Source organism: Anomaloglossus baeobatrachus, chromosome 11, assembly GCF_048569485.1.
Source record: "Anomaloglossus baeobatrachus isolate aAnoBae1 chromosome 11, aAnoBae1.hap1, whole genome shotgun sequence".
NCBI lineage: Eukaryota > Metazoa > Chordata > Amphibia > Anura > Aromobatidae > Anomaloglossus > Anomaloglossus baeobatrachus.
The window spans coordinates 12,763,754-12,833,753 of NC_134363.1; the positions used below are offsets into that span (position 1 = coordinate 12,763,754).

The following is a 70,000-nucleotide window of genomic DNA, read 5'->3' on the forward strand; positions in this document are numbered from 1 at the left end:
TTTATTATTTTATTTATTAATAATATTTCTACTAATAATAAATAATATTTTTAATAAAAACTAATAATTAATGAAAAAAATAATAAATAATGCTGAAGATAATAATTAATGTAAAATGATAATAATGATGATAATAAATGCAAATAATAATTCATAATATTATTATTATTATTAAATTTTATTATTTTGCATTAATTATTATTATCTTCATTATTTTGTATTAAATGTAATTTATTAATTATTTTATTTATTAATAATATTACCACTAATAATAAATATTTTTAATAAATACTAATAATTAATGCAAATAATTAATAAATAATGTTAAAGATAATTAATGTAAAATAATAATAAATGCTAATAATAATATTATTAATTATATTATAATTATTATTCATTATTATTATTGATATTACTATTAATCATTATTCATATTATTTTGTATCAATTATTATAATCAACATTATTTATCAATTATGTTATTGCTTATTATTTATTAATTGTTTAATGTATTAATAATAATAAAATAATTAATAACTAATATTTATTAAAAAAAATAATGATACATATAATAATTAAAATATAGAAATATACATAATAATAATGGTAACATTATTGTTATTGATATTATTATGTTATATTATTATTTTTTATTATACATATACGTATTGTATTTATTTTTATCATTATTTTATCTTTTTATTAATATTTATTATGTATTGTTAGTTTTTTATTATTATTATCTGTTATGTAGTAGCATTATTTTTTATTATACATATACTTATTGTATGTATCAGTATTTATTTATCATTTTATTAATTATTTATTAGTTATTATTATTATTATTATTATTATTATTATTATTATTATTATTATTATTATTATTATTATTATTATTATGTATATATTTCTTACTTTTCACACACACAGGCAGGTGTAAATAGCGGATATCAGACTGGTTATTATAAGATCCCAGGTTCCCTCTCGGAGAATATCATCAATATATCGTCCACCAGTAATGTGAACGTGGCTGGACGCTGGGTCTTCAGAGTGGACAATCTGCACCCGGAAGACCCCAGTGGGGTTATAGGTAATGTAGACACAGATTATTCTAATATAAAGGTATTACACAGTCTCTGAGGTGACATTCGGGATCACTGACACACACTCCTTTGACTGGTGTTTTATGTACATTTTCTATAATGTCATCTATTTTCATATTATATGTGCGTTCTAAACACATGATACGTTCTCTCTGTAAAATAAATCTGTGCTGATAAATGGGCTGTGTGATGTCATTACCTTCACCCTGTGACATCATCATCATAAATCTCTGGTGTAACCCATATGTCCCCATCATTCCTTATATTATTTATATGATATTATCTAGATATTTTATGACATCACAAATACAAATCTTTTCTGCTCTTGTGCAATACTAAGAATTTTACAGGCAGATTATAAAATGAGTTATTATTATTATTATTATTATTATTATTATTATTAATAATAATAATATGAAATATATTACACAAAATATGTTGCTATTTTCTATTAATGTTACTATTAATTGTTTAAAGATAATATTCGAGGCTGTTAGGTTTTTTTTCCAATTGAAATCAGTAATTTTTTTTGAATAATATAAAAAATATAATACAATCCATACAGTATAAGAACATTATTATATTTCAAATATTTGAAAAAAAATAATATATATATATATATATATATATATATATATGCAAATTAATGTCATAGAATATAATAAGATATTTTAGTGTGAATGGTGCATTAATAATATTTGCATGATGATGTTCTATTTCTTTGTCGCTTCATTGGGAGACCCAGACAATTGGGTGTATAGGCTATGCCTCCGGAGGCCGCACAAAGTATTACACTCAAAAGTGTTAAGCCCCTCCCCTTCTGCCTATACACCCCCCGTGCTCCCACGGGCTCCTCAGTTTTTTGCTTTGTGCGAAGGAGGCAGACATCCACGCACAGCTCCACAGATTGGTCAGCAGCAGCTGCTGACTATGTCGGATGGAAGAAAAGTGGGCCCATATAGGGCCCCCAGCATGCTCCCTTCTCACCCCACTCTTGTCGGTGGTGTTGTAAGGTTGAGGTATCCATTGCGGGTACGGAGGCTGGAGCCCACATGCTGTTTTTCCTTCCCCATCCCCCTTAGGGCTCTGGTGGAAGTGGGATCCTATCGGTCTCCAGGCACTGAGACCGCGCTTCATCCACAACTCCTGTGGAGCCTGCTGGATAGGAGCCGGGTATCGTTCAGGGACATGGCCCTGCTACTTGGAGGTACTCTGTATCCCGGTGGGGACCGCGCACAGCAACACTCCAGCTTTGCTGGGTGTGCTAGTGCACCGGGGACCACGGCGCTGACCGGGTTAATATGTGCCATTACACACTCAGCGTTGCTGAGTGTGTTTATGTATAGGGACTGCCGCACTGACCGCCGCGGCCATGGAAACACTGCGGCGCGGCTGGGACTTGTAGTGCGCCGGGGACTTTCACGCCGGCCGCGCTTTTACGGCGGCCGCGTTTATTACTAGAGTCCCCGGCTTTTTGCGGCCTAGTTTCCTTTCCTCCCGCCCACAGCCCTGACAGGCAGGGGAAGGGCGGGACGCTGCACAGAACGAGCAGCACTGAGGGCTGGAGCATGCTTTGCATACTCCACTCCCCTCACTGTGCACAGTGCGGGCACCAGTTCCCGCACTTTCTGGGTCACGCCCACGGCTCCCTCCTCTCCTCAGGACGCCGGCAGCCATTACTGTCAGCTCCTCGGACGCAGCAGAGGGGGACAAAGTCTGGGAGACCCAGGCAGGGACTCTGGTGGCCTCACAACCGCTTTAGGCGGGTGGTAAGCAGCACCTGTGGTGCTAGCCCCATTGTGCAGTAGTGTAACATTATATGTTTATTTTACACTGTATAGTGCACAGTTGATTTCTGGCTATATACCCTATTGTGTTACTCAGGGAAGATAATAGCATGGCGCCCACGAAAGGCAGGGGTGCCAAAACACAGGCTTATTATGTTGCCTGCGCCGCATGTACGACCCCGCTACCGGCAGGTTCCACTGACCCTCATTGTGTGAACTGTTCGGCCCCTGTGGCACTTGCTCAGCCAGAGCCTCTGCTAAGGGGGGCCCAGGGGGAGCCACCTGCTAACACTGTTCAGGTGACGGGGACGGAGTTTGCAAAACTCTCTGAGACTATGGCTAAGATACTAGAAGCCTTGCAGTCCAGGCCGGTATCTCAGCACAGGGACTCTGTTGAATCTTTGTTCCCTGGCCCACCTCAGCTGGACCAACAATGTCCTCCCGGGGTATCTCATGGATCCCAGGCTGAGGGTTCTGACACAGACCCCAGCCCCAGACCGACTAAGCGAGCTCGCTTAGATTTTCCCTCGACATCATCATATTGTGCAGGGTCTCAGAGGGGGGAATCTCTGGTTGATGATGCGGAGACAGCTGATCAGGATTCTGATCCTGAGGCCGCTCTCAATCTTGATACTCCGGACGGGGACGCCATAGTGAACGATCTTATTGCGTCCATCAATCGTATGTTGGATATTTCTCCCTCAGCTCCTCAGGTGGAGGAGTCAGCTTCTCAGCAGGAGAAATTCCGTTTCAGGTTTCCCAAGCGTACACCGAGTATGTTTCTGGACCACTCTGATTTCAGAGAGGCAGTCCAGAATCACCATGCTTGTCCAGATAAGCGTTTTTCTAAGCGCCTTAAGGATACACGTTATCCCTTTCCCCCTGACGTGGTCAAAAGTTGGGCTCAGTGTCCCAAAGTGGATCCTCCAATCTCCAGACTGGCAGCTAGATCCATACTTGCAGTGGAAGATGGGGCTTCACTCAAAGATGCCACTGACAGGCAGATGGAGCTCTGGTTGAAATCCATCTATGAAGCTATCGGCGCTTCTTTTGCCCCAGCGTTCGCAGCCGTATGGGCGCTACAAGCTATCTCAGCAGGTCAAGCGCAAATTGACGCAGCCACACGCACGTCCGCGCCACAGGTGGCGTCCATAACCACTCAGACATCGGCATTTGCGTCTTACGCTATTAATGCTGTCCTGGACTCTGCGAGCCGTACGGCGGTTGCAGCCGCCAATTCGGTGGTACTCCGCAGGGCCTTGTGGCTACGGGAATGGAAGGCAGATTCTGTTTCCAAAAAGTGCTTAACCAGTTTGCCAATTTCTGGCGACCGATTGTTTGGCGAGCGTTTGGATGAAATCATCAAACAATCCAAGGGAAAGGATACATCCTTACCCCAGCCCAAACCGAACATACCCCAACAGAGGAAGGGGCAGTCGAGGTTTCGGTCCTTTCGGGGCGCGGGCAGGTCCCAATTCTCCTCGTCCAAAAGGCCTCAGAAAGATCAAAGGAACTCTGACGCATGGCGGTCTAAGTCACGTCCTAAAAAGGCCACCGGAGGTGCCGCTACCAAAGCGGCTTCCTCATGACTTTCGGCCTCCTCACTCCGCATCTTCGGTCGGTGGCAGGCTCTCCCGCTTTTGCGACACCTGGCTGCCACAGGTAAAAGACCGTTGGGTGAGAGACATTCTGTCTCACGGTTACAAGATAGAGTTCACCTCTCGTCCCCCGACTCGATTCTTCAGGTCATCCCCGCCTCCCGAGCGAGCCGAGGCTCTTCTGCAGGCGCTGGGCACTCTGAAGGCAGAAGGAGTGGTGGTCCCTGTTCCTCTTCAGCAACAGGGCCACGGTTTTTACTCCAACTTGTTTGTGGTCCCAAAGAAGGACGGGTCTTTCCGTCCTGTCCTGGACCTGAAACTTCTCAACAAACACGTAAAGACCAGGCGGTTCCGGATGGAATCCCTCCGCTCCGTCATCGCCTCAATGTCCCAAGGAGATTTCCTTGCATCGATCGATATCAAAGATGCTTATCTCCACGTACCGATTGCTCCAGAGCACCAGCGCTTCTTGCGCTTCGCCATAGAAAACGAACACCTGCAGTTCGTGGCACTGCCGTTCGGCCTGGCAACAGCCCCACGGGTTTTCACCAAGGTTATGGCTACTGTAGTAGCGGTCCTCCACTCTCAGGGTCACTCGGTGATCCCTTACTTGGACGATCTCCTGATCAAGGCACCCTCTCAAGAGGCATGCCAACACAGCCTCGACGCTACCCTGGAGACTCTCCAGAGTTTCGGGTGGATCATCAATTTTCCAAAGTCAAATCTGACACCGGCCCAATCGCTCACATACCTTGGCATGGAGTTTCATACCCTCTCAGCGATAGTGAAGCTTCCGCTGATCAAGCAGCGGTCACTACAGACAGGAGTACAATCTCTCCTTCAAGGCCAGTCACACCCCTTGAGGCGCCTCATGCACTTCCTGGGGAAGATGGTGGCAGCAATGGAGGCAGTCCCTTTCGCGCAGTTTCACCTGCGTCCTCTTCAATGGGACATCCTACGCAAATGGGACAGGAAGCCGACGTCCCTCGACAGGAACGTCTCCCTCTCTCAAGCGACCAAAGCTTCCCTTCGGTGGTGGCTTCTTCCCACTTCATTATCGAAGGGGAAATCCTTCCTACCCCTATCCTGGGAGGTGGTCACGACGGACGCGAGTCTGTCAGGGTGGGGAGCGGTTTTTCTCCACCACAGGGCTCAGGGTACGTGGACCCAGCAAGAGTCCTCGCTTCAGATCAATGTTCTGGAAATACGGGCAGTGTATCTTGCCCTGAAAGCGTTCCAGTGTGGCGCCCCTGACCTGGTCAGGCACCACTGAGTACTGCACCCATGCTGGGGACAGTACAATACAGGTAATCCAGAAGGCTGACCGGGGTGTGGAACACAGGCGCATAGTGATCAGGTCTCACACATGTACCCATGAGAGGACCCCTGGGGATCCCAGGAGGGGGAAAAGCCTTCACCTTCACTGGAATAGTGGAGGGGGCCAAAAGCCTCCATCTCCTCTCAAGGGGTGTGGTAAGAGAGTCTGGTTGCTAGGTGGCGTAGGCAAGAACAGGAGAGGAGGGGCAGTGAGCCAGAGCAGTGTAGAGTCCAGGGAGCTCGAGTGAGGAGCAGATCCCTGGGGCTGTGCAGTCTGACAGCGCCCGCGCAGTGGCTACTGACGGGGGAGAACGGTCAACTAGGAGGGCTACCCGAAATCCATCTTCAGCTAAAGAGAGAGCACGGAGTGGGAAGTAAGGAGACTGCTAGAGAGTACCAGGCCCAAACGGGCGGCAGATCCCGAAGCGGAGATAGATCCAGCTTTCTTTTGCTAAACCTGCCGGTGTGGGGCTCTCAAAGCCCACGCCACAACACTACAAAAGCCGCAGCCACGTAGCCACAGTTAGGGCCCATAGGTCACAGGAGGCAAGCAGCTGGAGTGGCCTGGTCCAGGCGACAAGCAAACGGCAACCGAAGGGGAGAGAGGCTGCAGCATCTTCCCTGGGTGACCCCCATAGGGACTCAAAGTCGGGGTTACCCCAAACCACCAAGGGCTAAGGAAGGCGAGTTAGTAGTCACCCTCACAAGTCACCCTGAAGGACACCTGGTTCCCACTTGGTTCATCCCAGCTACGCCCGGGTCACTCACCCTGCCATCAACTGTGAGTAAAAACCCTGAAAGACATCCTGCCTGTGTTGAGTCATTCTGCGCCTTGTAGTTCTACACATCTACACAGGGCCCTGGGGCTTGCCTCACTCTCAGGGGGCTATTCCAACTAACTGCACTCACCAACAGCCCCAGGCGTCCCTCAACCTGCAGTGGCGGTCCCCCCCCACTGACCGCAATACTGAGAGTGGCGTCACGACAAGAAGAAGATCTCCTACCTGTGACAGATCCAGCCGAGTGGAGTCCCTGAAGGTGATGCACCGACACTACACCTGTGGGGCTGCACATCTGGCGTCACGAACAGGATAAGGACTAGACCTGTTCAGACAGGTGACCATGTGCCTGGGCGGTCCGCTTGAAAAATTGGAAGCGCCGCCATATTGCCACCATGAAAAGCGCGCTGAAAAACAACAGCAGCCCGCGCTGGAAGAAGTTACCGCCCACGAAGAGGTGTGGCTACCCAGAGATCCCCTGCAGAGTTCTGACCTCGCTTGTGAAGAGAGCGGAAGCGTCTGGAGACGGCGGGAAGGAAAGAGAGCCACAAGCCTGCTGCTGCAGAGAGAAGAGATGGAGTCCGGACGTGGATACCCAGAACCAGGCTCTGCTGCCTGGTGGTGCCGGGAGCTTGCTATCTTCTGCGATCAGCTGGAGGCCAGGATCATGCGACAGCTCAGTGAGGGACGCACGGAGCTTCTGGAGATGGCTGCGGCGGTTCGGACCTACGAGGAGGGAGCCGCGCGACGCCTGCCAGATCGAGCGGCGACGACTCAGATCCCGATGGTGCCACTGATGGGTGAGTCCAGAGTTGCCCCGGCCAGCGCAAGTGCTCCAACCCCTGCTGCTACGACCGCGGTCCCAGAAGAGGCGCCCGGCGCGGCGACGCTGAGCCAGGCCGCAGCCATGCCAGGTGCGGCCCGCCAAGCCCAGGCCGCCGCAGCGATGCCCTGCTCGGCCCGCCAAGCCCCGGCCGCCGCAGCGATGCCCTGCTCGGCCCGCCAAGCCCCGGCCGCCGCAGCGATGCCCTGCTCGGCCCGCCAAGCCCCGGCCGCCGCAGCAACGCCCAGTCCGGCCCGCCAAGAACTGGCCGCAACAGCGACGCAGATCCAGGCCGCCGCCACGCCAGGCTCGGCCCGCACAGACCAGGCCGCCGCCATGCCAGGCGCGGCCCGCCAAGACCAGGCCGCCGCCATGCCAGGCGCGGCCCGCCAAGACCAGGCCGCCGCCATACAGGGCGCGGCCCGCCAAGACCAGGCCGCCGCCATACAGGGCGCGGCCCGCCAAGACCAGGCCGCCGCCATACAGGGCGCGGCCCGCCAAGAGATTGCATCACCATTTTCCCCGGCCTGCAAGGCCAGAGCAGACACCGCTCCCCAGCCTAAGGAAGTCCCTACTAGGAAATCCCTGATAGGTGAAGACTCCGCATACTGGCAGCTGAAGGCTGACCTGGAGGCTAAGTTCCCACAGGAGATGGTGGACCGATACATGCTCCCTCCGAACACCCCTAAGGCAACCCCTGCAGCAACCACGCTGAAGAGTCCACCGCCTGGGCCAGCTGAGGAACACTCATCCCCAGCGCTGCCACGACCAGAGTGCAGCGAAGAACTAAGGGGGAGAGGAGGGCAGGAAACTGAGGAGCTGACTCAGGAGCCACCAGCAGTGGATCCATGCCCAGAGCCGGAGATGTTGCCATATTCCCGCTGGGATGAGGAAGACCTGACACCGTCTGCTGAAGAAGATCTGCCCCAAAGCCTCACCTGGGAGCTTGTAAGCTGCACTTCGCAGAATCCAGCCCGCAAGACACAGCGCCGCAGTAGAACCCAGTCTTTCCCTGCACCGCCATCCCCAGAGCAGAGAGATGACATCACGGCCAGAGACCTACAAGAAAAAAGGTTCCTGAGAAGAGCCAAAGCCCAGACCAGAGGACCCCTTTGTAGAGGAGTAGTGGAGGACTTCAGCCTAAAGTCAGGATACGGGTTCATTGTTGCACCTGGTATCAAAGAAGGTATCTTCGTCAATAGGAGAGACGTCAGAGCTAATCTGCCCAGAGGACATCCTGGAAGGAACCTGCGTACAGGAGACTCCGTACAGTTTACCCTGCATCAAGGCGAAAGAGGCTGGTATGCCCTAGATGTAGTGCCATGTCCCAAAGAAGAAAGGAAAGACAGCCATAAAGAAAAGGAACCCATTGATGACCAAGATGGAGAAACCAACAGGTGCCGCAGCCCTACAGGCCCAAGCCCTGGTGAAGAGGAATCTGCATAAGTTCAAGTAAAGTACAGCAAGTTTTGATCAGTTGGAAAGTTTGTTTTGCAACGTTTTAAAGTTCAAGAATGTGCCCACATAAACTGATGTGAGAAATAAACCTTAAGGCTATGAACTGGCTATAGCCACAAACTCTCGCAGTGTAAATAGTTACACCAAAAGGGCACCACCACCACCAGAGTCAGCCTGTTTAGGGGCTTGGCTCGTCTGCAACCAGGAGGAGCCCGTCCGTATATAGGGCCTTGGCTCACCTGCGACCAGAGAGCATGCCTGTTTATGGGGCCTGGCTCTCCACCACAAAGAGGGTACCTGGTCAGCACCAACTGTGGAGGCCGCCTCTACATCCTGCCAGAAGAGGCTGAAGGCGCGGATCCACCAAGCCAGGTATACCCTGAAACCACCAGCCCATGAAAGCCGCCTCTACATCCTGCCAGAAGTGGCTGAAGCCGCGGCCAACGGGAGAGGCAGATTGGAGGAAAGGTCTGGGGAAGTAGATGGCCCAGATCTGGTTACCAAAAGGACCGGTGACCTGCCTCCTGAAAGGGTTTGGGTGGGTTAACGGACTTGTGGGTGGAGGGTGGTGATGTATGGTACCTGGTGCTTTTAAAAATGTTTTACATGTTTTAATGTTTTATGCATTTTAAAATGTTGTCTTGCAGCCCGAGGACGTGCTGGTGATAACTAAGGGGGAATGTGGCGCCCCTGACCTGGTCAGGCACCACTGAGTACTGCACCCATGCTGGGGACAGTACAATACAGGTAATCCAGAAGGCTGACCGGGGTGTGGAACACAGGCGCATAGTGATCAGGTCTCACACATGTACCCATGAGAGGACCCCTGGGGATCCCAGGAGGGGGAAAAGCCTTCACCTTCACTGGAATAGTGGAGGGGGCCAAAAGCCTCCATCTCCTCTCAAGGGGTGTGGTAAGAGAGTCTGGTTGCTAGGTGGCGTAGGCAAGAACAGGAGAGGAGGGGCAGTGAGCCAGAGCAGTGTAGAGTCCAGGGAGCTCGAGTGAGGAGCAGATCCCTGGGGCTGTGCAGTCTGACAGCGCCCGCGCAGTGGCTACTGACGGGGGAGAACGGTCAACTAGGAGGGCTACCCGAAATCCATCTTCAGCTAAAGAGAGAGCACGGAGTGGGAAGTAAGGAGACTGCTAGAGAGTACCAGGCCCAAACGGGCGGCAGATCCCGAAGCGGAGATAGATCCAGCTTTCTTTTGCTAAACCTGCCGGTGTGGGGCTCTCAAAGCCCACGCCACAACACTACAAAAGCCGCAGCCACGTAGCCACAGTTAGGGCCCATAGGTCACAGGAGGCAAGCAGCTGGAGTGGCCTGGTCCAGGCGACAAGCAAACGGCAACCGAAGGGGAGAGAGGCTGCAGCATCTTCCCTGGGTGACCCCCATAGGGACTCAAAGTCGGGGTTACCCCAAACCACCAAGGGCTAAGGAAGGCGAGTTAGTAGTCACCCTCACAAGTCACCCTGAAGGACACCTGGTTCCCACTTGGTTCATCCCAGCTACGCCCGGGTCACTCACCCTGCCATCAACTGTGAGTAAAAACCCTGAAAGACATCCTGCCTGTGTTGAGTCATTCTGCGCCTTGTAGTTCTACACATCTACACAGGGCCCTGGGGCTTGCCTCACTCTCAGGGGGCTATTCCAACTAACTGCACTCACCAACAGCCCCAGGCGTCCCTCAACCTGCAGTGGCGGTCCCCCCCCCACTGACCGCAATACTGAGAGTGGCGTCACGACAAGAAGAAGATCTCCTACCTGTGACAGATCCAGCCGAGTGGAGTCCCTGAAGGTGATGCACCGACACTACACCTGTGGGGCTGCACACCAGCAGTGGCTGGAAGGCAAGCAGATCAGAATTCAGTCGGACAATTCCACAGCGGTGGCATACATCAACCACCAAGGCGGCACACGCAGTCGGCAAGCCTTCCAGGAAGTCCGGCGGATTTTGATGTGGGTGGAAGCCACGGCCTCCACCATCTCTGCAGTTCACATTCCAGGCGTGGAAAACTGGGAAGCAGATTATCTCAGTCGCCAGGGCATGGACGCAGGGGAATGGTCCCTTCACCCGGACGTGTTTCAGGAGATCTGTTGCCGCTGGGGGGTGCCGGACGTCGACCTCATGGCATCCCGGCACAACAACAAGGTACCGACGTTCATGGCACGGTCTCAAGATCCCAGAGCTCTGGCGGCAGACGCCTTAGTTCAGGATTGGTCGCAGTTTCAGCTCCCTTATGTGTTTCCTCCGCTGGCACTGTTGCCCAGAGTGTTACGCAAGATCAGGGCCGACTGCCGCCGCGTCATCCTCGTCGCTCCAGACTGGCCGAGGCGGTCGTGGTACCCGGATCTGTGGCATCTCACGGTCGGCCAACCGTGGGCACTACCAGACCGACCAGACTTGCTATCTCAAGGGCCGTTTTTCCATCTGAATTCTGCGGCCCTCAACCTGACTGTGTGGCCATTGAGTCCTGGATCCTAGCGTCTTCAGGGTTATCTCAAGACGTCATTGCCACTATGAGACAGGCTAGGAAACCAACGTCCGCCAAGATCTACCACAGGACGTGGAAAATTTTCCTGTCGTGGTGCTCTGCTCAGGGTATTTCTCCCTGGCCTTTTGCCCTGCCCACTTTTCTGTCCTTCCTTCAATCTGGACTGGAAAAGGGTTTGTCGCTCGGCTCCCTTAAGGGACAAGTCTCAGCGCTCTCTGTGTTTTTCCAGAAGCGCCTGGCCAGACTTCCACAGGTACGCACGTTCCTGCAGGGGGTTTGTCACATCGTTCCTCCTTACAAGCGTCCGTTAGAACCCTGGGATCTGAACAGGGTGCTGATGGTTCTTCAGAAACCACCATTCGAGCCAATGAGGGATATTTCTCTCTCACGCCTTTCGCAGAAAGTGGTTTTTCTAGTAGCAGTCACATCACTTCGGAGAGTGTCTGAGCTAGCAGCGCTGTCATGCAAAGCTCCCTTCCTGGTTTTTCACCAGGACAAGGTGGTTCTGCGTCCGGTTCCGGAATTTCTCCCTAAGGTGGTATCCCCCTTTCATCTCAATCAGGATATCTCCTTACCTTCTTTTTGTCCTCATCCAGTTCACCAATGTGAAAAGGATTTGCACTTGTTAGATCTGGTGAGAGAACTCAGACTCTACATTTCTCGTACGGCGCCCCTGCGCCGCTCGGATGCACTCTTTGTCCTTGTCGCTGGCCAGCGTAAAGGGTCACAGGCTTCCAAATCAACCTTGGCTCGGTGGATCAAGGAGCCAATTCTCGAAGCCTACCGTTCGGCTGGGCTTCCGGTTCCCTCAGGGCTGAAGGCCCATTCTACCAGAGCCGTGGGCGCGTCCTGGGCTTTGAGGCACCAGGCTACGGCTCAGCAGGTGTGTCAGGCGGCTACCTGGTCGAGCCTGCACACTTTCACGAAACACTATCAGGTGCATACCTATGCTTCGGCAGATGCCAGCCTAGGTAGAAGAGTCCTTCAGGCGGCGGTTGCCCACCTGTAGGAAGAGGCCGTTTTACGGCTCTCTTACGAGGTATTATTTTACCCACCCAGGGACTGCTTTTGGACGTCCCAATTGTCTGGGTCTCCCAATAGAGAGACAAAGAAGAAGGGAATTTTGTTTACTTACCGTAAATTCCTTTTCTTCTAGCTCTAATTGGGAGACCCAGCGCCCGCCCCTGTTTTTTTGTGTACACATGTTGTTCATGTTGAATGGTTTCAGTTCTCCGATATTCCTTCGGATCGAATTTACTTTAAACCAGTTTATAATTCTTTTTCCTCCTTCTTGCTTTTGCACCAAAACTGAGGAGCCCGTGAGCACGGGGGGTGTATAGGCAGAAGGGGAGGGGCCTTACACTTTTTAGTGTAATTGCTTTGTGTGGCCTCCGGAGGCATAGCTATACACCCCAATTGTCTGGGTCTCCCAATTAGAGCTAGAAGAAAAGGAATTTACGGTAAGTAAACAAAATTCCCTTCTTTTGTTACTTTTATGTACCAGGTGATTTCTGTGTTTTGTCGCTCGTTGTGTGTTTGTGTCATGTTGCAGTTTATTTTATGGATGTAGTGGATACAATCCCTGCGCTCTGCAGCTGGCTGTGCGTCGTGTCACCCTATACCCATTGTTTTCTATGTAATCTGTATCCTCTGCGCTGTATTTCCGCCCGGAGCCGGGCAGAGTTCCACCATTCTTTTTCAGCAGACTCGGGAAGGACCTTGTCGCGGCTCTGCGTCTCACAATCTGGGGAGATTTCTGCTGCCGGAAACTCTGATCACAATTGTTGCAATGAAAAGTGGAGTAAGTGACGCATCTTCCAGAAAATTAACTATTGGTTAGATCAGGGGTTTTTTTTATTTTGCAATGGATTTTTTTTTTCATATTACAGTGCGTATTAAAAAAAAAATAGCAATGTTTCACTTTTTACACTGAAGCTATTTTAGTCTCATACTATCTGTTCTTTCAGAAACAGTTTTCAGAAGTCTCATCATCATCACAGACAGGATTACACTGACATCCACAGCTGATAACACAGGAGCCACCATTCACAATAGGTGAAGTCACAGCTCACCTCCTCCTCCTGTACAATGACTGATAACACAGGATCCACCATTCACAATAGGTGATGTCACAGCTCACCTCCTTCTGTACAATGACTGATAACACCTCTATATAAAGTTGATAAAACTGGATCCACCATTCACAATAGGTGATATCACAGCTCTCCTCATGTATAATGACTGATACAACTCTATATACAGTAGATAACACAGGATCCATTATTCACAATAGGTGATGTCACAGCTCACCTCCTCTTTCTCCTGTGCAATGACTGATATCACCTCTATATACAGTAGATAACACAGGATCCACCATTCACAATAAGTGATATCACAGTTCACCTCCTCCTTCTGTACAATGACTGATAACACCTCTATATACAATAGATAACACAGGATCCACCATTCACAATAGGTGATGTCACAGCTCACCTCCTTCTGTATAATGACTGATAACACCTCTATATAAAGTTGATAAAATTGGATCCACCATTCACAATAGGTGATATCACAGCTCACCTTCTCCTCCTCATGTACAATGAATGATACAACTCTTTATATAGTAGATAAAACAGGATCCATTATTCACAATAGGTGATGTCACAGCTCAACTCCTCTTTCTCCTGTGCAATGACTGATATCAGCTCTATATACAGTAGATAACACAGGATCCACCATTCACAATAAGTGATATCACAGCTCACCTCCTCCTCCTGTACAATGACTGATAACACCTCTATGTACAGTAGATAAGACAGGATCCACCATTCACAATAGCTGATGTCACAGCTCACTTCCTCTCCTACTGTACAATAACTGATAACACCATTATATACAGTAGATAACACAGGATCCACCATTCACAATAGGTGATATCACAGCTCACCTCCTCCTCCTGTACAATGACTGATAACACCTCTATATACAGCAGATAACACAGGATCCACTATTCACAATGGGTGATGTCACAACTCCCCTCCTCCTCCTCCTGTACAGTGACTGATAACACCTCTATATAAAGTAGATAATACAGAATCCACCAATCACAATAGGTGATGTCACAGCTCACCTCCTCCTGTACAATGACTGATAACACCTATATATACAATAGATTAAAAAATCTCCTATTCATGGAAGGCAAAATCACAGCTCACCTGCTCCTCCTCCCTTGACAATGACATTTGCACACACTCATTAGATGCTTCTATACAATAGATACAGTCAGTGTGATGGTATTGCTGCTAATTTAGATGGTAAATTCCTAAAATAACAGAATATATGAGTCTAGAATTGCCCCAGAGGCCGGTGTGAAACCTGCAACATTTCTCATTTCTCTTTAATACAGATTGTGATATGAAATAAAAAAACAAAAATAAAAAAAAATTAAACTTGCCAAATTAATTGAAAAAAATGTATTTAAAATAAAAACTTGCTGTATATAGTCAGTGATTTTCTAATGACACTTTCCCTTTAAGGTTTCAGCTTTAACTTGAAAAATAGCTTAAATCTTATGGGAGGCGGCTCCTCTATTCACTGCAGCAGTTTTATAGAGCAGTTTACCCTTTTTTCTACATTGTTTATATACTCTTTATTTGCGGATCATCACTTGTTGTGACGTATCATCGGGCAGCAGTGTTTCCCAGTCATTGTGCTAACGCTTCCTCCATGTTTTTGCTTTTGAAACTTTACTATTAGCAGTTTAATTAGAGGGCAGTAGTTAATGATCCTTAAAGGGATATATCCATAAAATAGGTGATCACTATAAAATCAATAAGGGGGGTGGAAGCGCTTCATACCCACCCTCGTTTTCCGGATACAGTTCCATACATTGGCCTGATACCAGTGAATAGATCCAAGCTGCAATACCAGAAATGGCCACCACCAAAGAATGGCGCTGTCTCTGGAAAATAATCAATGTCCACTTCACCGTCTATTGGAGCCTGGACTAGTCCAGCGGCTGCTGATCTGACCTCTTTACTTTACACTGCAGCTCTGCTTGCTTAGAGAGATGATTTCCATTGCATCAGTAGCAAATATAATTTACTAGTAAAAAAAAAAAGATTGTCAAAATAATAGAAGATTCTGAATAATCTTAAGAAAAATGAAGAATTGAGGACCATTTATGGTCAATATGTTGACCCTAAACCCCAAATGTATGGACGATTTAGTGTCGAATTCATGGAAAATAATATAATAAAAAATAATTGACAAAGGTATTGCTAATAATATTTTGGTAATTTTATTTTGCATTTAGAAATTCGGTAGAAATTCAGTATTTTGCTTCCCTTCACACAATAGAATGTGACCTTCCTGCAGTCACCACTAGAGGGAGCGCACTGCACACTGGTTCATCAATGTCTTCAATGCCTACGTAGTGCGCAGTGAGCTCCCTCTAGTGGTGGCTGCAGGAAGACAGAATTGTATCATTTATATCTGTGATTATGCAGAGAATTTGTCGCTTTGTATCAGAAAAATGACTCTGAAAGTTACTTTTAATAAAATTAATTGAACTTTTTGAGTTATTAGTTATATAGTAATAAATGCAAAAAGAAAAAGAGCGTAAGGTTTTAGGATATTTCGACTGCAGGGATTTGCAGGTGTTCAGTTGGTGCCGTTTCCCATCGGCCCCCATATTTCAGACTGGTCATTACGGGAGGCAGTCGCCCTTTGCGATGGTTTCTCGGATCCAGTCCAGGTAGTTGCACAGTTTTGTATACACTCCTGGTTTATTGGCTTCTCCACAGGGAATGTTACCCCAAGATGTGATCCCACTTAATTGGGAATTACAGACCAGGGGTCCCCCGGAGTCTCCCTGCAAAGAATAACATATTGTTACAATCCCCTACAGAATCCAAACACCCCTCTCCTGAAATACTCTGTGCTGCTAGGCACCCTTCATCTGAATATAGGGCTTCCCTAAGACCAATGAAAGGGAAGGATTTTGGGATCCGTACCTGACAGGTGTCCTTCCCGCCCTCCATGACCCCAGCACACAGCATGTTCTCCGTTATCTCCCCGGGATAAGCGTCTCTGCAGATATCGTCGGCGACAGTCTCCACGTTCACACAGCGCAGCACTGATGGAAATGTTGCTGCACAGACAAGAAATATATGAGACGTCCTCCTGGCTGCAGACATCATAATCAATAGGCAGTACATATATCTTATAGGACTAGGATAGGCGGGGAACTGACCTCTGGGAACCCCAATGATCTTAAAAATAAAGGGTTGCAAGTAGTGGTGGAATATGCGGGTCGGGGACTCGAGTATGGACCACAATGTCACACCTGTGTCACGCTTGACAGACAGTCCTGTGGTGTCTGGCTGTAGAAGGTCACGGTGTTTAGCTACACAAACTGCTCCGTGACTTTCTCTTCTTGCGGTAAATCCCTTTCACTTTAGGACCCTGCAGATATCCTCACCTTTCAGCTGTTAATCATCAACACTTTCCTTCTTGCCATTAAATACTCTCATTCCCCCTTGGTCTTTGCTGGTTATAGAGTTAAACACTTCTACAGGTCTTGGATGCAAGCAGTCGGCTTGCATCAGTCAGAAGAAACATTGTTGTTTGTTGCTGTTCCTCTCATCCTGGTGATAAGATGTTCATGTACTTTCCCCGTGTGTGCCCCCTGTGTCTTCTTTAGAGCTTAGTGGGGTTGACTAAGAGTTCATCCCATCTGTTCCCTACTTAGGGCCCAGTTTTAGGGTCAGCCAGGGCCAGGTATCCTGCTCAGCGCATACTTGCAGAACCTATCTAGAGTGGTCAGGGGAGCCAGGGGTCAGTGGGAGGTTTGGTCAGGGGTCACCTTCTGCCCCTTTAGTAGACACAGGGTTTTCCTTCCCTTTCGCCATTCACCTGGTACGTCTCTGTACCTAGGTTCTATGTCAGGGTCAGCCAGGGCCAGGTATCCTGCTCAGCGCATACTTGCAGAACCTATCTAGAGTGGTCAGGGGAGCCAGGGGTTAGTGGGAGGTTTGGTCAGGGGTCACCTTCTGCCCCTTTAGTAGACACAGGGTTTTCCTTCCCTTTCGCCATTCACCTGGTACGTCTCTGTACCTAGGTTCTATGTCAGGGTCAGCCAGGGCCAGGTATGCTGCTTGGCTCATAGGTGTGGAACCTATCTAGGATTTTGAGGGAAGCCAGGGATCACCATCTCCCCCTTCCCTAGACACAGGGTCTCCCTTCCCTGTCGCCATATGTGTGGTATTTCCCCATACCTAGCGTGACACCCAAGCACCAGCGATGCTTGAACGAGTACCGAGCAGTACCAAGCACGCTCACTCATCACTAGTTGCAAGGCTTATTCACACCTAAATTCTCTTGATAGTCTTCCAATGCATAGCTCTGCAGGAATACCGCGGTAATGCTCTATACAAAGAAATGGGGCCAGCTGCAGCTCCCAACACTGAAAGCAGTGGGGTGCCACTGTGCACTGCCGCCACTTCATTTAAAGGTTCGCTATGTTGGGTCCCCTCTAATCATTAAGTGATTGCAGCATGTCATCACATGAGATGGGAGTACTCCTTTAAAGGGTTTGTCCACCTTTGCAATCAATGCACTTATTGCCCATTTCTGCAGAACTTCTTGCAAATCTATTTTCCCCCTCGTACAAGTCTCACCCCTTCCAAATTCCTCTGTTCTCTTTTTTTCCCCAATCTGTTTATTTTCGTGTGGGGTTCTGGAGCCTTCTGGTATCACACACAAGAAAACTTCCCATTTTTCGGTTAGTCTCAGGAGGGAGCACGAAGGAGATTTTCCGGCTCATCCGGGATTCCCGGAGTCCTACCCTTTTTCCGTCAACCTCCTTTTTTTCAGGAGAGTTGCCAAATATAATTTACTTTAATTTAATTTATTTTAACCCCAATCCTCAGCCCAAATATTAACACTCCCAATTCACCCCAAAAATGCCCCTAAGCATTAACCTCATCCAATGTGATGAGCTCACAGAACAGTTCCCGCTTTAATTATTTACTTTGTTCAATAATTTAGCAAGAATTTGGGGCAAATGACGTAAAATAATAATGAATTCAGGATCAGACTACGAAAGGTTCCTTTGTAGTCTGTAGCCATGGAAACAAACAGTTCTGTTTACATAAAACTGTAGCAGATTTGTAATCAAAACTAGATACATTGTTGCCAGGTGTGGTCGAGGGACAATGCAGGCAAAAAAGCATGAAAAAGAAGATATGTAGCTTCTTACGGTCAGGGCTGGTGGTGGACCCCCATCCCGAGACAAGGCAGCTGGTCCCTTCCGGGGGTGTGGGGCAGCCGAGGGCGATGGTCTGCACATTCTCATTCAGGGTGACGGGAGACGGCAATTTCAGCAGCATGATGTCATTGTCGTAGGTATCAGGGTCAAATTTTGGATGGTCACACAGTTTATCGGCGTAGCTGAACTGCTCCGTGCCTTCGTAATTCTCTATATCATGGTCTCCGAGGCGAATCTGTAGACTCCTACGGAGGACAAGAGACATCAGATAGAACTAAACTGTAGGGTGGGTCAGGGTCAGGGGGAAGGTCTCTGGATATAGCAGGTGGCAGCTAAACCTTCAACTGTGTATGACGTGACAGAGTAATACCACCCCCTATGCATATTATAAAATAGTTACGGTGCCTAAATAATACCGCCATACAGTGCCCATATAATAGTACCGCAAAATACTTATATAATTGTACTATTGAGTTATGTGATGCCCAAAAATAACTGGTAGGTTTGGAAAAAAGAGAAAGGAACAGGGCTGCCACTAGGAATTTCAGGGCCACTGACTGGCATAATTTTGGGGTCCCCTTAAGACTCCACCCCAGCACTGCTCCGCCTCCACCATGGTTTGTAAGCCAATAAATGAAGTGTGAAGGGGTCCCCCTTCTGTAGGGGCCCCGGACTAGAGTCCTGTTTGTCCCCCCCTGGTGGTGGCCCTGTACGGAGGGAGTGGAGCTGGAGGCATGCTTACGGGGGTGGTGTTAGCAGAAGCCCCCCTTTTTGACACTTACGGCAGTTTGCAATGTGCTGCTGTCAGGACCCAGTTTTCGTCTATCAGGATTCCTCCACAGGCGTGTTGGTCAAAATAATGAAGGCTGACTTGCCACGGCTGAGAGTTGGGCACGCACTCCGAGCCCCCGATAATCCGGTTATAGTAACGACCTTCCACTAGGGAGAACCAAAAACCGGTGAAATTATATAAAGTGTCAAAATAAAGGTGACATACAGTGATAAAGGGGCCCCAAGGGTAGACATTGGATGGTGTTTCCTTCAGAATTTCCCAAAATATCTCGAACAAAAAATGAAACCTCTACGTAAAGTTCCAAAATTGTATAGAAGAGCCCCATAAAGGCGGAGTGCAAAACCCCCTATGAACCCACCATGCCCGTCAACGTTACATATGGGACACCACCTTCTGAGACGTTCCACTTACCGACGACCCCCAGGACAGCGGCCACCAGCAGGAGGTACATGGTGAGGTGCTTGGTGTTTAGGAAAGTTTCGCCTTCTGTCCCCACTTCTTTCTTTTCCACTTGAGATTAGGGTGTGAATTATTAACTCACTTGCTCTGGATTATACAGGAAGGTGCAGCGGATTGGAGTAATATTTACCAGCCACTAATACGGGGAATATATATGTACCGCATCCGCCAGGAGCTCACTGATGGGTACATGGTGTGTGACGCATTTCGGATCTGTAGGTCTCTGCTCACGTCATTCGGTTCCTTCTTACATCACAACTAGAGAAATGTTATTCCAACCTCATCCTGACACTTTACTAATGACTCCAGATATATTATGGGGACATGCAGACCCGCCGGTACTGTGCTACACCCCCCCACTAATCCACAATTCCCCACAATTATCTGGGCACTGCTTCTATTATCTGGGCACTGTGTATATTATCTGGGCACTGTGTGTACTATCTGGGCACTGCTTGTATTATCTGGTCACAGCTTGTATTATCTGGGCACTGCATTTATTATCTGGGCACTGCATTTATTATCTGGGCACTGCATTTATTATCTGGGCACTGTGTGTATTATCTGGGCACTGCTTGTATTATCTGGGCACTGCATTTATTATCTGGGAACTGCTTCTATTATCTGGGCACTGCATCTATTATCTGGGCACTGCATTTATTATCTGGGCACTGCATTTATTATCTGGGCACTGCGTGTATTATCTGGGTACTGTGTGTATTATCTGGGCACTGTATTTATTATCTGGGCACTGCGTGTATTATCTGGGTACTGTGTGTATTATCTGGGCACTGCATTTATTATCTGGGCACTGCATTTATTATCTGGGCACTGCGTGTATTTTCTGGGTACTGTGTGTATTATCTGGGCACTGCATTTATTATCTGGGCACTGCGTGTATTATCTGGGTACTGTGTGTATTATCCGGACACGGTGTGTATTATCTGGGCACTGTGTGTATTATCTGGGCACAGGTTGTATTATCTGGGCACTGCGTGTATTATCTGGGCACTGCTTGTATTATCTGGGAACTGTGTGTATTATCTGGGCACTGATTGTATTATCTGGGCACTGTGTGTGTTATCTGGGCACTGCGTGTATTATCTGGGCACTGTGTGTATTATCTGGGCACTGTGTGTATTATCTGGGCACTGCGTGTCTTATCTGGGCACTGCGTGTCTTATCTGGACACTATGTATTATCTGGGCACTGTGTGTATTATCTGGGCACAGGTTGTATTACCTGGGCACTGTGTGTATTATCTGGGCACAGGTTGTATTATCTGGGCACTGTGTGTATTATCTGGGCACAGGTTGTATTATCTGGGCACTGCGTGTATTATCTGGGCACTGCATGTATTATCTGGGCACTGCTTGTATTATCTGGGAACTGTGTGTATTATCTGGGCACTGCTTGTATTATCTGGGCACTGTGTGTGTTATCTGGGCACTGCGTGTATTATCTGGGCACTGCGTGTATTATCTGGGCACTGTGTGTATTATCTGGGCACTGTGTGTATTATCTGGGCACTGTGTATATTATCTGGGCACTGTGTGTATTATCTGGGCACTGTGTGTATTATCTGGGCACTGCATTTATTATCTGGGCACTGCGTGTATTATCTGGGTACTGTGTGTATTATCTGGACACTGTGTATTATCCGGACACTGTGTGTATTATCTGGGCACTGTGTGTATTATCTGGGCACAGGTTGTATTATCTGGGCACTGCGTGTATTATCTGGGCACTGCATGTATTATCTGGGCACTGCTTGTATTATCTGGGAACTGTGTGTATTATCTGGGCACTGATTGTATTATCTGGGCACTGTGTGTGTTATCTGGGCACTGTGTGTATTATCTGGGCACTGTGTGTATTATCTGGGCACTGTGTGTATTATCTGGGCACTGATTGTATTATCTGGGCACTGTGTGTATTATCTGGGCACTGTGTGTATTATCTGGGCACTGTGTGTATTATCTGGGCACAGGTTGTATTATCTGCGCACTGCGTGTATTATCTGGGCACTGCATGTATTATCTGGGCACTGCTTGTATTATCTGGGAACTGTGTGTATTATCTGGGCACTGCTTGTATTATCTGGGCACTGTGTGTGTTATCTGGGCACTGCGTGTATTATCTGGGCACTGCGTGTATTATCTGGGCACTGTGTGTATTATCTGGGCACTGTGTGTGTTATCTGGGCACTTCGTGTATTATCTGGGCACTGTGTGTATTATCTGGGCACTGTGTGTATTATCTGGGCACAGGTTGTATTATCTGGGCACTGCGTGTATTATCTGGGCACTGCTTGTATTATCTGGGCACTGTGTGTGTTATCTGGGCACTGCGTGTATTATCTGGGCACTGTGTGTATTATCTGGGCACTGTGTGTATTATCTGGGCACTGCGTGTATTATCTGGGCACTGCGTGTATTACCTGGGCACTGCGTTTATTATCTCGGCACTGTGTGTGTTATCTGGGCACTGCGTGTATTATCTGGGCACTGCGTGTATTATCTGGGCACTGCGTTTATTATCTTGGCACTGTGTGTATTATCTGGGCACTGCGTGTATTATCTGGGCACTGCGTGTATTATCTGGGCACTGTGTGTATTATCTGGGCACTGCGTGTATTATCTGGACACTGTGTGTATTAGCTGGGCACTGCTTGTATTATCTTGGCACTGCGTGTATTATCTGGGCACTGCGTGTATTATCTGGGCACTGCGTGTATTATCTGGGTACTGTGTGAAATATCTGGGCACTGTGTGTATTATCTGGACACTTCTTGTATTATCTGGGCACTGTGTGTATTATCTGGGTACTGTGTGTATTATCTGGGCACTGTGTGTATTATCTGGGCACTGTATGTATTATCTGGGCACTGCTTGTATTATCTGGGCACTGCTTGTATTATCTGGGCACTGTGAGTATTATCTGGGCACTGCTTGTATTATCTGGGCACTGTGTATATTATCTGGGCACTGTGTATATTATCTGGGCACTGCTTGTATTATCTGGGCACTGCTTGTATTATCTCTTCACTGCTTGTATTATCTGGGCACTCCTTGTATTATCTAGGCACTGCTTGTATTATCTGGGCACTGTGTGTATTATCTGGGCACTGCATGTATTATCTGGGCACTGTGTGTATTATCTGGGCACTGTGTGTATTATCTGGGCACTGTGTATATTATCTGGGCACTGCTTGTGTTATCTGGGCACTGCATGTATTATCTGGGCACTGCATGTATTATCTGGGCACTGTGTGTATTATCTGGGCACTGCGTGTATTATCTGGGCACTGCGTGTATTATATGGGCACTGTGTGTATTATCTGGGCACTGCGTGTATTATCTGGGCACTGTGTGTATTATCTGGGCACTGCGTGTATTATCTGGGCACTGTGTGTATTATCTGGGCACTGTGTGTATTATCTGGGCACTGCGTGTATTATCTGGGCACTGCGTGTATTATATGGGCACTGCTTGTATTATCTGGGCACTGTGTATATTATCTGGGCACTGCGTGTATTATCTGGGCACTGCATGTATTATCTGGGCACTGCTTGTATTATCTGGGAACTGTGTGTATTATCTGGGCACTGATTGTATTATCTGGGCACTGTGTGTGTTATCTGGGCATTGTGTGTATTATCTGGGCACTGTGTGTATTATCTGGGCACTGCGTGTATTATCTGGGCACTGTGTGTATTATCTGGGCACTGTGTGTATTATCTGGGCACTGATTGTATTATCTGGGCACTGTGTGTATTATCTGGGCACTGTGTGTATTATCTGGGCACTGTGTGTATTATCTGGGCACAGGTTGTATTATCTGGGCACTGCGTGTATTATCTGGGCACTGCATGTATTATCTGGGCACTGCTTGTATTATCTGGGAACTGTGTGTATTATCTGGGCACTGCTTGTATTATCTGGGCACTGTGTGTGTTATCTGGGCACTGCGTGTATTATCTGGGCACTGTGTGTATTATCTGGGCACTGCGTGTATTATCTGGGCACTGTGTGTATTATCTGGGCACTGATTGTATTATCTGGGCACTGCGTGTATTATCTGGGCACTGCGTTTATTATCTCGGCACTGTGTGTATTATCTGGGCACTGCGTGTATTATCTGGGCACTGTGTGTATTATCTGGGCACTGCGTGTATTATCTGGGCACTGTGTGTATTATCTGGGCACTGCGTGTATTATCTGGACACTGTGTGTATTAGCTGGGCACTGTTTGTATTATCTTGGCACTGCGTGTATTATCTGGGCACAGCGTGTATTATCTGGGCACTGCGTGTATTATCTGGGTACTGTGTGTATTATCTGGGCACTGTGTGTATTATCTGGACACTTCTTGTATTATCTGGGCACTGTGTGTATTATCTGGGTACTGTGTGTATTATCTGGGCACTGTGTGTATTATCTGGGCACTGTGTGTATTATCTGGGCACTGCTTGTATTATCTGGGCACTGCTTGTATTATCTGGGCACTGTGAGTATTATCTGGGCACTGCTTGTATTATCTGGGCACTGTGTATATTATCTGGGCACTGTGTATATTATCTGGGCACTGCTTGTATTATCTGGGCACTGCTTGTATTATCTCTTCACTGCTTGTATTATCTGGGCACTCCTTGTATTATCTAGGCACTGCTTGTATTATCTGGGCACTGTGTGTATTATCTGGGCACTGCGTGTATTATCTGGGCACTGTGTGTATTATCTGGGCACTGTGTGTATTATCTGGGCACTGTGTATATTATCTGGGCACTGCTTGTGTTATCTGGGCACTGCATGTATTATCTGGGCACTGCATGTATTATCTGGGCACTGTGTGTATTATCTGGGCACTGCGTGTATTATCTGGGCACTGCGTGTATTATATGGGCACTGCTTGTATTATCTGGGCACTGTGTATATTATCTGGGCACTGCGTGTATTATCTGGGCACTGCATGTATTATCTGGGCACTGCTTGTATTATCTGGGAACTGTGTGTATTATCTGGGCACTGATTGTATTATCTGGGCACTGTGTGTGTTATCTGGGCATTGTGTGTATTATCTGGGCACTGTGTGTATTATCTGGGCACTGCGTGTATTATCTGGGCACTGTGTGTATTATCTGGGCACTGTGTGTATTATCTGGGCACTGATTGTATTATCTGGGCACTGTGTGTATTATCTGGGCACTGTGTGTATTATCTGGGCACTGTGTGTATTATCTGGGCACAGGTTGTATTATCTGGGCACTGCGTGTATTATCTGGGCACTGCATGTATTATCTGGGCACTGCTTGTATTATCTGGGAACTGTGTGTATTATCTGGGCACTGCTTGTATTATCTGGGCACTGTGTGTGTTATCTGGGCACTGCGTGTATTATCTGGGCACTGTGTGTATTATCTGGGCACTGTGTGTATTATCTGGGCACTGCGTGTATTATCTGGGCACTGCGTGTATTATCTGGGCACTGCGTTTATTATCTCGGCACTGTGTGTATTATCTGGGCACTGCGTGTATTATCTGGGCACTGTGTGTATTATCTGGGCACTGCGTGTATTATCTGGGCACTGTGTGTATTATCTGGGCACTGCGTGTATTATCTGGACACTGTGTGTATTAGCTGGGCACTGTTTGTATTATCTTGGCACTGCGTGTATTATCTGGGCACAGCGTGTATTATCTGGGCACTGCGTGTATTATCTGGGTACTGTGTGTATTATCTGGGCACTGTGTGTATTATCTGGACACTTCTTGTATTATCTGGGCACTGTGTGTATTATCTGGGCACTGTGTATATTATCTGGGCACTGTGTATATTATCTGGGCACTGCTTGTATTATCTGGGCACTGCTTGTATTATCTATTCACTGCTTCTATTATCTGGGCACTGCTTGTATTATCTGGGCACTGCTTGTATTATCTGGGCACTGTGTGTATTATCTGGGCACTGCGTGTATTATCTGGGGACTGCGTGTATTATCTGGGCACTGCGTGTATTATCTCGGCACTGTGTGTATTATCTGGGCACTGTGTGTATTATCTGGGCACTGTGTGTATTATCTGGGCACTGTGTGTATTATCTGGGCACTGTGTGTATTATCTGGGCACTGTGTGTATTATCTGGGCACTGCTTGTATTATCTGGGCACTGCGTTTATTATCTGGGCCCTGTGTGTATTATCTGGGCACTGTGTGTATTATCTGGATACTGTGTGTATTATCTGGGCACTGTGTGTATTATCTGGGCACTGTGTGTATTATCTGGGCACTGTGTGTATTATCTGGATACTGTGTGTATTATCTGGGCACTGTGTGTATTATCTGGGCACTGTGTGTATTATCTGGGCACTGTGTGTATTATCTGGGCAGTGTGTGTATTATCTGGGCACTGCTTGTATTATCTGGGCACTGCGTTTATTATCTGGGCCCTGTGTGTATTATCTGGGCACTGTGTGTATTATCTGGATACTGTGTGTATTATCTGGGCACTGTGTGTATTATCTGGGCACTGTGTGTATTATCTGGGCACTGTGTGTATTATCTGGATACTGTGTGTATTATCTTGGCACTGTGTGTATTATCTGGGCACTGTGTGTGTTATCTGGGCACTGTGTGTATTATCTGGGCACTGTGTGTATTATCTGGATACTGTGTGTATTATCTGGGCACTGTGTGTATTATCTGGGCACTGTGTGTATTATCTGGGCACTGCTTGTATTATCTGGGCACTGCGTGTATTATCTGGGCACTGTGTGTATTATCTGGGCCCTGTGTGTATTATCTGGGCACTGTGTGTATTATCTGGGCACTGTGTGTATTATCTGGACACTGCGTGTATTATCTGGGCACTGCGTGTATTATCTGGATACTGTGTGTATTATCTGGGCACTGTGTGTATTATCTGGGCACTGTGTGTATTATCTGGGCACTGTGTGTATTATCTGGGCACTGTGTGTATTATCTGGATACTGTGTGTATTATCTGGGAACTGTGTGTATTATCTGGGCACTGTGTGTATTATCTGGGCACTGCTTGTATTATCTGGGCACTGTGTGTATTATCTGGGCCCTGTGTGTATTATCTGGGCACTGTGTGTATTATCTGGGCACTGTGTGTATTATCTGGGCACTGTGTGTATTATCTGGGCACTGTGTGTATTATCTGGGCACTGCGTGTATTATCTGGGCACTGTGTGTATTATCTGGATACTGTGTGTATTATCGGGGCACTGTGTGTATTATCTGGGCACTGTGTGTATTATCTGGGCACTGCGTGTATTATCTGGGCACTGTGTGTATTATCTGGATACTGTGTGTATTATCTGGGCACTGTGTGTATTATCTGGGCACTGTGTGTATTATCTGGGCACTGCGTGTATTATCTGGGCACTGTGTGTATTATCTGGATACTGTGTGTATTATCTGGGCACTGTGTGTATTATCTGGGCACTGTGTGTATTATCTGGGCACTGTGTGTATTATCTGGGCACTGCTTGTATTATCTGGGCACTGTGTGTATTATCTGGGCCCTGTGTGTATTATCTGGGCACTGTGTGTATTATCTGGGCACTGTGTGTATTATCTGGGCACTGTGTGTATTATCTGGGCACTGTGTGTATTATCTGGATACTGTGTGTATTATCTGGGCACTGTGTGTATTATCTGGGCACTGTGTGTATTATCTGGGCACTGCTTGTATTATCTGGGCACTGTGTGTATTATCTGGGCCCTGTGTGTATTATCTGGGCACTGTGTGTATTATCTGGGCACTGTGTGTATTATCTGGGCACTGTGTGTATTATCTGGGCACTGTGTGTATTATCTGGGCACTGTGTGTATTATCTGGGCACTGTGTGTATTATCTGGGCACTGTGTGTATTATCTGGATACTGTGTGTATTATCTGGGCACTGTGTGTATTATCTGGGCACTGTGTGTATTATCTGGGCACTGTGTGTATTATCTGGGCACTGCTTGTATTATCTGGGCACTGTGTGTATTATCTGGATACTGTGTGTATTATCTGGGCACTGTGTGTATTATCTGGGCACTGTGTGTATTATCTGGGCACTGTGTGTATTATCTGGATACTGTGTGTATTATCTGGGCACTGCATTTATTATCTGGGCACTGCGTGTATTATCTGGGTACTGTGTGTATTATCTGGGCACTGTATTTATTATCTGGGCACTGCGTGTATTATCTGGGTACTGTGTGTATTATCTGGGCACTGCATTTATTATCTGGGCACTGCATTTATTATCTGGGCACTGCGTGTATTTTCTGGGTACTGTGTGTATTATCTGGGCACTGCATTTATTATCTGGGCACTGCGTGTATTATCTGGGTACTGTGTGTATTATCCGGACACGGTGTGTATTATCTGGGCACTGTGTGTATTATCTGGGCACAGGTTGTATTATCTGGGCACTGCGTGTATTATCTGGGCACTGCTTGTATTATCTGGGAACTGTGTGTATTATCTGGGCACTGATTGTATTATCTGGGCACTGTGTGTGTTATCTGGGCACTGCGTGTATTATCTGGGCACTGTGTGTATTATCTGGGCACTGTGTGTATTATCTGGGCACTGCGTGTCTTATCTGGGCACTGCGTGTCTTATCTGGACACTATGTATTATCTGGGCACTGTGTGTATTATCTGGGCACAGGTTGTATTACCTGGGCACTGTGTGTATTATCTGGGCACAGGTTGTATTATCTGGGCACTGTGTGTATTATCTGGGCACAGGTTGTATTATCTGGGCACTGCGTGTATTATCTGGGCACTGCATGTATTATCTGGGCACTGCTTGTATTATCTGGGAACTGTGTGTATTATCTGGGCACTGCTTGTATTATCTGGGCACTGTGTGTGTTATCTGGGCACTGCGTGTATTATCTGGGCACTGCGTGTATTATCTGCGCACTGTGTGTATTATCTGGGCACTGTGTGTATTATCTGGGCACTGTGTGTATTATCTGGGCACTGTGTATATTATCTGGGCACTGTGTGTATTATCTGGGCACTGTGTGTATTATCTGGGCACTGCATTTATTATCTGGGCACTGCGTGTATTATCTGGGTACTGTGTGTATTATCTGGACACTGTGTATTATCCGGACACTGTGTGTATTATCTGGGCACTGTGTGTATTATCTGGGCACAGGTTGTATTATCTGGGCACTGCGTGTATTATCTGGGCACTGCATGTATTATCTGGGCACTGCTTGTATTATCTGGGAACTGTGTGTATTATCTGGGCACTGATTGTATTATCTGGGCACTGTGTGTGTTATCTGGGCACTGTGTGTATTATCTGGGCACTGTGTGTATTATCTGGGCACTGTGTGTATTATCTGGGCACTGATTGTATTATCTGGGCACTGTGTGTATTATCTGGGCACTGTGTGTATTATCTGGGCACTGTGTGTATTATCTGGGCACAGGTTGTATTATCTGCGCACTGCGTGTATTATCTGGGCACTGCATGTATTATCTGGGCACTGCTTGTATTATCTGGGAACTGTGTGTATTATCTGGGCACTGCTTGTATTATCTGGGCACTGTGTGTGTTATCTGGGCACTGCGTGTATTATCTGGGCACTGCGTGTATTATCTGGGCACTGTGTGTATTATCTGGGCACTGTGTGTGTTATCTGGGCACTGCGTGTATTATCTGGGCACTGTGTGTATTATCTGGGCACTGTGTGTATTATCTGGGCACAGGTTGTATTATCTGGGCACTGCGTGTATTATCTGGGCACTGCTTGTATTATCTGGGCACTGTGTGTGTTATCTGGGCACTGCGTGTATTATCTGGGCACTGTGTGTATTATCTGGGCACTGTGTGTATTATCTGGGCACTGCGTGTATTATCTGGGCACTGCGTGTATTACCTGGGCACTGCGTTTATTATCTCGGCACTGTGTGTGTTATCTGGGCACTGCGTGTATTATCTGGGCACTGCGTGTATTATCTGGGCACTGCGTTTATTATCTTGGCACTGTGTGTATTATCTGGGCACTGCGTGTATTATCTGGGCACTGCGTGTATTATCTGGGCACTGTGTGTATTATCTGGGCACTGCGTGTATTATCTGGACACTGTGTGTATTAGCTGGGCACTGCTTGTATTATCTTGGCACTGCGTGTATTATCTGGGCACTGCGTGTATTATCTGGGCACTGCGTGTATTATCTGGGTACTGTGTGAAATATCTGGGCACTGTGTGTATTATCTGGACACTTCTTGTATTATCTGGGCACTGTGTGTATTATCTGGGTACTGTGTGTATTATCTGGGCACTGTGTGTATTATCTGGGCACTGTGTGTATTATCTGGGCACTGCTTGTATTATCTGGGCACTGCTTGTATTATCTGGGCACTGTGAGTATTATCTGGGCACTGCTTGTATTATCTGGGCACTGTGTATATTATCTGGGCACTGTGTATATTATCTGGGCACTGCTTGTATTATCTGGGCACTGCTTGTATTATCTCTTCACTGCTTGTATTATCTGGGCACTCCTTGTATTATCTAGGCACTGCTTGTATTATCTGGGCACTGTGTGTATTATCTGGGCACTGCATGTATTATCTGGGCACTGTGTGTATTATCTGGGCACTGTGTGTATTATCTGGGCACTGTGTATATTATCTGGGCACTGCTTGTGTTATCTGGGCACTGCATGTATTATCTGGGCACTGCATGTATTATCTGGGCACTGTGTGTATTATCTGGGCACTGCGTGTATTATCTGGGCACTGCGTGTATTATATGGGCACTGCTTGTATTATCTGGGCACTGTGTATATTATCTGGGCACTGCGTGTATTATCTGGGCACTGCATGTATTATCTGGGCACTGCTTGTATTATCTGGGAACTGTGTGTATTATCTGGGCACTGATTGTATTATCTGGGCACTGTGTGTGTTATCTGGGCATTGTGTGTATTATCTGGGCACTGTGTGTATTATCTGGGCACTGCGTGTATTATCTGGGCACTGTGTGTATTATCTGGGCACTGTGTGTATTATCTGGGCACTGATTGTATTATCTGGGCACTGATTGTATTATCTGGGCACTGTGTGTATTATCTGGGCACTGTGTGTATTATCTGGGCACTGTGTGTATTATCTGGGCACAGGTTGTATTATCTGGGCACTGCGTGTATTATCTGGGCACTGCATGTATTATCTGGGCACTGCTTGTATTATCTGGGAACTGTGTGTATTATCTGGGCACTGCTTGTATTATCTGGGCACTGTGTGTGTTATCTGGGCACTGCGTGTATTATCTGGGCACTGTGTGTATTATCTGGGCACTGCGTGTATTATCTGGGCACTGTGTGTATTATCTGGGCACTGATTGTATTATCTGGGCACTGCGTGTATTATCTGGGCACTGCGTTTATTATCTCGGCACTGTGTGTATTATCTGGGCACTGCGTGTATTATCTGGGCACTGTGTGTATTATCTGGGCACTGCGTGTATTATCTGGGCACTGTGTGTATTATCTGGGCACTGCGTGTATTATCTGGACACTGTGTGTATTAGCTGGGCACTGTTTGTATTATCTTGGCACTGCGTGTATTATCTGGGCACAGCGTGTATTATCTGGGCACTGCGTGTATTATCTGGGTACTGTGTGTATTATCTGGGCACTGTGTGTATTATCTGGACACTTCTTGTATTATCTGGGCACTGTGTGTATTATCTGGGTACTGTGTGTATTATCTGGGCACTGTGTGTATTATCTGGGCACTGTGTGTATTATCTGGGCACTGCTTGTATTATCTGGGCACTGCTTGTATTATCTGGGCACTGTGAGTATTATCTGGGCACTGCTTGTATTATCTGGGCACTGTGTATATTATCTGGGCACTGTGTATATTATCTGGGCACTGCTTGTATTATCTGGGCACTGCTTGTATTATCTCTTCACTGCTTGTATTATCTGGGCACTCCTTGTATTATCTAGGCACTGCTTGTATTATCTGGGCACTGTGTGTATTATCTGGGCACTGCGTGTATTATCTGGGCACTGTGTGTATTATCTGGGCACTGTGTGTATTATCTGGGCACTGTGTATATTATCTGGGCACTGCTTGTGTTATCTGGGCACTGCATGTATTATCTGGGCACTGCATGTATTATCTGGGCACTGTGTGTATTATCTGGGCACTGCGTGTATTATCTGGGCACTGCGTGTATTATATGGGCACTGCTTGTATTATCTGGGCACTGTGTATATTATCTGGGCACTGCGTGTATTATCTGGGCACTGCATGTATTATCTGGGCACTGCTTGTATTATCTGGGAACTGTGTGTATTATCTGGGCACTGATTGTATTATCTGGGCACTGTGTGTGTTATCTGGGCATTGTGTGTATTATCTGGGCACTGTGTGTATTATCTGGGCACTGCGTGTATTATCTGGGCACTGTGTGTTTTATCTGGGCACTGTGTGTATTATCTGGGCACTGATTGTATTATCTGGGCACTGTGTGTATTATCTGGGCACTGTGTGTATTATCTGGGCACTGTGTGTATTATCTGGGCACAGGTTGTATTATCTGGGCACTGCGTGTATTATCTGGGCACTGCATGTATTATCTGGGCACTGCTTGTATTATCTGGGAACTGTGTGTATTATCTGGGCACTGCTTGTATTATCTGGGCACTGTGTGTGTTATCTGGGCACTGCGTGTATTATCTGGGCACTGTGTGTATTATCTGGGCACTGTGTGTATTATCTGGGCACTGCGTGTATTATCTGGGCACTGCGTGTATTATCTGGGCACTGCGTTTATTATCTCGGCACTGTGTGTATTATCTGGGCACTGCGTGTATTATCTGGGCACTGTGTGTATTATCTGGGCACTGCGTGTATTATCTGGGCACTGTGTGTATTATCTGGGCACTGCGTGTATTATCTGGACACTGTGTGTATTAGCTGGGCACTGTTTGTATTATCTTGGCACTGCGTGTATTATCTGGGCACAGCGTGTATTATCTGGGCACTGCGTGTATTATCTGGGTACTGTGTGTATTATCTGGGCACTGTGTGTATTATCTGGACACTTCTTGTATTATCTGGGCACTGTGTGTATTATCTGGGCACTGTGTATATTATCTGGGCACTGTGTATATTATCTGGGCACTGCTTGTATTATCTGGGCACTGCTTGTATTATCTATTCACTGCTTCTATTATCTGGGCACTGCTTGTATTATCTGGGCACTGCTTGTATTATCTGGGCACTGTGTGTATTATCTGGGCACTGCGTGTATTATCTGGGGACTGCGTGTATTATCTGGGCACTGCGTGTATTATCTCGGCACTGTGTGTATTATCTGGGCACTGTGTGTATTATCTGGGCACTGTGTGTATTATCTGGGCACTGTGTGTATTATCTGGGCACTGTGTGTATTATCTGGGCACTGTGTGTATTATCTGGGCACTGCTTGTATTATCTGGGCACTGCGTTTATTATCTGGGCCCTGTGTGTATTATCTGGGCACTGTGTGTATTATCTGGATACTGTGTGTATTATCTGGGCACTGTGTGTATTATCTGGGCACTGTGTGTATTATCTGGGCACTGTGTGTATTATCTGGATACTGTGTGTATTATCTGGGCACTGTGTGTATTATCTGGGCACTGTGTGTATTATCTTGGCACTGTGTGTATTATCTGGGCACTGTGTGTATTATCTGGGCACTGTGTGTATTATCTGGGCACTGCTTGTATTATCTGGGCACTGCGTTTATTATCTGGGCCCTGTGTGTATTATCTGGGCACTGTGTGTATTATCTGGATACTGTGTGTATTATCTGGGCACTGTGTGTATTATCTGGGCACTGTGTGTATTATCTGGGCACTGTGTGTATTATCTGGATACTGTGTGTATTATCTTGGCACTGTGTGTATTATCTGGGCACTGTGTGTGTTATCTGGGCACTGTGTGTATTATCTGGGCACTGTGTGTATTATCTGGATACTGTGTGTATTATCTGGGCACTGTGTGTATTATCTGGGCACTGTGTGTATTATCTGGGCACTGCTTGTATTATCTGGGCACTGCGTGTATTATCTGGGCACTGTGTGTATTATCTGGGCCCTGTGTGTATTATCTGGGCACTGTGTGTATTATCTGGGCACTGTGTGTATTATCTGGACACTGTGTGTATTATCTGGGCACTGCGTGTATTATCTGGATACTGTGTGTATTATCTGGGCACTGTGTGTATTATCTGGGCACTGTGTGTATTATCTGGGCACTGTGTGTATTATCTGGGCACTGTGTGTATTATCTGGATACTGTGTGTATTATCTGGGCACTGTGTGTATTATCTGGGCACTGTGTGTATTATCTGGGCACTGCTTGTATTATCTGGGCACTGTGTGTATTATCTGGGCCCTGTGTGTATTATCTGGGCACTGTGTGTATTATCTGGGCACTGTGTGTATTATCTGGGCACTGTGTGTATTATCTGGGCACTGTGTGTATTATCTGGGCACTGCGTGTATTATCTGGGCACTGTGTGTATTATCTGGATACTGTGTGTATTATCGGGGCACTGTGTGTATTATCTGGGCACTGTGTGTATTATCTGGGCACTGCGTGTATTATCTGGGCACTGTGTGTATTATCTGGATACTGTGTGTATTATCTGGGCACTGTGTGTATTATCTGGGCACTGTGTGTATTATCTGGGCACTGCGTGTATTATCTGGGCACTGTGTGTATTATCTGGATACTGTGTGTATTATCTGGGCACTGTGTGTATTATCTGGGCACTGTGTGTATTATCTGGGCACTGTGTGTATTATCTGGGCACTGCTTGTATTATCTGGGCACTGTGTGTATTATCTGGGCCCTGTGTGTATTATCTGGGCACTGTGTGTATTATCTGGGCACTGTGTGTATTATCTGGGCACTGTGTGTATTATCTGGGCACTGTGTGTATTATCTGGATACTGTGTGTATTATCTGGGCACTGTGTGTATTATCTGGGCACTGTGTGTATTATCTGGGCACTGCTTGTATTATCTGGGCACTGTGTGTATTATCTGGGCCCTGTGTGTATTATCTGGGCACTGTGTGTATTATCTGGGCACTGTGTGTATTATCTGGGCACTGTGTGTATTATCTGGGCACTGTGTGTATTATCTGGGCACTGCGTGTATTATCTGGGCACTGTGTGTATTATCTGGATACTGTGTGTATTATCTGGGCACTGTGTGTATTATCTGGGCACTGTGTGTATTATCTGGGCACTGTGTGTATTATCTGGGCACTGTGTGTATTATCTGGGCACTGCTTGTATTATCTGGGCACTGTGTGTATTATCTGGGCACTGTGTGTATTATCTGGATACTGTGTGTATTATCTGGGCACTGTGTGTATTATCTGGGCACTGTGTGTATTATCTGGGCACTGCTTGTATTATCTGGGCACTGTGTGTATTATCTGGGCCCTGTGTGTATTATCTGGGCACTGTGTGTATTATCTGGGCACTGTGTGTATTATCTGGGCACTGTGTGTATTATCTGGGCACTGTGTGTATTATCTGGGCACTGCTTGTATTATCTGGGCACTGTGTGTATTATCTGGGCCCTGTGTGTATTATCTGGGCACTGTGTGTATTATCTGGGCACTGTGTGTATTATCTGGACACTGTGTGTATTATCTGGGCACTGCGTGTATTATCTGGATACTGTGTGTATTATCTGGACACTGTGTGTATTATCTGGATACTGTGTGTATTATCTGGGCACTGTGTGTATTATCTGGACACTGTGTGTATTATCTGGGCACTGCGTGTATTCTCTGGGCACTGCGTGTATTATCTGGGCACTGCGTGTATTATCTGGGCACTGCGTGTATTATCTGGTCACTGTGTGCATTATCTGCGCACTGTGTGTATTATCTGGATACTGTGTGTATTATCTGGATACTGTGTGTATTATCTGGGCACTGCGTGTATTATCTGGGCACTGCGTGTATTATCTGGGCACTGCGTGTATTATCTGGTCACTGTGTGCATTATCTGGACACTGTGTGCATTATCTGGACACTGTGTGTATTATCTGGACACTGTGTGTATTATCTGGATACTGTGTGTATTATCTGGATACTGTGTGTATTATCTGGACACTGTGTGTATTATCTGGATACTGTGTGTATTATCTGGGCACTGCGTGTATTATCTGGGCACTGCGTGTATTATCTGGGCACTGCGTGTATTATCTGGTCACTGTGTGCATTATCTGGACACTGTGTGCATTATCTGGACACTGTGTGTATTATCTGGACACTGTGTGTATTATCTGGATACTGTGTGTATTATCTGGATACTGTGTGTATTATCTGGATACTGTGTGTATTATCTGGATACTGTGTGTATTATCTGGGCACTGTGTTTATTATCTGGGTACTGTGTGTGTTATCTGGATACTGTGTGTATTATCTGGATACTGGGTGCATTATCTGGGCACTGTGTGTATTATCTGGGCACTGTGTGTATTATCTGGGCACTGTGTGTATTATCTGGGCACTGTGTGTATTATCTGGGCTCTGCTTCTATTATCTGGGCACTGCATTTATTATCTGGGCCCTGCATTTATTATCTGGGCACTGCGTGTATTATCTGGGCACTGTGTGTATTATCTGGGCACTGCTTGTATTATCTGGGCTCTGCTTCTATTATCTGGGCACTGCATTTATTATCTGGGCCCTGCATTTATTATCTGGGCACTGCGTGTATTATCTGGGCACTGCATTTATTATCTGGGCCCTGCATTTATTATCTGGGCACTGCGTGTATTATCTGGGCCCTGCATTTATTATCTGGGCACTGTGTGTATTATCTGGGCACTGTGTGTATTATCTGGGCACTGCGTGTATTATCTGGGCACTGCGTGTATTATCTGGGCACTGCGTGTATTATCTGGACACTGTGTGTATTATCTGGACACTGTGTGTATTATCTGGGCACTGCGTGTATTATCTGGGCACTGCGTGTATTATCTGGGCACTGCGTGTATTATCTGGGCACTGCGTGTATTATCTGGTCACTGCGTGCATTATCTGAACACTGTGTGTATTGTCTGGATACTGAGTGTATTATCTGGATACTGTGTGTATTATCTGGATACTGTGTGTATTATCTGGACACTGTGTGTATTATCTGGGCACTGTGTGTATTATCTGGGCACTGTGTGTATTATCTGGATACTGGGTTCATTATCTGGGCACTGCGTGTATTATCTGGGCACTGTGTGTATTATCTGGGCACTGTGTGTATTATCTGGGCACTGAGTGTATTATCTGAGCACTGCGTGTATTATCTGGGCACTGCGTGTATTATCTTGGCTCTGCGTGTATTATCTGGGCACTGCGTGTATTATCTGGGCACTGCGTGTATTATCTGGGCACTGCGTGTATTATTTGGGCACTGTGTGTATTATCTGGGCACTGTGTGTATTATCTGGGCACTGTGTGTATTATCTGGGCACTGCGTGTATTATTTGGGCACTGTGTGTATTATCTGGGCACTGTGTGTATTATCTGGATACTGAGTGTATTATCTGGATACTGTGTGTATTATCTGGATACTGTGTGTATTATCTGGGCACTGTGTGTATTATCTGGGCACTGTGTGTATTATCTGGGCACTGTGTGTATTATCTGGATACTGGGTTCATTATCTGGGCACTGCGTGTATTATCTGGGCACTGTGTGTATTATCTGGGCACTGTGTGTATTATCTGGGCACTGAGTGTATTATCTGAGCACTGCGTGTATTATCTGGGCACTGCGTGTATTATCTTGGCTCTGCGTGTATTATCTGGGCACTGCGTGTATTATCTGGGCACTGCGTGTATTATCTGGGCACTGCGTGTATTATTTGGGCACTGTGTGTATTATCTGGGCACTGTGTGTATTATCTGGGCACTGTGTGTATTATCTGGGCACTGCGTGTATTATTTGGGCACTGTGTGTATTATCTGGGCACTGTGTGTATTATCTGGGCACTGTGTGTATTATCTGGGCACTGCGTGTATTATCTGGGCACTGCATTTATTATCTCGGCACTGTGTGTATTATCTGGGCACTGTGTGTATTATCTGGGCACTGCGTGTATTATCTGGGCACTGCGTGTATTATCTGGGCACTGCGTGTATTATCTGGGCACTGCGTGTATTATCTCGGCACTGTGTGTATTATCTGGGCACTGCGTGTATTATCTGGGCACTGCGTGTATTATCTGGGCACTGAGTGTATTATCTTGGCACTGCGTGTATTATCTGGGCACTGCGTGTATTATCTGGGCACTGCGTGTATTATCTGGGCACTGCGTGTATTATCTGGGCACTGTGTGTATTATCTGGGCACTGCGTTTATTATCTCGGCACTGCGTGTATTATCTGGGCACTGTGTGTATTATCTAGGCAGTGTGTGTATTATCTGGGCACTTTATGTACTATCTGGGCAATGTGTATAATATCTGTGCTGTATGTAATATCTGGGCACTGTTCCTACAAAGCTGAAGCTGCGACACTAACATTCTCCAAAACCCAGACTCCTCCATCGGATGCAGATAAAGAAGTATGATCCATCACTGCACAGAACACGTCTCCTCCAGAGTCCAGTAGTGGTGGACATACACCACTCCTTCTGATTCTCAGCATTGTGCTTGGTGATGTATGGCTCGGCATTGTTCTTGGTGATGTTTGGCTCGGCATTGTGCTTGGTGATGTTTGGCTCGGCATTGTGCTTGGTGATGTACGGCTCAGCATTGTGCTTGGTGATGTACGGCTCGGCATTGTGCTTGGTGATGTGTGGCTCAGCATTGTGATTGGTGATGTACGGTTCACCATTTGCTTGGTGATATACGGCTCGGCATTGTGCTTGGTGATGTACGGCTCGGCATGGTGCTTGGTGATGTACGGCTCGGCATTGTGCTGGTGATGTACGGCTCGGCATTGTGTTTGGTGATGTACGGCTCAGCATTGTGCTTGGTGATGTATGGCTCGGCATTGTGCTTGGTGATGTACGGCTCGGCATTGTGCTTGGTGATGTACGGCTCGGCATTGTGCTTGGTGATGTACGGCTCGGCATTGTGGTTGGTGATGTACGGCTCGGCATTGTGCTTGGTGATGTATGGCTCGGCATTGTGCTTCGTGATGTATGGCTCAGCATTGTGCTTGGTGATGTATGGCTCAGCATTGTGCTTGGTGATGTACAGCTCAGCATTGTGCTTGGTGATGTATGGCTCGGCATTGTGCTTGGTGATGTACGGCTCGGCATTGTGCTTGCTGATGTATGGCTCGGCATTGTGCTTGGTGATGTACGGCTCGGCATTGTGCTTGGTGATGTACGGCTCGGCATTGTGCTCGGTGATGTACGGTTCAGCATTGTGCTTGGTGATGTATGGCTCAGCATTGTGCTTGGTGATGTATGGCTCGGCATTGTGCTTGGTGATGTACGGCTCGGCATTGTGCTTGGTAATGTACGGCTCGGCATTGTGCTTGGTGATGTACGGCTCGGCATTGTGCTCGGTGATGTACGGTTCAGCATTGTGCTTGGTGATGTATGGCTCAGCATTGTGCTTGGTGATGTATGGCTCAGCATTGTGCTTGGTGATGTACGGCTCAGCATTGTGCTTGGTGATGTACGGCTCGGCATTGTGCTTGGTGATGTATGGCTCGGCATTGTGCTTGGTGATGTATGGCTCAGCATTGTGCTTGGTGATGTACGGCTCGGCATTGTGCTTGGTAATGTACGGCTCGGCATTGTGCTTGGTGATGTACGGCTCGGCATTGTGCTTGGTGATGTATGGCACGTCATTGTGCTTGGTGATGTACGGCTCGGCATTGTGCTTGGTGATGTACGGTTCGGCATTGTGCTTGGTGATGTAGGGCTCGGAATTGTGCTTGGAGATGTACGGCTCAGCATTGTGCTTGGTGATGTACGGCTCAGCATTGTGCTTGGTGATGTACGGCTCGGCATTGTGCTTGGTGATGTACGGCTCGGCATTGTGCTTGGTGATGTACGGCTCGGCATTGTGCTTGGTGATGTACGGCTCGGCATTGTGCTTGGTGATGTACGGCTCGGCATTGTGCTTGGTGATGTACGGCTCGGCATTGTGCTTGGTGATGTATGGCACGTCATTGTGCTTGGTGATGTACGGCTCGGCATTGTGCTTGGTGATGTACGGTTCGGCATTGTGCTTGGTGATGTAGGGCTCGGCATTGTGCTTGGAGATGTACGGCTCAGCATTGTGCTTGGTGATGTACGGCTCAGCATTGTGCTTGGTGATGTACGGCTCGGCATTGTGCTTGGTGATGTACGGTTCGGCATTGTGCTTGGTGATGTATGGCTCGGCATTGTGCTTGGTGATGTACGGTTCGGCATTGTGCTTGGTGATGTATGGCTCGGCATTGTGCTTGGTGATGTACGGTTCGGCATTGTGCTTGGTGATGTACGGCTCGGCATTGTGCTTGGTGATGTACGGCTCGGCATTGTGCTTGGTGATGTACGGCTCGGCATTGTGCTTGGTGATGTACGGCTCGGCATTGTGCTTGGTGATGTATGGCTCGGCATTGCGCTTGGTGATGTACAGCTCAGCATTGTGCTTGGTGATGTACAGCTCAGCATTGTGCTTGGTGATGTACAGCTCAGCATTGTGCTTGGTGATATACGGCTCAGCATTGTGCTTGGTAATGTACAGCTCAGCATTGTGCTTGGTAATGTACGGCTCGGCATTGTGCTTGGTGATGTACGGCTCGGCATTGTGCTTGGTGATGTATGGCACGTCATTGTGCTTGGTGATGTACGGCTCGGCATTGTGCTTGGTGATGTACGGTTCGGCATTGTGCTTGGTGATGTAGGGCTTGGAATTGTGCTTGGAGATGTACGGCTCAGCATTGTGCTTGGTGATGTACGGCTCAGCATTGTGCTTGGTGATGTACGGCTCGGCATTGTGCTTGGTGATGTACGGCTCGGCATTGTGCTTGGTGATGTACGGCTCGGCATTGTGCTTGGTGATGTACGGCTCGGCATTGTGCTTGGTGATGTACGGCTCGGCATTGTGCTTGGTGATGTACGGCTCGGCATTGTGCTTGGTGATGTATGGCACGTCATTGTGCTTGGTGATGTACGGCTCGGCATTGTGCTTGGTGATGTACGGTTCGGCATTGTGCTTGGTGATGTAGGGCTCGGCATTGTGCTTGGAGATGTACGGCTCAGCATTGTGCTTGGTGATGTACGGCTCAGCATTGTGCTTGGTGATGTACGGCTCGGCATTGTGCTTGGTGATGTACGGTTCGGCATTGTGCTTGGTGATGTATGGCTCGGCATTGTGCTTGGTGATGTACGGTTCGGCATTGTGCTTGGTGATGTATGGCTCGGCATTGTGCTTGGTGATGTACGGTTCGGCATTGTGCTTGGTGATGTATGGCTCGGCATTGTGCTTGGTGATGTACGGTTCGGCATTGTGCTTGGTGATGTACGGCTCGGCATTGTGCTTGGTGATGTACGGCTCGGCATTGTGCTTGGTGATGTATGGCTCGGCATTGTGCTTGGTGATGTATAACTCAGCATTTGCTTGGTGATGTATGGCTCAGCATTGTGCTTGGTGATGTACGGCTCGGCATTGTGCTTGGTGATGTATGGCTCAGCATTGTGCTTGGTGATGTATGGCTCAGCATTGTGCTTGGTGATGTACGGCTCAGCATTGTGCTTGGTAATGTACGGCTCAGCATTGTGATTGGTGATGTACGGCTCGGCATTGTGCTTGGTGATGTACGGCTCGGCATTGTGCTTGGTGATGTATGGCTCGGCATTGTGTTTGGTGGTGTATGGCTCAGCATTGTGCTTGGTGATGTACGGCTCGGCATTGTGCTTGGTGATGTACGGCTCGGCATTGTGCTTGGTGATGTACGGCTCGGCATTGTGCTTGGTGATGTACGGCTCGGCATTGTGCTTGGTGATGTACGGCTCGGCATTGTGCTTGGTGATGTACGGCTCGGCATTGTGCTTGGTGATGTATGGCACGTCATTGTGCTTGGTGATGTACGGCTCGGCATTGTGCTTGGTGATGTACGGTTCGGCATTGTGCTTGGTGATGTAGGGCTCGGCATTGTGCTTGGAGATGTACGGCTCAGCATTGTGCTTGGTGATGTACGGCTCAGCATTGTGCTTGGTGATGTACGGCTCGGCATTGTGCTTGGTGATGTACGGTTCGGCATTGTGCTTGGTGATGTATGGCTCGGCATTGTGCTTGGTGATGTACGGTTCGGCATTGTGCTTGGTGATGTATGGCTCGGCATTGTGCTTGGTGATGTACGGTTCGGCATTGTGCTTGGTGATGTACGGCTCAGCATTGTGCTTGGTGATGTACGGCTCGGCATTGTGCTTGGTGATGTACGGCTCGGCATTGTGCTTGGTGATGTACGGCTCGGCATTGTGCTTGGTGATGTATGGCTCGGCATTGCGCTTGGTGATGTACAGCTCAGCATTGTGCTTGGTGATGTACAGCTCAGCATTGTGCTTGGTGATGTACAGCTCAGGATTGTGCTTGGTGATATACGGCTCAGCATTGTGCTTGGTAATGTACAGCTCAGCATTGTGCTTGGTGATGTATGGCTCGGCATTGTGCTTGGTGATGTATGGCTCGGCATTGTGCTTGGTGATGTATGGCTCGGCATTGTGCTTGGTGATGTACGGCTCGGCATTGTGCTTGGTGATGCACGGCTCGGCATTGTGCTTGGTGATGTATGGCTCAGCATTGTGCTTGGTGATGTACCGCTCAGCATTGTGCTTGGTGATGTACAGCTCGGCATTGTGCTTGCTGATGTATGGCTCAGCATTTGCTTGGTGATGTATGGCTCAGCATTGTGCTTGGTGATGTACGGTTCGGCATTGTGCTTGGTGATGTATGGCTCAGCATTTGCTTGGTGATGTATGGCTCAGCATTGTGCTTGGTGATGTACGGCTCGGCATTGTGCTTGGTGATGTATGGCTCAGCATTGTGCTTGGTGATGTATGGCTCAGCATTGTGCTTGGTGATGTACGGCTCAGCATTGTGCTTGGTAATGTACGGCTCAGCATTGTGATTGGTGATGTACGGCTCGGCATTGTGCTTGGTGATGTACGGCTCGGCATTGTGCTTGGTGATGTATGGCTCGGCATTGTGTTTGGTGGTGTATGGCTCAGCATTGTGCTTGGTGATGTATGGCTCGGCATTGCGCTTGGTGATGTACAGCTCGGCATTGTGCTTGGTGATGTACAGCTCAGCATTGGGCTTGGTGATGTACAGCTCAGCATTGTGCTTGGTGATGTACAGCTCAGCATTGTGCTTGGTGATGTATGGCTCAGCATTGTGCTTGGTGATGTACGGCTCAGCATTGTGCTTGGTGATGTACGGCTCGGCATTGTGCTTGGTGATGTACGGCTCGGCATTGTGCTTGGTAATGTACAGCTCAGCATTGTGCTTGGTGATGTATGGCTCAGCATTGTGCTTGGTGATGTACGGCTCAGCATTGTGCTTGGTGATGTACGGCTCGGCATTGTGCTTGGTGATGTACGGCTCGGCATTGTGCTTGGTGATGTATGGCTCGGCATTGTGCTTGGTGATGTATGGCTCGGCATTGTGCTTGGTGATGTACGGCTCGGCATTGTGCTTGGTGATGTACGGCTCGGCATTGTGCTTGGTGATGTACGGCTCGGCATTGTGCTTGGTGATGTACGGCTCGGCATTGTGCTTGGTGATGTACGGCTCGGCATTGTGCTTGGTGATGTACGGCTCAGCATTGTGCTTAGTGATGTATGGCTCAGCATTGTGCTTGGTGGTGTATGGCTCGGCATTGTGCTTGGTGATGTACGGCTCGGCATTGTGCTTGGTGATGTACGGCTCGGCATTGTGCTTGGTGATGTATGGCTCAGCATTGTGCTTGGTGATATACGGCTCAGCATTGTGCTTGGTGATGTACGGCTCGGCATTGTGCTTGGTGATGTACGGCTCGGCATTGTGCTTGGTGATGTATGGCTCGGCATTGTGCTTGGTGATGTACGGCTCGGCATTGTGCTTGGTGATGTACGGCTCGGCATTGTGCTTGGTGATGTATGGCTCAGCATTGTGCTTGGTGTTGTACCGCTCAGCATTGTGCTTGGTGATGTACAGCTCGGCATTGTGCTTGGTGATGTATGGCTCAGCATTTGCTTGGTGATGTATGGCTCAGCATTGTGCTTGGTGATGTACGGTTCGGCATTGTGCTTGGTGATGTATGGCTCAGCATTTGCTTGGTGATGTATGGCTCGGCATTGTGCTTGGTGATGTATGGCTCAGCATTGTGCTTGGTAATGTACGGCTCAGCATTGTGCTTGGTGATGTATGGCTCAGCATTGTGCTTGGTGATGTACGGCTCGGCATTGTGCTTGGTGATGTATGGCTCAGCATTGTGCTTGGTGATGTATGGCTCGGCATTGTGCTTGGTAATGTACAGCTCGGCATTGTGCTTGGTGATGTATGGCTCAGCATTGTGCTTGGTGATGTACGGCTCGGCATTGTGTTTGGTGATGTATGGCTCGGCATTGTGCTTGGTGATGTACGGCTCAGCATTGTGCTTGGTGATGTATGGCTCAGCATTGTGCTTGGTGATATACGGCTCAGCATTGTGCTTGGTGATGTACGGCTCGGCATTGTGCTTGGTGATGTACGGCTCGGCATTGTGCTTGGTGATGTATGGCTCGGCATTGTGCTTGGTGATGTACGGCTCGGCATTGTGCTTGGTGATGTACGGCTCAGCATTGTGCTTGGTGATGTATGGCTCAGCATTGTGCTTGGTAATGTGTGGCTCGGCATTGTGCTTGGTGATGTATGGCTCGGCATTGTGCTTGGTGATGTACGGCTCGGCATTGTGCTTGGTGATGTATGGCTTGGTATTGTGCTTGGTGATGTACGGCTCAGCATTGTGCTTGGTGATGTACCGCTCAGCATTGTGCTTGGTGATGTACAGCTCGGCATTGTGCTTGGTGATGTATGGCTCAGCATTTGCTTGGTGATGTATGGCTCAGCATTGTGCTTGGTGATGTACGGCTCGGCATTGTGCTTGGTGATGTATGGCTCAGCATTGTGCTTGGTGATGTACGGTTCGGCATTGTGCTTGGTGATGTATGGCTCAGCATTTGCTTGGTGATGTATGGCTCGGCATTGTGCTTGGTGATGTATGGCTCAGCATTGTGCTTGGTAATGTACGGCTCAGCATTGTGCTTGGTGATGTATGGCTCAGCATTGTGCTTGGTGATGTACGGCTCAGCATTGTGCTTGGTGATGTATGGCTCAGCATTGTGCTTGGTGATGTATGGCTCGGCATTGTGCTTGGTGATGTACGGCTCGGCATTGTGCTTGGTGATGTATGGCTCAGCATTGTGCTTGGTGATGTACAGCTCAGCATTGTGCTTGGTAATGTACGGCTCAGCATTGTGCTTGGTGATGTATGGCTCGGCATTGTGCTTGGTGATGTACGGCTCGGCATTGTGCTTGGTGATGTACGGCTCTGCATTGTGCTTGGTGGTGTATGGCTCGGCATTGTGCTTGGTGATGTACGGCTCAGCATTGTGCTTGGTGATGTATGGCTCGGCATTGTGCTTGGTGATGTATGGCTCAGCATTGTGCTTGGTGATGTATGGCTCGGCATTGTGCTTGGTGATGTATGGCTCAGCATTGTGCTTGGTGATGTATGGCTCAGCATTGTGCTTGGTGATGTAAGGCTCGGCATTGTGCTTGGTGATGTATGGCTCAGCATTGTGCTTGGTGATGTATGGCTCAGCATTGTGCTTGGTGATGTATGGCTCGGCATTGTGCTTGGTGATGTATGGCTCAGCATTGTGCTTGGTGATGTACGGCTCGGCATTGTGCTTGGTGATGTACGGCTCGGCATTGTGCTTGGTGATGTATGGCTCGGCATTGTGCTTGGTGATGTATGGCTCAGCATTGTGCTTGGTGATGTACGGCTCAGCATTGTGCTTGGTGATGTATGGCTCAGCATTGTGCTTGGTGATGTACGGCTCGGCATTGTGCTTGGTGATGTATGGCTCGGCATTGTGCTTGGTGATGTACGGCTCAGCATTGTGCTTGGTGATGTATGGCTCGGCATTGTGCTTGGTGATGTACGGCTCGGCATTGTGCTTGGTGATGTACGGCTCGGCATTGTGCTTGGTGATGTACGGCTCGGCATTGTGCTTGGTGATGTACGGCTCGGCATTGTGCTTGGTGATGTACGGCTCGGCATTGTGCTTGGTGATGTATGGCTCGGCATTGTGCTTGGTGATGTACGGCTCGGTATTGTGCTTGGTGATATATGGCTCGGCATTGTGCTTGGTGATGTACGGCTCAGCATTGTGCTTGGTGATGTACGGCTCGGCATTGTGCTTGGTGATGTATGGCTCGGCATTGTGCTTGGTGATGTATGGCTCGGCATTGTGCTTGGTGATGTACGGCTCAGCATTGTGCTTGGTGATGTATGGCTCGGCATTGTGCTTGGTGATGTACGGCTCAGCATTGTGCTTGGTGATGTACGGCTCAGCATTGTGCTTGGTGAGGGGCCGGAGATTATACACCATGGAGCAATGGGACCGATTGAGGAACCCGAATGCCACTATTAAGACATGTGCCCCTATAATTTGGGTGTAGCACACTCTGTAGATAGGGGAGGTTCTGTACATATAAAATATCTTTGTACATTAACTTTTTTATTATTTGTATTATTACAAATCCCCCCCAGATGTGGGGATCAGTTGCACATTGTGGGGTGCAGCCTCGTCCAGGTATCACATTAGTCCCCGTCGTCAGCCGTCCCTACATACACCGGCGTCTTCATTTTCCATCACATTGTTGATCCAGTCCAGATATTTGCAGACCTTGGTGTAGACCCCGGGTTTATTGGGCTGTGCACAGACGGGGTCTCCCCATGATATGATGCCACATATGCAGGACCCACACACCAGAGGCCCCCCGGAGTCCCCCTGAGGAGACAAGCGTCATTGGCAGAAGCGGATATTGATCACATTGATAATTATTGACAATAGAATTTACAAACATTCAAATAGAAAAGTTTCCATATTCAGATATTTGCTATATTGATCGGTATATACTATATACTGTATATATAGAGTGTCTTCATATTGTATGGAAATGGAGGAGGGGGGAGGCTCTTCATCAATTCCATGCCCAAATCTTACCTGGCAAGAATCCATGCCTCCTTCCCTGACCCCGGCACACAACATGTTCTCCGTCACATCACCATAGAACGCCTGACACTCAGCGTCAGAGAAAATCGTGACATTCAGACACATCAGCACATCGGGGTACGACTCTGCGGAAAGGAAGTCACAGCCAAAGGAGCAGTGTTATAGCAGTTATATTATTCTACATAGGGGCAATATTATAGCAGTTATATTCTTGTACATAGTTAGCAGTATTATAGTAGTTATATTCTTGTATATATGGGCAGTATTATAGTAGTTATATTCTTGTATATAGGAGCAGTATTATAGTAGTTATATTCTTGTACATAGGAGCAGTATTATAGTAGTTATATTCTTGTACATAGGGGGCAGTTTTATAGTAGTTATATTCTTGTACATAGGAGTAGTGTTATAGCAGTTATATTATTCTACATAGGGGCAGTATTATAGCAGTTATATTCTTGTACATAGGGAGCAGTATTATAGTAGTTATATTCTTGTACATAGGGCAGTATTATAGTAGTTATATTCCTGTACATAGGGGGCAGTATTATAGTAGATATATTCTTGTATATAGGGGCAGTATTACAGTAGTTATATTCTTGTACATAGGAGCAGTATTATAGTAGTTATATTCTTGTATATAGGGGTAGTGTTATAGCAGTTATATTATTCTACATAGGGGCAGTATTATAGCAGTTATATTCTTGTACATAGGGGCAGTATTATAGTAGTTATATTCTTGTACATAGGGCAGTATTATAGTAGTTATATTCCTGTACATAGGGGGCAGTATTATAGTAGATATATTCTTGTATATAGGGGCAGTATTATAGTAGTTATATTCTTGTACATAGGAGCAGTATTATAGTAGTTATATTCTTGTATATAGGGGGCAGTATTATAGCAGGTATATTCTTGTACATAGGGGCAGTATTATAGTAGTTATATTCTTGAACATAAGGGGCAGTATTATAGTAGTTATATTCTTGTACATAGGGGCAGTATTATAGTAGTTATATTCTTGTACATAGGAGCAGTATTATAGTAGTTATATTCTTGAACATAAGGGGCAGTATTATAGTAGTTATATTCTTGTATATAGGGGGCAGTATTATAGCAGGTATATTCTTGTACATAGGGGCAGTATTATAGTAGTTATATTCTTGAACATAAGGGGCAGTATTATAGTAGTTATATTCTTGTACATAGGGGCAGTATTATAGTAGTTATATTCTTGTACATAGGAGCAGTATTATAGCAGGTATATTCTTGTACATAGGGGCAGTATTATAGTAGTTATATTCTTGAACATAAGGGGCAGTATTATAGTAGTTATATTCTTGTACATAGGGGCAGTATTATAATAGTTATATTCTTGTACATAGAGGCAGTATTATAGTAGTTATATTCTTGTACATAGGGGCAGTATTATAGTAGTTATATTCTTGTACATAGGGGCAGTATTATAGTAGTTATATTCTTGTATATAGGGGGCAGTATTATAGCAGGTATATTCTTGTACATAGGGGCAGTATTATAGTAGTTATATTCTTGAACATAAGGGGCAGTATTATAGTAGTTATATTCTTGTACATAGGGGCAGTATTATAGTAGTTATATTCTTGTACATAGGAGCAGTATTATAGCAGGTATATTCTTGTACATAGGGGCAGTATTATAGTAGTTATATTCTTGAACATAAGGGGCAGTATTATAGTAGTTATATTCTTGTACATAGGGGCAGTATTATAATAGTTATATTCTTGTACATAGAGGCAGTATTATAGTAGTTATACTCTTGTACATAGGGGGCAGTATTATAGTAGTTATATTCTTGTACATAGGAGCAGTATTATAGTAGTTATATTCTTGTACATAGGAGCAGTATTGTAGTAGTTATATTACTGTATATAGGGGCAGTATTATAGTAGTTATAGTACTGTATATAGGGGCAGTATTATAGTAGTTATATTCTTGTACATAGGGGGCAGTATTATAGTAGTTATATTCTTGTACATAGGGGGCAGTATTATAGTAGTAATATTCTTGTACATAGGAGCAGTATTATAGTAGTTATATTCTTGTACATAGGGGGCAGTATTATAGTAGTAATATTCTTGTATATAGGGGCAGTATTATAGTAGTTATATTCTTGTACATAAGAGCAGTATTATAGTAGTTATATTCTTGTACATAGGGGCAGCATTATAGTAGTTATATTCTTGTACATAGGGGGCAGTGTTATATTATTGTACATGGGGCAGTATTATGTTAGGTATAGTTATGCTCATTATTCATTGTGCTGAATATCTGTGTATTTGTCGTTACCTTGAGGACTGGTGGTTGTTCCCCATCCTGAGATATGACAGGTGTCACAGTGTTCCAGGCACTCAGGGGAGCACAGGGGGATGATATTCACATATTCGTTGAGTACAGCCGGTCTCGCCAGTTTCAGGAGCATAATGTCGTTGTTGTATGTCATCATGCAGTAACCCCCATGAGGACATATCTTTATAGCGTAAGTGAACTGCTCTGTTCCCTCGTCCATGTACCGATTATGTTCCCCAAGCCGAACCTGAATGTTCCTATAACCAATGATAACACATTATTAGATGAGCAGGTTATATTTTTCGGATGAATAAACAATCTGCAACGGTAAAAATGTATTCAGTGATCAGTATTGGTGACACGGCAGATAAACATGGCACTTACGATACATTGCAGTGCGCAGCTGTCAAAACCCAGTATTCATTTATGAGCGCTCCTCCGCAGATATATACATCAAAATAGTAGAGTGCCACCTGCCATGGTCGCGAGTGAGGGACACATTCATATCCTCCTATAATCCGCTCAATGGAATAGGCATTCACTGGTAAGATAACACAAATAAAATAACACTTACATGAATTTTATATTTCCTGCATTATCACATTTTACTTTAGTATCTGTCCGTCTGTATTTCACCCTAGGATATCAGAGAGCTAAGACTCACTTTCCATTAACAGGAATTATAAACATAGAAATTAATTATAAAAGTAATAAAAAAAAAATAGCTGCCTTCCCTTTCAATTTTGTAGAAATGCTGCAGAGTACACAAGGAATGATTTTCCATAAATTTCACCCTAGGATTCCAGAGAGCTAAGATTCGGTTTTATTAAAAGGAATTATAAACATACAAATAAATTATAAAAGTAATGAAAAAAATATAGCTGCTTTCCTTTTCAATTTTGTAGAAATGCTGCAGAGAGCACAAGGAATGATTTTCAATAAATTTCGCCCTAGCATTCCAGAGAGCTAAGATTCAGTTACATTAAAAGGAATTTTAAACATACAAATTAATTATAAAAGTGATCAAAAATATAGCTGCCTTCCTTCTCAATTTTGTAGAAATGCTGCAGAGTGCACAAGGAATGATTTTCCATAAATTTCACCCTAGGATTCCAGAGAGCTAAGATTCAGTTATATTAAAAGGAATTATAAACATACATTAAATTATAAAATGAATCAAAAAAATATAGCTGTCTTCCCTTTCAATTTTGTAGAAATGCTGCAGAGTGCACAAGGAATGATTTTCCATAAATTTCACCCTAGGATTCCAGAGAGCTAAGATTCAGTTATATTAAAAGGAATTTTAAACATATAAATAAATTATAAAATGAATCAAAAAATATAGCTGCCTTCCTTTTCAATTTAGTGGAAATGTTGCAGAGCACAGAAGAAATAATTTTCCATAAATTTCACCCTAGGATTCCAGAGAGCTAAGACTCAGTTCTATTAAAAGGAATTATAAACATACAAGTAAATTATAAAAGTAATAAAAAATATAGCTGCCTTCCCTTTCAATTTTGTAGAAATGCTGCAGAACACACAAGAAATAATTTTCCATAAATTGCTTCTTAGGATTCCAGAGAGCTAAGATTCTTTACATTAAAAGGAATTATAAACATACAAATTAATTATAAAAGTAATGAAAAAATATAGCTGCCTTCACTTTCAGTTTTGTAGAAATACTGCATAGATCACAAGGAATGATTTTCCATAAATTTCACCCTAGGATACCAGGGAGCTTATCTCAATCTAATAATGCATTTTAAGATAGGCATGTTTTTTTTCCTGTTTTAATACTTTATCATGTAACTTTCTAGATTTTTATACTTTATTTTTCAGTTCTAAGGTCTCTGCTGTTGATGGATGAAAAAGTGTGACATTAGGTGATATCCCAAAGGAGGAATGAACAAGAGAATCTACAGGTGTGTAGATGTGTAGATCTGAGAAGCAGGAGCCCTATCCTGGCTGAGGATTGCTCGCTAGACTGCTTCTTTTATTGTGTGCTCTTGTTGTGTTCCTTCTGAGGTCGTGCGGCACTTATAATAACGTCTGGTGTTACCTCCATCTTCACTGCTGGTCCTCCTCGTAGACGTGGAGGGCTACATAATTCACATGCACCAGTCTCTTTGTAAAACAGTTCAGGAACCGATTTATTTGAGGTTACCACTTCTTCCTTACTTCGGACAAACCCTCACTCCTTGGGGTTTTCTAACCTTGCTGGAACGCGCTCTGGGTAACTATCCTCCAACAGCTGAGTCTTATCTGTGCTTCCTCTCCGTAACCTTTCCTAGTGGCTTCCGCATCTCACTCGATACCGAACCAGCTCCCAACCAGTTCAGGCTCCTGCTGACGGTCTCCGTTCCACGACATCCCACCAATTTCAGGACACTCCACAGCCCATCTGCAGGGTTTCCTCCCATCCTGGACAGGCCCTCACTTTTGGCCCTGTCCGCTCACTTAAACCTCTACAGCTTCACTGCCTACTCAATTCCTTGTCTTCCTAATCCTTCTCTACTTACTCTTCCTCCATGACTTCATTTCTGTGGTTACCACTTGGCTATTTGCACCTGTTCCTGCTCTAACCTATCACACTCACTATCTACCACTGACACCCCACTCCTGCACACTTGGTCCTTAGTTACACTACACTAAAATATCCTATATTATTAATACTATATCTATCCTATATATAAACTTTTATCTACCATACTCCTGGCCCTCTACTCTATGTCTCCCGCCTTACACAGCACAAGGGGCCAGCATCTTATATTATACATTATTTACAGTGTTCTAAACATGTATATTATATCAGATACATTACTTGCAATAAAACATATGAAACTCACTGTCGCTAGATGGCGCCGCCCGCCACGCCCGTCCAGCTCTGCTACATTGCTGACGCAGCAGCGCACTCATAAGAGCATCTTACAATAAATATAATACACTCTTATATACATTATATCTATATTACAGTAACACTTCCCCATAGGAGTGGACGTAGCTCGCTCACCTCCTACCCTTGTGTAGTAATCTATGGCTTCCCCCACCTCCTGTATGTCATCCCTGCCCCATATTGTCACCGTCTCACCTGCTGACCCCAGCAGAGCTGCCACAAGTAACAGTGCCATCTCAGACGTCTGAGAATATTGTTCTGGTACTTTGTTATTTAACCAGAGGTTTTGATTAAGTGGTGAATTATTAACATTTGGGGCTCGTATTTCCAACTTTTCCCATGATCATAACATAACATCCTGTTTACAGCAGAAATCAAGATTTTCATTATTAATATAAAGGGTTTTTGAGGACGAGTCAGAAAATGACTAATGTGACACTCATAGTGAATTCTCATGTCGCTTACTTCCTGCTAAAGAATAGCAGAAAAAAAGGTAAATCATCTTAAAAAGTGACAACTAATACAAGAATATAAAATTTCTGCTTCACCTTTGGGCATGCTGGGAGTTAAGCATAAGTTATACATATTTATGCATTAGTCTATAGTATACGGAATGGTAAGCACCAGAGAAAGCTGCTAACACAAGAATATAAAATCTGTGCTACACCCTTGGGCATGCTGGGAGTTGAGAATAAGTTATACATATTTTTGCATTAGTCTGTGGTGCAAGGAATGATAAGCACCAGAGAAAGCTCCTAAAACAAGGATATAAAATTTGTACTTCACCCTTGGGCATTGTGAGAGTTCAGGATACGTTATACATATTTTTGTATTAGTCTATGGTACAATGAATGGTAAGCACCAGAGAAAACTCCAAGCACAAAAATATAAAATCTTTGCTTTACCCTTGGGCATGCTGGGAGTTGAGGATAATTTATACATAGTTTTGCATTTGTCTATGGTACAAGGAATTGCATTAGATTATAGTACAATTAATGGTAAGCACCAAAGAAAGCTCCTAACATAAGAATATATAATCTGTAAGGTAGACATATTTTTTAATTAGTCTATGGTACAAGTAATTCTAAGCACTAGAGAAAGCTCCTAACATAAGAATATAAAATCTGTGCTTCACCCTTGGGCATGCTGGGAGTTGAGGATAAGCTATACATATTGTTGCATTAGTCTATGGTACTAATAATGGTAAGCACCAGAGAACGCTCCTAACACAAGAATATAAAATCTATGCTTCACCCTTGGGCATGCTTGGATATTTTTGCACTAGACAAGGAATGGTAAGCACCAGAAAAAGCTTCTAACACAAGAATTTAAAATCTGTGCTTCACCATTGGACATGCTGGGGATTGAGGTAAGACATATATTTGCATTAGTCTATGGTACAAGGAATAATAAGCACCAAAGAAAGCTCCTAACACAAGAATATAAAAGCTGTGCTTCACCATTGGGCATACTGGGAGTTGAGGATAAGTTATACATGTTTTACATTAGTTTATGGTACAAGGAATGGTAAGCATCAGATAAAGTTAATAGCACAAAAATATAAAATCTATGATTCACCCTTGGGGATGCTAGGAGTTGAGCATAAGTTATATATTGTAAATTAGTCTATGGTACAAGGAATGGTAAGCACTAGATAAAGCTAATAACACAACAATTTAAAACCTATGCTTCACCCTTGGGCTTGCTGGGAGTTGAGGATAAGCTATACATATTGTTGCATTAGTCTATGGTACTAAGAATGGTAAGCACCAGAGAACACTCCTAACACAAGAATATAAAATCTATGCTTCACCCTTGGGCATGCTTGGATATTTTTGCACTAGACAAGGAATGGTAAGCACCAGAAAAAGCTTCTAACACAAGAATATAAAATCTATGCTTCACCATTGGACATGCTGGGGGTTGAGGTAATATATATATTTGCATTAGTCTATGGTACAAAGAATGGTGAGCAACAGAGAAAGCTCCTAACACAAGAATATAAAATCTGTGCTTCACCCTTGGGCATGCTGGGAGTTGAGGATGTTACACATATTTTTGCATTAGTCTACGGTACACAGAATGTTAATCACCAGAGAAATCTCCTAACCCAATAATATAAAATATGTCCTTCCCCCTTGGGCATGCTGGGAGTTGATAAGTTATACATATTTTTGCATTAGTCTATAAATTGGAACTTGGAATAATTTTAAGGCAGACCACTAACCAAACACACTGATCACTGCAGAGCTTCAATCAGCTGCCAGATAGATGAGCATTAAGGGATGTGCAGGAGCCTTATTATCCCATTGAGTTTATGACATTACATATTTGTATATTTCCACTCTCATTACGTTTAATGGATGATTTTCTACCAGGACTCATAGATTATATTATTTCACCTCCGGCTACATCAGTAATACCTGAATAAACACAAGTGGAATTATCTCTCTGCGGCACAAATTTACCACCTGCACTTTTCCCAGGGACTTACTGATACAAGTGTGACCACATCCAAGGTCCCAGGATACAGATTTGGCACAAGAATTATAAGATATATCACCTGATAGATATAACTCTGCTGGGATATATACCAACTCACTTGCAAAGCGACAGGCAGCAGCTCAACTAATCCATTTTGGGCACCTAGATGAAGTCAGTGTCACATATTTTGGACAAACAGTAATGAAATAATAAACCTGACCCTCCGCATTTTGAATGGTTCCTATTCTGCAGCTCTTGGCCGAGTGCGGATAAAAATCGAAAGACACTGTTTGCGCTGATTCAGTCGATGAGAGCTCTGTTGACTTTGAGGGAAGTGATTGCTACAGGAACGTGTGACAGTCACTGATACTCTGCTGTAAAGCTGAAATTCTTTCCCGTAATATTGATTTTCTCTTGGTGTGAACAGGTATTAACAGTAAAGCATTACTGCTCATAGTGTTATACCATCTGCAAAATCTGATAAAGGTCACAATGGACGGTTCTGTTCTTATTTATTAAACATATATTGAGCCACAGTGGCAATGAATTTTCAATTTATTATTTACACCCTTGGATATCAGGGAGCTGAGGATAGATGTTCATTATAGAAAACGTTCCCATTCAATGCATTATCGCTTATGTTATAGCAAAATAAAATGTAAAATTTAGGTGAGAACTTCAGTCCTGACCTGCCCATTAAAAAAAATTAGATACCATCCGGCCTGAGGAGGTCAAGTGTGATCCATCCTGTAATCAAACCTCCTTCGACCTCCCGACGAATCTGTAGCGAAACGTGCGTCAAGGTGCGTGGCAGTGTGGTCAGGATGGCTATCAGTGGTGGGTCTGCTATTTTGCTCTAATATTGCTTTTCCATCTGGTGGTCCTAAGCTCCTCATATAGACTAGTTCCAGGTCTGGGTTATCAATTTTTCCTCATATATATTTCAATTGCACTAGCACCTTATTATATTTGTACATAGTCCTTCGGAGTATATGTTTATATAGATCTTGTCTGTATTTGTGCTGTCATCTGATATCTCTGCAGAAGGTGGTTCCCAGTGTTTATGTCACTATTTATGTTGCTATTGTTATCTCCATAGGGATATTTTCCTGTATTTTTTTGTTTATAGTGATTATATTGTCACGCTCCCCGGGTCCTCACCCCCGCTCCCCGGCTCACCTGCCACGCTCCCCGCTCTCCAGCCTCCGGTGCCCGTCTTTCCCAGGCCCCCTGGTGCTCGATTCCGGCGCCCGACGGCTGCCCAGGACCTGGCCGGCTCCCCTGCGTCCTCCTCTCAGCCTCCTTCCCTGGCTTCTGGCACCCGGGCGGCGCGCATGCGCATTAGGGCGCGCGCGCGGTCACTGACCCTTTCTTAAAGGGCCAGCGTCCATTAACAGGAAATGAGGTTGAACAGGTACAGGGTATAAAGGGGGTTATTGTCCAAGGGGGCGGGGCCTGATCTTCGTGTTTCCTAAGCTAGGAGTCAGGTCTCCTGGTGTCTCAGTGCATGTACTCACCTATCTCTCTTGTAGAGCCGTGCCTGCCTCGCCATCCAGTCTGCCGTATCCTGAACCCCGAACGCTGTCCATCTGCCATCCTGACAGTCCGCACCATCTCGGATCCCTGCGGTGACCCGTCATCTCGCTCCCAAGGTTCCGGACCCCGCCTGACATCATCTCGGCTTCCGAACCTGAGCTGCGTCACCAGGACTACCACCCGTGACTCCGTGGTCCCAGGGACTTCTCCGCTATACTCGTGTGCAAGGACTGTTCTGCTGTTTATAGTGTTCCAGCTGCCGGACTCTTTACTACCATCTAGGAGTTCGGTCCAGTGGATCCACCTCCTGGGTCTGCCCGTACACCTGGCCGTGACAGTAAGATCAGGCCATGGATCCCGCTGCAGCACTAGCGGCCTTGCAAGAAGAACTCCAACGCCAGCGTGAAGTCCAGACCCGCATGCTGAACTTTATGACGTCCGTGGACACCCGCCTGTACACGTTACAAGCGGCAGTTACGCCTTCAACATTCCGGGCCTCCTCTAGTCAATCCACGGCTCCCGCACCCGTGGCAGCCTCTTCGAATGCTTCCCAACTCCGTTTGGCTTCACCACCTCGTTATGCCGGAGATCCCAAGACCTGCAGGGGCTTCATAAACCAATGTTCCCTTCATTTCACGCAGCTACCACACTTGTTTGCCTCCGACCAAGCCAAGGTCGCCTTCATCATGTCTCACCTAGAGGGCGAGGCACTGGCGTGGATGAACCCCTTGTGGGAGAAGGAGGACCCTATGACCAAGGATCTTCAAGAGTTCCTGCAGGCCTTTCGCAGCACCTTTGACGAGCCGGGACGCGCCTCTGTGTCTGCTTCATCCCTTCTCCGCTTACGTCAAGGAACACTGACGGTGGGCCAATACGCCATCCGTTTCCGCACTTTGGCTTCAGAACTCGGGTGGAATAATGAGGCCCTAACAGCCGCCTTCTGGGAAGGACTCTCGAGTCGCATCAAAGATGAGTTGGCGGGTCGTGACGTGCCCTCCACCCTAGATGCCCTGATTGCCCTAGCAACTCGAGTGGACATTTGTTTTCAGGAGCGCTCCAAAGAGCTATCTCGTGAGAGACGGCCGGTACGGCATTCCTCTCCACCGCAGAAACCCTCCGTACTTCAGTCATCGGCAGCTGGAGCTCCCGTCCACGAGCCCATGCAGATCGACCGAGTGCGTCAGTCTGAACAACGTCGAGCAGAGCGGCTCGCCAAGGGCCTCTGCTTTTACTGCGGTGAGGGCACACACCTGCTACGATCCTGTCCAGAGAGGCCGGGAAACTCCAAAGCCTAGGGTTGGTAGGAGAGGCCACCCTAGGTGCTGGGACTCTCTCTGACCCGGTTACATGGACAGTGCAAGTGACAACGGGAGAGACGCGGTTCACGGCTGATGCCTACCTCGATTCCGGGGCAGCAGGCAATTTCATCCAGCAGGCCACGGTGGACAAGTACCGGGTGCCTGTTTTGCCACTCGACAAGCCCCTAGTGATTGCCTCGGTGGATGGGAAACCCCTCTCTGACACCATCTCCTGGATCACCAGGCCGGTCGAACTGCGTATCGGTGCCCTTCACACCGAGAACCTCGCTTTCTACGTCCTCCCACACATGTCCCACCAAATCCTGCTGGGACTTCCATGGTTGCGGACACACGAACCATCAGTTAGCTGGGGTACTGGCGAAATCACCCGATGGGGCTCTTCGTGTCATGAGAGGTGCCTAAAGTCCATACAACCCATCCGACGACCTCCGGTTCCAGAGAACCTACCGGGGCTGCCCTCGGCCTATTGGTCCTTTGCAGATGTCTTTGACAAAAAGGAATCCGAGGTACTGCCGCCACATCGTCCATACGATTGTGCCATCGACCTGCTTCCAGGAACAACCCCACCACGAGGACGGATATATCCTTTATCTCCAGCCGAAACAAGGGCCATGTCAGCTTACATCTCAGAGAGCCTAGCAAGGGGGTTCATTCGGAGATCCTCCTCTCCTGCTGGAGCAGGTTTCTTCTTTGTTAAGAAGAAAGAGGGCGACTTACGCCCATGCATAGACTACCGGGGTCTGAATCAAATCACCGTAAAAAACAAGTACCCTCTGCCGCTCATTCCCGAATTGTTTGACCGGCTTAGAGGAGCTCGTGTGTTCACCAAGCTGGATCTTCGGGGTGCTTACAATCTGGTACGCATCCGCTCTGGTGACGAATGGAAAACCGCGTTCAATACGCGCGATGGACATTATGAGTACTGCGTGATGCCCTTCGGCCTGTGTAACGCTCCTGCCGTCTTTCAAGAACTGGTGAACGACGTGTTCCGGGACCTTCTCTACATCTGTGTGGTAGTGTATCTAGATGACATCCTTGTCTTCTCTCCGGACCTCCAAACCCACAGAGAAAACGTACAGCTGGTTCTACAAAGACTGAGAGAGAATCGTCTGTACGCAAAGTATGAGAAGTGTGTCTTTGAGCAGTCTTCTCTCCCCTTTCTGGGGTACATCATCTCTGATACTGGACTGCAGATGGATCCCAAGAAGGTCTCCGCCATTCTCAACTGGCCTCCTCCATCTGGACTGAAGGCAATCCAACGCTTCCTGGGATTCGCCAACTACTACCGCCAGTTTATCCCTCACTTCTCTGCCTTGACCGCTCCTCTCTCCGCTTTGACTAAGAAGGAGGCTAATCCAAAGGACTGGTCACCTGCGGCTGACGCCGCGTTTGGTTCTCTGAAGCGGGCTTTTGCTTCCTCTCCTGTACTCCACCGTCCGGAGTTAAACCGCCAGTTCACCTTGGAGGTGGATGCCTCCTCCTCAGGAGCCGGAGCAGTGCTCATGCAGAAGTCCTCCTCCGGGAAGATGGTGACTTGCGGATTCTTCTCCAAGGGCTTCTCAGCGCCTGAACGCAACTACACCATCGGTGACCGAGAGCTCTTGGCAGTCAAACTGGCTTTGGAAGAATGGCGCTACCTCCTGGAAGGTGCAGTGTACCCCGTGATTATTTACACGGACCACAAGAACTTGGAATACCTACGGTCCGCTCAGCGTCTGAACCCACGGCAAGCCAGGTGGTCCCTATTCTTTGCCAGGTTTGATTTCCAGCTTCACTTCCGACCCGCGGACAAGAATGTACGCGCTGATGCCTTGTCCAGGTCTTTCATGCCCATGGAGCAGGAGGAGGAGACTACCCAACCCATCATCTGTCCTAGCAAAATCATTCCGGTGGCCCCTGTCACCCTGGCCCAGATACCGCCCGGGAAGACCTATGTCTCCGAGGTAGACAGGGAAAAAGTGTTACACTGGGGTCATGCCTCGAAAACAGCCGGTCATGCTGGTCAGAAAAAGACATGGGGTGCGATTGTAGTCATTATTGGTGGCCATCCCTTCGCACGGACGTCGCTGCTTTTGTATCCGCCTGTTCCTCTTGTGCCAGGAACAAGACGCCCAAACACCTCCCATATGGCCGTCTTCTGCCTCTGCCGATACCCTCAGTTCCGTGGCAACACATAGCAATGGACTTCATTACGGACTTGCCATTGTCATCCGGACACACAGTCATATGGGTCGTGGTGGACCGGTTCTCTAAAATGGCCCATTTCGTCCCTATGGCTGGACTGCCCTCTGCTCAGGAACTCGCGGACGCCTATATACAACACATCTTCCGCTTGCATGGCTTTCCATTACACATCGTATCCGACAGAGGAACTCAGTTCACTTCCCGCTTCTGGAGGGCTCTCTGTAACCATCTGGGAGTGACTCTGGACTTTTCATCTGCATACCATCCTCAGTCTAATGGCCAGGTAGAGAGGGTCAATCAAATCTTGACCACTTTCTTACGTCACTATGTTAACGCCCATCACGACGACTGGTCCGCTCTTCTACCTTGGGCTGAATTCTCCCACAACCACCACATCAGTGAGTCGTCCTCCAGCTCTCCCTTCCATGTCGTTTACGGACTTCAGCCTTCCATCCCATTGCCTGTATCCCCCTCTTCGGATGTCCCTGCTGCAGATACAGTAGCCCGTGACTTTGCAACCATTTGGGACTCTGTCAAAACGTCCCTTGGGCGTGCGTCCCTGCGGATGAAAAGACACGCAGACAAGAAACGTCTGGACCCTCCGTGTTTCTCTCCTGGAGACCTCGTCTGGCTTGCTTCCCAGTACGTCCGCCTGAAGATACCTTCATACAAGCTGGGTCCTCGCTACATTGGGCCGTTTAAAGTCCTCAAAAAGATCAATGAGGTCTCCTACAAGCTTCAGCTTCCGGCCACGATGAGGATACCCAACTCCTTCCACGTCTCCCTGCTCAAGCCGGTTGTCCTTGGTCCCATCTCCGCTGCTGCCAGTCCGGCTCCTCCACCTATTGCCGATGACGACATCTATGCGGTAAGGGATATCGTGGCCATGAAGACCGTACGAGGTCGACAGTTCTTCCTGGTGGACTGGGAGGGATATGGTCCTGAGGATAGGTCCTGGGAGCCCAGGGAGAACGTGGGCACTCCTCTTATCCGTGCCTTCATGTCCCGGTTGCAGGGAGGGGGGCGTGGGGGGGGGGTACTGTCACGCTCCCCGGGTCCTCACCCCCGCTCCCCGGCTCACCTGCCACGCTCCCCGCTCTCCAGCCTCCGGTGCCCGTCTTTCCCAGGCCCCCTGGTGCTCGATTCCGGCGCCCGACGGCTGCCCAGGACCTGGCCGGCTCCCCTGCGTCCTCCTCTCAGCCTCCTTCCCTGGCTTCTGGCACCCGGGCGGCGCGCATGCGCATTAGGGCGCGCGCGCGGTCACTGACCCTTTCTTAAAGGGCCAGCGTCCATTAACAGGAAATGAGGTTGAACAGGTACAGGGTATAAAGGGGGTTATTGTCCAAGGGGGCGGGGCCTGATCTTCGTGTTTCCTAAGCTAGGAGTCAGGTCTCCTGGTGTCTCAGTGCATGTACTCACCTATCTCTCTTGTAGAGCCGTGCCTGCCTCGCCATCCAGTCTGCCGTATCCTGAACCCCGAACGCTGTCCATCTGCCATCCTGACAGTCCGCACCATCTCGGATCCCTGCGGTGACCCGTCATCTCGCTCCCAAGGTTCCGGACCCCGCCTGACATCATCTCGGCTTCCGAACCTGAGCTGCGTCACCAGGACTACCACCCGTGACTCCGTGGTCCCAGGGACTTCTCCGCTATACTCGTGTGCAAGGACTGTTCTGCTGTTTATAGTGTTCCAGCTGCCGGACTCTTTACTACCATCTAGGAGTTCGGTCCAGTGGATCCACCTCCTGGGTCTGCCCGTACACCTGGCCGTGACATATATCCACATATTATTAATGTCTGTAATCATTCTGTATAGAATGTTTTTAAGGTGCTCCTTTGGACTCTGTGTTTTGTATCAATAAAATTACATTGCATAAATCATTCTAATTATTAATATGGATCGTGGTTTTCAATTGTTGTTTCTTCTATCTTTGAATAAATGTTGATTTTTTTTTTGTTCAGGAACAGATGTAAATTTTTGTTTATGGAAAAAAACTTGCCTAAAAATAAACCCTAACCCATCTTTCATACCCAAAAAATAATAAAAAAACCCTGTCCTATTTTGAGGGAAACACAGTAGTATAGTGGGAGGTTATATAGGGTGATGTAATTTCTGTTTTCGGGTAGAGTGCGGAAGAACACATGATATCAGTAGACAAGGCTAGTGAGCTGTTGGAGAGTACAAGGGAGCATGAACTGAAAGAAACGTCATTGGCGACAGAAGCTAGTGAGCTGTTGGAGAGTACAAGGGAGCATGAACTCAAAGAAACGTCATTGGCGACAGAAGCTAGTGAGCTGTTGGAGAGTACAAGGGAGCATGAACTGAAAGAAACGTCATTGGCGACAGAAGCTAGTGAGCTGTTGGAGAGCACAAGGGAGCATGAACTCAAAGAAACGTCATTGGCGACAGAAGTTAGTGAGCTGTTGGAGAGTACAAGGGAGCATGAACTCAAAGAAAAGTCATTAGCAATAGAAGCTAGTGAGCTGTTGGAGAGTACAAGGGAGCATGAACTCAAAGAAACGTCATTGGCGACAGAAGCTAGTGAGCTTGTTGGAGAGCACAAGGGAGCATGAACTCAAAGAAACGTCATTGGCGACAGAAGTTAGTGAGCTGTTGGAGAGTACAAGGGAGCATGAACTCAAAGAAAAGTCATTAGCAATAGAAGCTAGTGAGCTGTTGGAGAGTACAAGGGAGCATGAACTCAAAGAAAAGTCATTAGCTACAGAAGGTAGTGAGCTGTTGGAGAGTACATGAACTCAAAGAAACGTCTTTGGTGACAGAAGCTAGTGAGCTGTTAGAGAGTACAAGGGAGCATGAACTCAAAGAAAAGTCATTAGCAACAGAAGGTAGTGAGCTGTTGGAGAGTACAAGGGAGCATGAACTCAAAGAAACGTCATTGGTGACAGAAGCTAGTGAGCTGTTGGAGAGCACAAGGGAGCATGAACTCAAAGAAACGTCATTGGCGACAGAAGCTAGTGAGCTGTTGGAGAGTACAAGAGAGCATGAACTCAAAGAAAAGTCATTAGCAACAGAAGCTAGTGAGCTGTTGGAGAGTACAAGAGAGCATGAACTCAAAGAAATGTCTTTGGTGACAGAAGCTAGTGAGCTGTTGGAGAGTACAAGGGAGCATGAAGTCAAAGAAAAGTCATTAGCAACAGAAGGTAGTGAGCTGTTGGAGAGTACAAGAGAGCATGAACTCAAAGAAATGTCTTTGGTGACAGAAGCTAGTGAGCTGTTGGAGAGTACAAGAGAGCATGAACTCAAAGAAACGTCTTTGGTGACAGAAGTTAGTGAGCTGTTGAAGAGTACAAGGGAGCATGAACTCAAAGAAACGTCATTAGCAACAGAAGGTAGTGAGCTGTTGGAGAGCACAAGGGAGCATGAACTCAAAGAAACGTCATTAGCAATAGAAGGTAGTGAGCTGTTGGAGAGTACATGAACTCAAAGAAACGTCTTTGGTGACAGAAGATAGTGAGCTGTTGGAGAGTACAAGGGAGCATGAACTCAAAGAAATGTCATTGGTAACAGAAATGACCACAAAAGAGAGTGGGTGCAACCTGTACAAGAGTGGTCTGGTCTTTGACAGGAGGGACTCCATTAGAGTGAAAGGGGACCTGGTAAGGGAAGGGATTTGTCTTGCTGAAATCACAAGGATGACGACATTGGCTCAAGAAGCAGCTTTCGTATGAAATCACCCTGCACAAGCAGAATTCTGTTTCCAGAAACCGATAAATTTGTGCTTCTGTTTGATATAGAAGATAAAGTGAAGTATTCTACCTGCTGCTCTATTTATCCAAGTTGTCTGCCAAGTGTGCCTTGTTTATAACCACTCATCTAGTGTCCTTATCCTGAAAATGAAGGTGAAGGTGTTCACAGTAACCTTATCATCACTTCCACCCACAAAGCAGCCCCTTACTGTAGTGTGCCGGGTTAGAGTCCAACTTACCCACGACTACCGCCACGTTACAAGCTTCCTGCATGTCCGACTGAGTGTTTGTTGCAGCTATCACACTTTTTGTACTATTTTGTCTCTTTGCAACTATGAAGTGTATAGCCATCAAACATATTGGGTGCATTTGTGCTTTTGCAACCATGAATTGCATTTATTTGTGCCGCTGTCTCATTGACAGATATTCTTGATAAAGACCATTGTTTGGTTGAACTGTTGGACGTTATCTGTTTTTCCAGATATTAAATTTGGAGCAAGAATCAACAGCCGCTATCTTTTTCATCGCTCAGTTCTCTATGTATGTACAACCATCAAGCATATTGTGCTGTTTTGCTTGTTTGCAACAATGAAGCATTTTTCCTCCAGGCAAACTATTTCTCGTAATTGTGAACATTCTTTAAGGTGATACTTAGTGATAAGATTGGGCTCGATGCTTGAGACTCATCCAGTCAGAGAGGAACCTCTTCCTCAATAATGGGGACAATCGGATGCTCAGACGTAAGTGTTTGCATTCACGAAGGATTGACTAAGCCTAGAGCAGACGACGTGGAGGAAGCTCTTATGTATCTTGGAACCATATTCTGTAACCTGCTAGAATTCTCACCGAGTGAAGAAGAAAAGCAAATGAAGTGGAATTAAAGGATAAACCCGGTATTTGGCAATAACTATGGCCGAGCGCCAACAAAAATGAACTGGAGGGGAAGAGGAACATAAAGAAAGAAAGTGTTTATTTTATTGTCTCGTTTTAAAGGAGAAGTGCACTTTTTTTTGGTAACTCGTCAGAGGATACAATCGGATTTGTGTGACCCCTGTAATGATAGTTTTGTATGTTGAATAAATGGGCTAATTAAAAAATAGTCATTAGATTGTGGTATTAGTTACCTTAGACATTTTATCTCTTTTTCCATGTATTATCCAACCCAATGCTCAAATTTGGAACATTTTCTGAGGTTTTTGGGGGTCCATTTTATAGGCCTATTTATAGGTGCTTTTTCCAAACCAAATAGAGAATTAGTTATGGAGTGAAGGTGTGATGCTCAATTATTAGGTGATTAGATACAACTATTAAAGAAGTAGTGAAAGAAGTCGGGGGTCAGGAGCTCGGAAGTCACATATAGAACACAAGGAGAAAGCGGAGCCGAGGTCAGGGTACGAACCGTAGGTCAAGAGCCAGGAAGTCATGTATGGAACACGGGAAAAAAGCACAGCCGAGGTCAGGATACGAGCCGGAGGTCAGGAGCCAGAAAGTCACACATGGAACATGGGGAGAAAGTGGAGCCGAGGTCAGGGTATGAGCAGGAGGTCAGGACCCAGGAAGTCACACATGGAACATGGGGAGAAAGTGGAGCTGATTTCAGGGTACGAGCCGGAGGTCAGGAGCCAGGAAGTCACGTATAAAACCAGGAATAAAGTGGAGCCGAGGTCAGGGTACAAGCCAGAGGTCAGGAGCCAGGAAGTCACATATGGAACATGGGAAGAAAGCAAAGCCAAGGTCAGGGTACGAGCCGGAGGTCAGGAGCCAGAAAGTCATGTATGGAACACTGGGAGAAAGTGGAGCCGAGTTCAGGGTATCAGCCGGAGGTCAGGAGCCAGAAGGTAATGTCAAAGAAGGGGGCATGGGTGGAGAAGGGTAACTAAGGTCCAGGGTTGAGAGACAAGATCAGAATAGTGCACTTACGGGAGCCAGAAGCACTTGCTGCAGAACAAGAACTTTTTCCCTAATGCAGCAGAGCAATCATCAGGAACGAGGCTCCTGTGATGAGACCCCTCCCAGCACCAATGCAGGACCCAAGGACAGAAAACAACCTGTCCACTGGAGCACAACACAACAACAGAGCATCGGCTCTGCAGGAGAGCAGAGCACCACAAATCAGAACCATGACAAAAGGCCCTTTAAGGGGTTAATGCTGAGACTCTGCCATCATGCTACAATGATGAACTGCTGAAAACATTTTCTTTAGGATTTGATGTTTGACAACATTTATTTTAGTATTAAGCAATCTGAATAATGATAGGTCTCCAACACGCCAAGAAACAAGCGCAGTATCTCCAATAAAAATGTTAATGGTTACTCTTCTTCAGGACAATGATCAGCACTTCCATTTAACCCCTTATTGATGTTCGTCCTGTGTCTGCATGACACTTCATAATTAATTTTTCTGCTTTCGTGGTACTGGAGTATTTTTTGCAATAATTTAAGCCAAACGACACAATATCACAAAAATTTAAAGATATTTAAAACAAAAGTCATCAGAATTCTGAGGCAAACTAATTTTTATACCGGTACTGTCACACAAGATATGGGGAAGTACCAAGCAGAAGGGAAGGAAAGGGAAACCCTGTGTCTAGGGAAAAGGAAAATAGTGATCCTTGACCAAGCCTACCACTGGCCCCTGGCTTCCCTCACCACCCTAGATAGGTTTCGCACCTATGCGCCAAGCAGGATACCAGACCTGGCTGACCCTGAAAGAGACCCTAGGTATGGGGAAGTACCAAGAGAAAGGGAAGAGAAGGGAAACCCTGTGTCTAGGGAAAGGTAAGATGGTGACCCCTGACCAAACCTACCACTGGCCCCTGGCTTCCCTCACCACCTTAGATAGGTTTTGCACCTATGCACCAAGCAGGATACCTGACCTTGGCTGACCCTGACATAGGCCCTAGGTAGACATTAGATGGGATGAGTGCTTAGTCAACCCCACTGAGTACTAAGGAAGACACAGTTATAACAAACAGGGGCAAAGAGAACGAGCAACGTTTCTCCAGATAATTCAGGGAGAGGAACTGCAACAACCACAAAGTTTCTCCAGATGTATACAAGTCGACTGCTTGCACTGAAGACTTGTTAGGAGTATTAGACCTAAGGGTAAAAGGGAATGAGGGTACATAAAGACAGTAAGGGAAGTACTGATGAAAAACAGCTGAAAAGGTGAGGGTCCTAAAGGGAAAGGCATAAAAAACAAGCACAGGAGATACATAGGATACCAAATGGGAAGCCTTGCCATCTGACCAAGAATAATGGGCAGCTTCACCATCTGACCAATAATAATGGGCAGCTTTACCGTCTTACCAAGAATAATGGGCAGCTTCACCATTTTGACCAAGAATAATGGGCAGCTTTACCGTCTGACCAAGCAGAATGGGCAGCTTCACCATCTGACCAAGAAGAATGGGCAGCTTCACCCTCTGACCAAGAAGAATGGGCGGCTTTACCATCTGACCAAGAAGAATGGGCAGCTTCACCATCTGACCAAGAAGAATGGGCAGCTTCACCATCTGACCAAGAAGAATGGACAGCTTCACCATCTGAGCAAGAATAATGGACAGCTTTACATCTGACCAAGAAGAATGGGCAGCTTCACCATCTGACCAAGAAGAATGGGCAGCTTTACCATCTGACCAAGAAGAAAGGGCAGCTTTACCATCTGACCAAGAAGAATGGACAGCTTCACCATCTGACCAAGAATAATGGACAGCTTTACATCTGACCAAGAAGAATGGGCAGCTTCACCATCTGACCAAGAAGAATGGGCAGCTTTACCATCTGACCAAGAAGAATGGGCAGCTTTACCATCTGACCAAGAAGAATGGGCAGCTTTACCATCTGAGAAAAGAAAGAGCCTCATCCACAACTACCACAAAAGACTTCAAGCTGTCATTGATGTTAGAGGGGGCAATACACGGTATTAAGAGCTGGGGGGTGTGATCTTTTCATCAGGGTCATTTGGATGTTTTTGGTTATCATTATGATTTAGAAAGAGAAAACACAGTAGATGACAATAAATGTCTTCACCCAGTCACTAACCATGAGTGGAAAAAAAGATTGTGTGTTATCATTCATATTCTCTGAAAATAGTCCAAGAAAGCAAAAAATCTGCTGGGGTGTGTAAACTTTAGAGCACAACTGTATTATTTACAGTCATTTTGTTGGACCCCAGAATCATCTGGCCAAGTCATTTCCCATGAACTCCAGACCTTTGCTCAAATTTTTTTGGCTATTTTTTGGATTTTAATACTGTAATTCTGAGGGGTTTTTCTTATTTATTCGATCGTGCAAAGTTCCGGAATATAGAAAATTGTGAATCATTGTTTGATAAGGGCAGAGCGGTGCGAGAGGAGACAATGTGGCCATGTTGTTTCACCATTTAAATACATCAATATTATTAAATGCTGTGTACACATCTTCACGCATGCAAAGCTTAAAATCTGCTTTAACACTTTGTCCCCACCCCGACACCTAATATATAAAATTGTGTTGTATCTGAGTGTCCTCAGGCTCCGATTGATCAGTCTACACAGAGGTAAGAGCATGTCCAGGAGGTTCCTCCACCATAGTGTTATCACTCAGGTGCACTGTCTCACTTGGTCAGGTGGCCCAGTACTAAAATACCCCTTTTTCCTAAAAATCGTAAATTGCTACATTTTTCAGACTTTCCCTTCCCATTTCAGCCCATAGCTAATATTTCAAAGTATTTACACTTGTATCTCATTCCTATCATTCCTCCACCATAGTGTTATCACTCAGGCACACTGTCTCACTTGGTCAAGTAGAACAGTAGGAAAATACCCCATTTTTTCTGTAAAAATCATAAATTGCTACATTTTTCAGACTTTCTTACACATTTCAGTCCATAGCTAAAATTTCAAATTATTTAGACTTGTAGTATCTCTGTCTCACTTGGTCAGGTGGAGCAGTAGGAAAATACCCCATATTTTTGTAAAAATCATAAATTGCAAAATATTTCAGACTTTCTCACACATTTCTACCCATAGCTAATATTTCAAAATATTTAGGCTTGTAGTATCTCATTCCTATGGTTCCTTCACCACAGTGTTATCACTCAGGCGCACTGTCTCACTTTGATCAGGTGGAGCAGTAGTAAAATAACCCTATTGTTTTTGTAAAAATTTTAAATTGCTACATTTTCAGACTTTCTTGTGCATTTCAACCCATAAGTAATATTTCAAAGTATTTAGACTTGTAGTATCTCGTTTCTATGGTTTCTCCACTATAATGTTATCACTCAGGTGTACTTTCTCACTTGGTCAGGTGGATCAGTAGGAAAATACCCAATTTTTTTGTAAAAATCGTAAATTGCTACATTGTTTCAGACTTTCTCACACATTTATGCTCATAGCTAATATTTCAAAGTATTTAGACTTGTAGTATGTTGTTTCTTTGGTTCCTCCACCATAGTGTTATCACTCAGGTGCACTGTCTCACTTGGTCAAGTGGAGCAGTAGGAAAATACCCCTTTAAAAATCATAAATTGCTACATTTTTCAGACTTTCTAACACATTTCAGCCCATAGCTAATATTTCAAAGTATTTAGACTTGTAGTATCTCTGTCTCACTTGGTCAGGTGGAGCAGTAGGAAAATACCCCATATTTTTGTAAAAATCATAAATTGCTACATTTTTCAGACTTTCTCACACATTTCAGCCCATAGCTAATATTTCAAAATATTTAGACTTGTAGTATCTCGTTCTAATGGTTCCTCCACCACAGTGTTATCACTCAGGTGCACTGTCTCACTTTGATCAGGTGGAGCAGTAGTAAAATAACCCATTCTTTTTGTAAAAATTGTATAAATTGCTACATTTTTCAGACTTTCTCACACATTTCAGCCCAAAGCTAAGACTTGTAGTATCTCATTCCTATGGTTCCTCCACCATAGTGTAATCACTTAGGCATACTGTCTTACTTGGTCAGGGTGAAGCAGTAGAAAAATACCCCATTTTTTTGTAAAAATCGTAAATTGCTACATTTTTCTGACTTTCTTACATACTTCAGCCTACTGCTAATATTTCAAAGTATTTAGACTTGTAGTATCTTGTTCCTATGGTTCCTCCACCATAGTGTTATCACTCAGGTGCACTGTCTCACTTGGTCAGGTGGAGCAGTAGGAAAACACCCCCATTTACTTTTTTTTTATTATTATTATTTTTTACAAAGATCCTAAATTTATACATTTTTCAGACTTTCTCACACATTTCAGTCCATAGCTAATATTTCAATGTATTTGGAGTTGTATCTCGTTAAATGGGACCGGAGCGCGTGCTAAAATTAGTAATGGCAACTTCTGAGGGCACAAAATGGCAAAATAGAATATTTATGAAACATCAGGAATTTATAACTTAATCTT

At 46.2% G+C, this 70,000-nt stretch overlaps 2 protein-coding genes across 2 annotated transcripts; both read right to left on the minus strand.

Moving 5' to 3' along the window:
- Positions 1–16,066: 16,066 nt before the first annotated feature.
- On the minus strand, positions 16,067–19,872 carry LOC142256528 (trypsin-like). Its single transcript, XM_075328278.1, has 5 exons — positions 19,833–19,872; positions 19,411–19,567; positions 18,620–18,873; positions 16,374–16,510; positions 16,067–16,231 (listed from the first exon to the last, which is right to left on the minus strand). The coding sequence occupies exons 1-5, from the start codon at positions 19,870–19,872 to the stop codon at positions 16,067–16,069; spliced, it is 753 nt and encodes a 250-aa protein (XP_075184393.1).
- Positions 19,873–46,708: 26,836 nt separating this feature from the next.
- LOC142256717 (trypsin-like) lies at positions 46,709–52,619 on the minus strand. Its single transcript, XM_075328568.1, has 5 exons — positions 52,580–52,619; positions 49,876–50,032; positions 49,492–49,748; positions 47,155–47,288; positions 46,709–46,938 (listed from the first exon to the last, which is right to left on the minus strand). The coding sequence occupies exons 1-5, from the start codon at positions 52,617–52,619 to the stop codon at positions 46,762–46,764; spliced, it is 765 nt and encodes a 254-aa protein (XP_075184683.1). The 3' UTR covers positions 46,709–46,761.
- Positions 52,620–70,000: the final 17,381 nt, after the last annotated feature.

Excerpts from the sequence above, each read along its gene's own strand:
- LOC142256717 (XM_075328568.1), bottom strand. The coding sequence starts at position 52,619 with ATGGCACTGTTACTTGTGGCAGCTCTGCTGGGGTCAGCAG. Across the intron at positions 50,033-52,579 it reads AGCTCTGCTGGGGTCAGCAG|TGAATGCCTATTCCATTGAG; the intron begins GTGAGACGGTGA and ends TTATCTTACCAG. Across the intron at positions 46,939-47,154 it reads GAGGCATGGATTCTTGCCAG|GGGGACTCCGGGGGGCCTCT; the intron begins GTAAGATTTGGG and ends TTGTCTCCTCAG.
- LOC142256528 (XM_075328278.1), bottom strand. The coding sequence starts at position 19,872 with ATGTACCTCCTGCTGGTGGCCGCTGTCCTGGGGGTCGTCG. Across the intron at positions 18,874-19,410 it reads GCAGCACATTGCAAACTGCC|GAGTCTACAGATTCGCCTCG; the intron begins GTAAGTGTCAAA and ends TGTCCTCCGTAG. Across the intron at positions 16,232-16,373 it reads GCGGGAAGGACACCTGTCAG|GGAGACTCCGGGGGACCCCT; the intron begins GTACGGATCCCA and ends TATTCTTTGCAG.